This window comes from Agelaius phoeniceus, chromosome 1 (assembly GCF_051311805.1).
Source record: "Agelaius phoeniceus isolate bAgePho1 chromosome 1, bAgePho1.hap1, whole genome shotgun sequence".
In the NCBI taxonomy this organism is placed as follows: domain Eukaryota; kingdom Metazoa; phylum Chordata; class Aves; order Passeriformes; family Icteridae; genus Agelaius; species Agelaius phoeniceus.
The window spans coordinates 94,406,393-94,478,481 of NC_135265.1; the positions used below are offsets into that span (position 1 = coordinate 94,406,393).

The 72,089-nt window shown below is 37.4% G+C and overlaps 1 protein-coding gene across 1 annotated transcript; it reads right to left on the bottom strand.

Annotated features, from left to right (window-relative positions):
• Nucleotides 1-33,981: 33,981 nt before the first annotated feature.
• Nucleotides 33,982-53,142, bottom strand: GALR1 (galanin receptor 1). Its single transcript, XM_054641759.2, has 3 exons — nt 51,107-53,142; nt 44,798-44,863; nt 33,982-41,376 (listed from the first exon to the last, which is right to left on the bottom strand). Exons 1-3 carry the CDS (start codon nt 51,806-51,808, stop codon nt 41,059-41,061), a joined length of 1,086 nt encoding a protein of 361 aa, XP_054497734.2. The 5' UTR covers nt 51,809-53,142; the 3' UTR covers nt 33,982-41,058.
• Nucleotides 53,143-72,089: the final 18,947 nt, after the last annotated feature.

Below are 72,089 nucleotides of genomic sequence, written 5' to 3' on the forward strand. Positions count from 1 at the left end.
CATGTTCTCTCACCAGGGTCAGCAGGAAGGACGTTAGATGCAGGACATCAGGTGAAGAAACAAAGGATCAGCCACCCACACGAAGTTTTTGATCTCCTCTCTTCTAAAACATATTTGTCCCTAAACAATGGGGTTTTGTTCCCATTTTACTTCATTTTTACAGGGTACTTTTATCTGGTCTGCTATAATGAGACTTCACTCTGTTTTTGCCTGTAGCAGTTCCCACAATGCAGTTGAAATTTTCTTTACATTTTATTATTTAATACTTTTATCATAGCCTTTGCACAGGCTTTGCTTACATGATACAATGTAACTTGAATTTAATGAACTGTAAATAAATTTTGTTTAATATTTGACATGGTTCTTTCAAGATCTAATAAAGCCTTTTCATATGACAGGAGACAAGGAAGGAGAGACTGATATTTGCAGCCTCTCTGCTTTGATGTAATTCACAGGTGTAACAGTAAAAAGAAGTAAATTAGAGCTGCAAAAGGAGAAAAATGCTGATGGTATGGACAAGAATTCTACTTGTTCCAGACTTTGCAGTAGATACTGAAACAAAAAAACTGCATCTGTTTTTCTAAAATATTGCCTGTTTTCATAAATTATTTACCATTGCTAGTGTATTAAATTACATCCCCAAATTGCCCTTCCCTGTCTGTGTACAGAACCTCCCCAGGCAGACAAGCAGCATGCCCAGACTCCAGAGGGAGGAACACATGAGCACTGGGTGAGTTATGTAGGACTGAGGAGATGCACAGTGTCTCACTGCCCAACAATGGAAAGATATTCTCTGCAGAATATACTGCAGGAAGATGTTAACAAAACCAAACATATTTAATGACTGTCCCTCAGCACTCTGAAGAAGGATTTATTAAGCCTGAGACAGTTCTCAGCTTTGTGATCTTTTGGGACAGTGCTGAAATGGAGCAATGGAGAAGTTGCTTTCTCAAAACCATAACAGATTTTGGAAGTACTTTATGTGATTTGATCACTCTTGCTCCTTCAGGAATGTTTTCCTTGGATGACATAGGATGGAACAGCTTGTTTCAAAGAGAAAAAATAGTCAATTACTAAGCCAGAGAAATACCACATTGAAATTCAGTAAATCTCTCAAATGTTTAATAAGGAATTTTACAGAAGCATCACATCGATTAGAATAAAAAGAAAGGAAGGTGGGGTTTTTTTGTTGTTATTGAGTGTGCAGGCACAAAGGTCTAATATTGAATGCTGGAATTGTGAGTGATTTCATTTACAACTGAGCACCCTACTTCCAGTTCCAGCTGCTTAATATTATGACCAAATACTGATATCACGAAATATGAAGAATAATTCAGTTCACCGTATTACTCAAAGGAAGTATCTCTGGCTGTCAATAATGAGTATAAAAATACCCCCAAACTAATGCTAATAAAAATCCCATTAAATTTGTTTATTACAGAGAAGACAGATCTTATTATTTGCTGTATTCCTTCTATATAGCTTTTTGCTTCATGCTTTATAGAGGTAAGACATCACGACAGTATTAAATATGAAGCATATGCCACATAGGTAGTTCAGTTTATCCAATAACCCATAAACATTGTTTGGTTTTCCATGGTTACTCAGGGGATGCTAGCACTTTCCTTCAACACCATTGGTTGCCAAGAATGCAACAAATCCTTAAAAAACTAGAAGTTAGAAATCCAGATTGCAAGGGTGTAGTCCTGAATTCAGAAATTGCATGTAGTAAATCTTGTTTGATGCAGCATTTGAATCCAGAATGTATCCTCAGCAGCATTCTTCTTTGGATTAATCAAGATACTAAGATTGAAATAAGTGAAAATTGCAGAATCATTTATTCATAGAATGGTTTGGGTTGGAAGGGACTTTAGAAATCACCCAGTTCCAACCTCTCTGCCATGTGCAGGGACACATTCCAACTAGAGGCTGCTCAAAGCCCCATCCAGCCTAGCCCAGAACACTTGCAGGGGTGGGGCAGCCACAGCTTCTCTGGGCTACTTGTTCCTGTGCCTGACCATCATCAACATAAAAAATTTCCCACTAGTATCTAATCTAAACCCATCCTCTTTCAGGTTAAAGCTATTCCCCCTCCTCCTATCATTGCATGCTCCTGTGAGAAGTCCCTCTCCAGATCTCTCACCCCTTTAGATGTTGGCAGGCCACTATAACTGGACTGTGCTCTGAAATAGAAACCCTTAAGGATCTGTATCAGATTATATGCAAAAAATATACACCAATTACTTCTGATTTTTCACTTCAATGTATTAAAAAATAAAATCCTGTCTTTTCATTAGAACAAATGATGCCTAAAATCTAATTTTTAAACTAATTTAGAAGTGAAATAAGAGACTAGCTTTACTTTTTAGACACATGTAATGCAATAGAACTTGCCAAAGAAACAGTTTGCTGAAATAATTTCATATTGTATAAAGATGAAACAATTTCTGCAATGTGCTATAATACATAATACAGACCTAGCACCTATAATATTTATTTTAAAAATGACAAAGGAAAATATGGTTATAGACTACACACTTAATGAGCAGGAACATAAATGCCATTGTTGCCCAAAAAAACAGATCACATTTCTCAGGCGTAATAAAACTTAGGTAACCTCCCATGAAAGAAAATCTTCTTTTCTTTTTAATGAAATGTCACTCTTTTGCCTTCACAAAGAGTTCTAGAAATGCTGAATATCAAGTATCTAATGTAAAATCCTGAGCTGCTTTTGTTCTGGCTGGAGATTTTTTTTGGACTGTGCTTGTCAGTGGATATCTCTTTATCGCCTTTATAAGACAGCATATTTAAATCTCAGTTCGCTTTTTCAGATCATTAGTCAGTTAAAAATGCCAGTAGCCAGCTGATTAAAGAACTGCATGAAAAGATTTGCAAATTTCTAGTCACAATATTTCATCTAGGACTGAATTTATTTTCAGTTGAAATATAGGCATTAGCAATATTCCATTAACTGTAGCTGGGGATTGGCTTCTTAAGCTACCAGTGCAGCCTTGAGCCTAAGGCATTAAAACATCTGGAATTCATTAGACATTTGCAATATTTATGCAGGAGTTGGTCCCCAGCAGAGCATGAACCAAGAAGAAAATGTTCTGGTAACCCTATGGTGTTAATACAGAGGACAGAGGTAAATCTTTGCTACCTCTAAGGCTGCCCAGAACCTGAAAAATAAATCTGGGTGTTTAGCTATGTTAAGACTACACTAGGCTGCTTTCAAGACCAGAATTTTGTTGTGACCCATTATTCAAGAGCTGCCTGGAACCAACTTTGTAGAGGAGTTGCTCTCCATTTCATGACACATGCTTTGATGCACAGAAAATAGCTGTATAAATAACACAGCAAGTATCACATAGCGCAAAAAATTCAGCAATATGGTGGAAAATTGTACAAAACAAGAAAATTCTCCACAGTTCATGGTGTGATATTTAAGAAATCTGGCTTTTTTAAGGCTTTTTCTATTTTTCATGTTGTGATATTTAAGAGATTGAACTTTTCTTATGCCTTTTCTGAGCTATTTCTCTGAAACTTCACCCTCCCTGTGCTCTCTATCAGCTATCAGTTTGTGTGAGTTTGCTGCTCTCAGGCTTTGTACCTCCTTCCCAATGGATGGTCTGGAAACAAAGAGCCAACACTGCTATAAACAGACAGACACCAATCAGCTCATAAACCCTGGCTCAAACGTGGCTCAGAGCCAGGTGAATATTAAGGCTATAACACATACATTTCCCTGGCCATCTGCTTTTGGCAACTATATGGGAAAAGATACTGTATAAGCCAAACTTTTGTTTTGACTGCACTTATGTAAGAAATATTTGAAATTCTGTTTTAATAAGAAGCTCTGCAACAAAACAAAAGGGCAAGAATGAGTTTGACATGAATAATTCTGCTGAAGATGAATTTATACTGTGAGATGCAAAACCACCTGAAACTCTGTCTGGTTAATTGCAAATAGCTTGTACATTGTTGTTTGTTTGTTTGTTTGTTTGTTTTTTCTGGGCCCTCCATCACTCCTATAACTATAAACAGTATTAAATTCTGTCAAAGTGAAGCAACTCTTGCTCTTTGTTGTAAGATTAGGCACCCTTCTTCCCTCCTGGCCTCAACAAGCAGCTCAGGCATAAAGAAAAAATATATCTAAACACAGCTCTTCATTATTGCTGGCTGTTTGAAGGGCCAGCATGATATGACAGCATCTTAAAATATTGCCATAAAGGAACTATTCTCAGCATGCCCAGAAAGCTTCCCAGCAGTAACACTGGGCCTAGGAACATCAGCATGAACTCTCATGAAGGCTAAGCCAGAAGATTTACCACTTGATTTATTCAGTCATGTTCCCAAATAACTGAAAGCTCATAAAACCCTAAGATACATATTGCTTTTTATGGAAAACTATCAAACATACCAACAGAAGGGAGGGTATCTGGGGGGGTTGTTGGTTTGGTTTTTTGTGGGTTTTTTGGTTTGGTTTTCTTTTTGGGGGGAAGCTTTTTTTAAATTTTGAAGTGGTTTTATGTTTTCTTAGACTAATAAGGCAAATGCTGATGAAAAGGAAAAAAAGAAGTGGGTTTAACCTCTCTTGTAGCTTGTCACTTTGCCATACTGTATCCAATTTTTTTTGTTGCTTTTTAAATGCGCTGTTTTTTTACACAGTGGACCACACAGAGTATTAGCAGGAAGAGTACTCCCTTGACTGCATGTCTTTACAGGAAGAATCTGATGTTCAATTCAAATATTTCCCCTTACCCCCCTCCCCCCCCCCCCCCCCCCCCCCTTAAAGTGATTTGGAATATTTAAGTGTTAAGTCGATTGGACTGAACCCTGTGGAAAACACAGTTTCCTTTTTTAATTTCAGCATGTAACAAACTCTAACTCCATAAAAAGCTTCTTAAAAATAAACTAGATATGCCAATAATAACCCTATTTTCCTCTGTTTAGGAATGTTGACATTCAGAATTTCAATTTGTTGTAAGATTAGGTACCAATCTTCCTGAAACTGGAAAATCACGCTTGCATCAACAGAATTCAGGAAAAGGCGTAAGTTCACAACCTGGAGACAGGGTCCTTTCTCTATTTCTTCCCAAAGTGAAGAGGTGTCAAAAATGAGAAGTCTTGATTTAGTTTTATCTATATAAAGTATCTATTGGCAGTGTGCAGACTCCAGATTGATGTAAAGTCATGGTAAGGGGTTGAGTTCTCATCTCCATCTAAACAAAGCTCAACAGGTTTTTTTTTAAAGGTTTGTCTTTGCCTATTAATAAAACTATGCTGCAAGGATCTGGCTTTTTTCCATTATTATGATCTCAGTACACTTCCAATGATTAACTATTTGAGCAAATGTTTGTCATGTCTCAATCCAGTAATGTTTGCAAAGTGCTGCTGCTCCAATAGATGGACAAACAACAATTTAATTGCAAAAATTGCCACAATGACATGTCAAACATATATTTCATGGAAAGCAAACAATTAAAACCTCAGCTTTATTCATCAAAACCATGTTGTTTGTTTAGTCCATTAACATAATTTTATAATGAACAGCAGAATAAAAATGGGTATCATTACAGCAGTAAAAAACACCAGGGTCTTACCTACATAATAGCACTGCCTTAGCCTTGGTCAGCAAACAAATGTTCCTGCACAGACAGCCCAAGGTGGGGACACTGCCAGGACAACACAATTTTTGCTTCTAAAGCTGCCTGACTACTTGTGCAGTACTTTTTTTTTACTTGATAAAGATAAAAATTCATATCCTACATGTCTGAAAGCTACAAGCTTTCAGGATAAGGGTACTTGATTCTTGGATTACCACTCATGCAATGTTCAACAGTTTTTAAAATATTTAATACCATTTTTGGCTTTTTCTTTCAATACATATTTATAACTGTGAAATAATTTAATGCTTATTTAAGGTATTCTACTACCTTGAGCCTTGAGTTGTGATTATCTCAGGGAGAGAGGATTTCCTATAGTCATATCAGAAGGGTAACAAATTTTGCTGGACACTGCTTGATGGGTTTCTCTCTTCAAGACACAAGCTTTTGAAAAGCCAAAACCCTCCTACTTTTTTTTCTTTGGTTTCCCCAGACACAGGGGTATCACTTTTTTTGAGATGCATGAGCATTACATTAAGGAAAAATAGTATTCTTGCCTCTACACAAACTTGAAATTATTTTTCCATTGCTGTGGGCACACTGTAAGTAGATTGCAACTTGGAATTACTGGGAGTATAGAGAACAATAACAGATTTGATTAGATTTTGTTATCGACTGCTTATGTGTTACTTGCTTTGACAAATATGCCCCAAACAATTCCAACTATAAATAGATTATTTGAAATGTTATTTTGAAATTCTGTAGAGAAGATTGTATTACTACTTTGTTAAGCAAACCTGCATTGCTGGATACTTTACATACTTTTTCCTAATGTTTATAACAAGACAAGCTGTCCAAGAATAGATTATTTCATTGTATTATACAGACTTGAGCATAAGAAGTGGAGAACATATTTACTCATCAAAATACCTTCGAAATTTGCAAGTTAATTATTTTGGAGTAATAGCTTTTGTCATAGCCTACTTTGAAAGAAATCACTTGCTTCATAGTTACTTTCTTTCTCTGCATGTTTCTTAATTTTTTCCTCCCAGAAAAGTTTCTCACCTGACTTTGCATACCACAATAAAGCTACAAGAAAAAACCAAAAAAAACAAACATCCTTTTAGACTTTTATTATTGCCCATCAACACTGGTTAGAAAATACTGAACAATCCAAAATATCTCAAAGAATTTGCAGCTGCATTTTCCTTTCCTTTCCAATAAAAATTATCATAATAATACATAATACCAATGGCTGGGTCTGATACAGCGATTTCATTTGTCAGTAATTTACCAGTGGCCACTAATGATTGAAAAGTGATAATTTTGCTATCTCATATACTGGGAGAGATAAATGCTGATCCATTTCAGCATTCCATTAGTGGCTAGATTTTGTGGTTAAATGCAAAGAATTCCTCTTTGCCTGTGGCTGTGGCCATGGTCAGAAACACTATGGCAATTTTCTGTGTTCAAAGCTGTTATATAACAAAAGTCACTATTATGGAACATAAATACCTGCTTGGGGGGAAAACTAAACTCTGCCTTTCTCATCCTTAATTTCTCAGTAAGTATGCAATTCGTCTGTCTAAAAAGAAGCCCCAATCTACCCTCCTTTAAGTGTCCACACTCATTTGGATGGGTAAGACTGGATGGTGAACTTTAAAAAATTATTTGTGCTGATGGCAAACACAGTAAATTAACCACAAATACTGTGTTTACCTACAAAAATGATTAATATTCTGTATGTTGCAAAGGACATTTGCTGAATTCATTTTGGCAGTAAGCATTGATTGCCCTGTAGGAAAAGGCAAGAACTTTCCAGTGCCCATTAAGCTAACATTTGTAGTCTAATGCTATTAAGGCAAATAAATTACATACAGTTGTCCAGGAAGGCAGAGGGAGGGAGTGCTGAATTGAATAAAGCCTCCCAATACTTTACTGCTGGGTGCTGTGCAGCATTTTTGCATGAATGCATCTGGTGTTAAAGAGATCTAGTAGTGTAATACCATTTCAGAGACAGATCCCTTTATGCTCAAGGCTCTAATAATATTGAATACTTATTCAGTGGACAAAGAATTTCAGAATCAATGTGGAACTCTAGTTTTTCTCTTTATCTCCTATCTCCATTTACACATATTTTTATGACCTGCCACACCATCAATATTACCTTTCTAAGTGTTAATATACTTCTGGTTAGGCACAGTATTTGTTTGTGACAGCAGCCAAGAAGTTTAGGTATTTATGTGTATTCAAGAAACACTGTAGAGAAAATTTTACAGTATACAAATGGAAGGAGGACCATGGATGATTCAAAAGTACATATTGCAACACATTTAGTCATATTCTTTGGCTGAAGTTTCGTTGCCTCAAATCTTACCAAGTGCCTTCTAAACTGTAGTTATATCTTATCTTGAATGTGAAAAACAAAATTCTGATACTTTACCGGGGCAGAATGGATAGTGTGAAGATAAATGTTTGCCTAGATTGAAAAAGACCATGGAAAGATTAACTGTATTGAACCCCACATGCAAGGAGATTGTTTCCAGATGAACAGTCACAAATTCATGATTCCAGGGAGTAACAAAACCAAAAGGTCTTTTGGAGGTTCTGCTTCTGCTGTTATCTATACCCAGTTCACCCTGTAATTTAAAAAAAATCAATGTTTCTTCATCTGCCAGACTCAGACAACAATATTAGGATCATTATTGGTCATTTGCTGAAAAGAAAAACAAATTTCATTAATCCACTTTCTTCTGAACCACTGACCAAAGAGTTTCAATGTCAATAGACGGAAACATGCAATGCTACTTTTTAAGAGACCTTAACAGAGGAAAATCCATAATGAACTAATAAAGGAAGTATTCAGCAAGGCTAATAATTCAAAATATGTTTTCAGTAACTATAGGAGAAGTTTAGAATTTGCCCATATTTAACCCAGCAACAGAGAGAAAATCTGTTTCAGTAGAAAGACCTTTTCATAATTAAATCAATGAGGACAAAATGTTTATTGTAGTCAGACTTCATTTTAAGTGAGGTTTATTTCCTTCTGTGGGTAATCACTTAAGAAATGTGATGGCAAAACAGACATGAACAAAAATTTAGAAGGTAAGACCAAGTGAAGGACAGTTTCTGGTGAATTAATCGTGTCATGTTTAAACCTGCTTTTAAAACACTGCTCCATTCTAGGTCAAATGCCAGATCTCCTGGTGGTGGTAAACCAGCCACCTATACCTCCTCTGAGAGGAGCTACTGAAAACTACATTTAATCTCACACTAAGTCTTGCTGCAACTTTCTCCATGACAATTAACATCACCTTGTTTGTTTATCATATGTGTAGAGCTTGTGTGACTTTATATTTCATGGCATTTTGCTAGTGAATGGTAACCAGATTGTCAGTTGGCAACCTCATTCATTTTCACATGGCTTGTGAAGAAAACCATCACCTTAAAATCTTAAGTATTATCTTGCATTCTAGGGGTTTTTTTAAATTTTGAGGTGAATTTTAAAATAATAATTAATCTAATAAATCAAATGTATTCATTAATCAGGTGAAGAGTCAGTTTCATAGCCTTACTCCCAGAAACTGAGAGAGAAAAGCAGGTTTCACTAGGCTGCTTTTATTTGCTCTCCCATAAAGAGTCCAGGACTCTGCTGACATTTTGCAAATACCTGGCAGAATTAGATGCAGTAGCACAAAGTACACAAAACAATAAGCAGACTTCCAGTGATGTGGAAGATAAATATGATTTGCAAAGTCAATTATTCAGGTGATCCTGAGGCTTCAACTTATCTCTGCTGCAGTCTTTAATATTTATAGTAGTAAAATTAAACTTACCAGACCAAAAAGATTCTAACAGCTATTTTCATAGTAATTTTGCAAAAATCATTCTATGTATCACACTGGCACTTGAATGCTCCCCAGATTAACTTTGCTGAGGTAAAAGTACTGAAAACACTCCCTTATATTGGCACAGAGGTGCAAAAATATTTCAGTGATGTGTCTTCAGGAAAGAATTTGGGTGCAACACTTCATTGAAATATCTCAGCTTGAGCAAATAAAAATGGAGGCATCAAAATGGTGTTAATTTGACACAAATTTAGACTATATTTAAGCCAATGTAGACTCCCCAGGCTTTTACATAGATTTTATTCTGTTCCACTCAAGCAGGAATAACATTGAAGTGGGAAAGATTTTACCGTTTGTATTCAAAAGAAAGCTCTCTTTGAAGTGAGTGAATTCAATGTCATTGATATAGGCTGTGGTCTTCAGGTCTGAAATTTTAATCTATGCATAGAATACTTTAGGAAAACTACTCTGCAGGGTATTTAAAACTGATTTTCAAAAACTGTGATTGAATGCAAGACTTCTTTTACTAAACAGTCAAACAAAGCATGAAAGATACATCAACAGTATGATGCCAATATTATAAGCAAGTATGAGCAAGAATTTTTCCTAAGGTAAAATTTTATCAGTCAATTTGTCAAAAGATAAAGTTTTGAAAATGCTTCAGAACCTTTTAGAGCAGTTTGTGCTGTAATGATGACATCTGAAACACATGCATTCCTTACATTTTGCAAATATTTAAATAGTTCCCACATGTTCCTACCAGATTATTAGATTTCTTCTATCTATTGAAATGAGTCATGGTGGATTAGGAAGGAAATAAAAAATCTCTCAGAAAATTGTGTGAGAATCTACCACTCTGACATTCTAATTTATTGGGAAAACAATATGAATGGTGCTTTTGAAGCAATTACAGCAAAGAAAGTTTAATTGCTTTGCACAGGACTGGTACTTGCCAGCACTTTGGGTTTCTGTGTAAATTACGAGAAGGAAAATTTAAACCACAACTTAAACTATTTTACAGAACAAAAACTAATTTACTTTTTCAGCCTGAAAAAAATTATTTTTAGTAAACACTTAACAGCATTTTCTGGAAAAGACAAAATCAAATTAAAAACAAAATTAAAATTTAAAAAAAATTTTAAAACTGAAATCAATAATCTGTCCCTAATAGTGGGAAATTTTTGGAGGGTGAAATAAACGCATAAATCTGAATAATCTCTTTCTGAAAAATGCCAATTATTCTGAAAAAAAATTGCATTTTTTTAAGGTTTGAAAATCTTAATCTGATTGATTCTATTACAATTTAACAATTATAACATCAGTGACATTAAAACTTTTCACTTCTATTGGATAAAAATAGATTTGGTCCAGATTCTTGTCCCTAGCTTGTAGTAGTTTTCCCCATGTCCAATGGAAAATATAATATATCAGAAAAAAAAAAAATCTTTGTCCCAATTGAATCCAATTTCCGTCAATTACTTGAAATTTCACTATAGAATGAAATGCTATAGAAAGGATAGTAATTAATAAATAGATTTTGTACTGCTGCTTTATGCACCATACTGACACGGTCCTAGAAATAATGGAGCTACAGCTAAGAAGAATTTGTCCATAGCTAAAACCTTTTAGATTAAGAAGGTTGTTTTTAAGAAAAACATGCTCAGCATGTTAGATTCAAAAGAGTTCTGCCAGGGCTGGTTTCAGGACATTCTAGATAAAACAATAAGGCAATTGTTCTGCCAAGTGCTAACCTATCAAAGTTTGGAATACATCAGAGGCAGAGTGGTGCAGCTCCTGTTCTGAAAAGTCTTTGATGCGCTAGAAATTTGTCTTTACTAGGTGTGAAAGATTAATCATAGCAAGGCAAACTTATCTCCACTTGATGTGACTTTGCAGATAGCTTTCAGTAAATTGTTTCTCCCGATTATTTGAACATTCATATTGAAGGTAATGAAATAATTCAATAAAAATCTGCCTAAGTCTTGAAATGACGAAAGTTTAAATGATCTTAATATTCTTATGTACAAAGTATCTTTAGAAATAATACTATAAATACATGGTTTTGTAAGATTTATAAAAAATGCACAAATTGTTCAATGGAAAATTGAATAAAATACTTCTTTTATAAGGAATTCCCTTCTGTAAAAATTTTTTACAATTGCAGTAGTTACTTGTGGCCAGATTCTATTTCCAGTGTTATGAATGACTACTACTAATCTTAAGTGGGAAAAAATTTTGGCCTCTTGAAGTGTGGTTTCTTCTTTCACCCAGAATGGAACCCACAGAAGAATATAATGTTTGAAAAAGAAGTAGATGTGAAGGGAAATTCTTCTAAGGCCTTAAAAAGCAGATGGAAAGAACAATTCTATCTCAGTAATTTGAAAGATTTTTGTTTTGTACTAAGCGTATTGAACCAAAGTAGGAAGTAAGGTGAAAAAGTGTATAGAAAACTGTAATTAATTCAATTTTAACAGAACCTGGAAAAGCAAACTAATGTGAAGACAAAAGACTAAAATAGAATAATAGAGAAAGTAGGATAGGATAATCAGGTAGTAGAATAAAATGCTTTAATGCATTTTCATATTGCAAAGGTTATATTCAAATTAGTTTCCCAAAATACTTGATAAGGGAATATATATTCATGAACGAGTTATTCACATTGTAAACTGAACATAATACATCTAATTAATAACTTAGACTTTTAATACTTTGAAATTTAAATTTTCAAATGCTTTCACATTTATGACGTCAGAGCATAATCTATATGCATGTAAGCACTGTGCTTGCTGACAAGAATACCCTTTTTTCAGTACAGAGAACATCCTCCTACTAATTCACTCCAATATTCTAGCTTTTAACATTGTTCATGAAAATCAGAACAAATTAGTCTTAATTGTGCCAACAATTAAATTTTGTTAAGAACAAGATTAGCTAATCAGTTAATTAATACAATGTTTTACAGATTTATAACAATATTAATACTGGAACTGCAGAGCTTATATACTTACAAAAATGGAATTTAAGATAGCCACTAGTTCTTGAGGTATTGATACTTGTGATAATGTTCACCTAGGCTATGATGTAATTCAGTGTATTCAGTGATCAAAATCCATAACAGCACTTGCATTTGAAAGATGATCCAGAAAAAAAAAAAGGTGTTGGCTTGGCTGTGAAGAAAAACAAAATGTTAGAAGCTCAGTTTTTCAGCTTGTGCAGGACGTTTCATTAGAAACTCCATTTGCCTACCTACAGCAAACTCAAATAAATGGACAAGTTCAAAAAGAAATGGTAAGAAAAACTAATAGAAAACCAAACTTTGAAATAAAATCCCATTAAAAAACACTACTGGCTGGATAAATGGAAATATTTGAAAGTAAATGTCATGTTTCCAATGAGGTTTTTGTGTTCTTGTCATTCAAGCAGTATTGCAAAGGTCAGTTTATTGAAATGTCATGCCTGAAAAATCTACAAGCATTCTTTCTCCCTACACTTTAGAGAAGCTTTTTTCAGTGAGCATCATCACATTGTCTTGAGCAGTACAGTGAATCAGACTAAGTGGAAATACGTTTTGTGCTATTGTAAAATACAATAAATATGAAGTAAGTAGTGACAGCTGACATAAAATTCAAGCCCTTTGAGTGAATTTACCAAAAGAGATCAGTACTTATGGACAGACAGAGTGCTCACATCAAATACATTTTCCTTTTAAAGAGAAATGTATCAATAAGTAAGTCCAAGATTACAAAGACAGTGCTTAAACCTTAATCCAGAACTTGAATTCATGTGTGAAGGGCATGATCTCAATTCTGTTCCTCTTTCAGAGCAATGTTCAGCAACCTTGCTCCCTCTATGCCTACTTCAACTGTACAGTAGAAAATAAGGGGTAGCATCCATCCCAGACAGTAAAATGTTCTTAATGATAAAAATTCACTTTTAATGTCTTCTAGAGATGTAGCTTAGATTAAAAAAAAAAAAAAAAACCAAAAAAACAACTGAAAATCTTAAAGATTATGCAGAAATCCTTTGTTTACTGAACAGTAACTTTCAGCCTGAGAGAAAAAAAATCAAGTAATTGCAACAGCCACGACGAATAGAAGAGTGAATATTCACTGGGCATTGTCTTATTTGTGTGATGCTGTATCCTAGACATTGAACTGGAGAATGGGGTGTTGAAATGTGGTACTTGCTGCAAGACACTTAGTTGTGCATAAGCCTCCTAACCTTGTAGCTTTTGACAGATGCCAGGCAGCTCTCCTGGTGGAGCACCAAGGAATGGGTCAGTGCCTGACAAACATGCTCCCAAAGAGGCTGACTGAATAACTCTAATGGAAGCTGAATGCTTGCTGCCTGCAACAGCAAATATTATAATACTTTGCCTTACTTAGTTTCATTAGAAACTCCTAATTTTCTAACTTCATTAGAAAATTTGGAGCAAAGGGTCCATTTGTATCACATCTGATGATAGATACCTGCCTTCTACAGGAGTCATTTCGACAGACTCTGGAGAGAGTCACAGTTATTCTTCTTCAGCAATGCTATCTGTCCCAGTTCTGTATTTTTTTCCTCAGCAAAACTACCTTTTGTGTAGAAGGAGGCAAGGGCAAATATTTCAGTGTTACCATGCTTTTTAAAAAGGAGTAATGGACATAAGCCCTTCTTGTTGCTAAATAAACCATTAGTTTATTAGTCTTCTAAGAAAGCCTGAGTAAATCTCAGTTCTCTGAAATGAGTTCAGCTTGCAAGTTAAATGTTATATGTATTCAGCCCTTGGCAGAGAAGGTCTCTTCCTCAGAGACTTTTATGCCTGTCACAACGTGGTTTCATTTTTTGGGATCATCTGGTGCTCCCACAACAGAAGTTCAGTCTCTGACAAAGCACAAGGGAAGGAGATTCTGTAAAGCCCAAGAAAGAGCAAACCATGTGTTTCATGCTTTCCAGATCTGAAGTTACCACTTTCTGTTTTGCAGTGATGCACTCCTACATCATCAGTATTTTTATTACATTTCAAAATGTAGTTTCATTCACCATCTCAAGCTCCACTTTGGCTTCCCAAAGATACCATTTTCAGCAGTCCTAGGGTGCAGTGTACCCTGCCTACCTTCACAATGACTTGTACCGTCTTCCTTTATGACTAGGAGAACAGGGGTTGGCATTCTTTCTGCATAGCTACATCTGCCTTTGATCCATGAGGCTCTTTTACATTACTGCTGGAGCAAGAAAGAACTTTATAAAGCAAATGTTGAAATAGGTAGGAAAGGATATGAATTGCAAACTTGGAGATTTGTTGTTACCAGAAAGAATATTCCAACATTCAATCATATAGACATTACGGTATCAATATAAATCAAATATATAGAGAGATACAGATATTATATAGATGTAAAAATACAAATTATGACATTTATATAGACAATATTTATAGGGACAGTTAGGAAGGCCAGGGTTTAGCTGAGGTGTTAGGGCATGGGTGGGACTCAATGATCTTTAATGTCTCTTCCAACCTAGTCATTCTGTGACTTCTGTGAATTTTTAAGAAAGTAACTGAACAAAACCTAAAAAATATTTAGAAGTTTATGACTGAAAATGGTCTTTGGTCTTGATCAACTTCAAAAAAAGAAACTGATAAAAAAGATGTATCAGGTTCTAGAAAGTCAGAAGTGTTAGACAGATGGAATTTTTTATAAAACAGAGGTGGCTGGTAGAAGTGTTTCTGTAGTTTATTGGTAGAGGAATTGCTTTTCTTGTGCACTGCAGGGAATAAGGCCTATGTTTACAGAGCAGAAAGGAATTGTTTAACACATACTGCAATTCTCCAGTGGTGTTGATGAGCATGCTGAGCTGGAAATGTAACCAATTCTTCCTTTTGGAACTAATTATAGCAACTTCTTCAACCCCACCCTTATTCTTCTTCTGTCCTTGTTCTCTCTTTTCCATTAACACTTCCATTTCATCTCTGTAAAAAGTAACTGAAAGAATCCATGACCACACATTTCAGAAGAAATTGTGGTACCATGCCAAAAAAAAGAGCATTTTTATACCAACATATGGGAATCAGAAATTAATTGTGCCAATATAAGAAAATCCCAGTACTTCTGCTGTGGTAGAAATGCGATGTCTCAGGAGCAGCATCAGGAAACAACACCTATAACTCATTGCTGTGTGCACTTTGATAGCAGCCTCATAGCTTCTCTCCACTGATCTGCTGCTGCTGTTGTTGTTTGGCTCTTTTATTATCATTATTATTTTATCAGTGAGCACTGCCTGGTTCTTATCCAAGTAGAAGAATATATGTGAACTCTAAACACTGAATAAGGCCGAATCTCTAAACATTGAATTCAAACGCAAAAATGAACTGCAGAAGATTATTCTACCTCTTGAAAAGGGGTAAGCTTTACTCTAATTTACACCTAGAACTAGAAGGAAACAGATATATCTGTTCATTATTAACCTGTACATTCATAGTCCCCTCAAATAATCACATAAGTTTGTACAGAATGAAATCCATTCTTACAGTGAAGGTTAATTTCCAAATTGAAAGCCAGTGGGAAAAAACCTATAATCTGCCTTATACCTACTCTGAGCAGAAAAAGAGTTTGAACTGCTTCATTCACTTCACTCAGTTCTGAATATATGTTTTATTGAAACAAAATAAAAACCCCATGTTTTATTGAAACAAAATAAAAAAGGAAACGGAAGGGAAGGGAATGAGAAGAGGAAGGGGAAAGGGGAACAGGGAAAGGGGCGGGGCCACAAGATCAGTCCTGAAATTCATTAAAGAGACTTTGAATATTCAAATAATCCTCAGATTATGGAATTGCCAAACAGAAGTGTCTCAAAAATGTCACTATTTTAATTTTGTAACCTCCCACTAAAGATCAATGACAACATACACACAAAATCAACCAAATGCTAATTAAGCAGCAACACCCTCTGAAGTAAAGGAGTACATTCTTTCTTTTCAGGTTTTATGTAACCACCCTAAGAAATAAAATGCAATGCCAGTATGAGCATCAATATTGAAACTCTGATAAAATACCTTATTGTCTAATTTACAAGGAAATATATTTCCAGCTGAGGAAATACATCCATAAATAACCAAGGTAATAGTATCCTTTGGTCATTTGCTGTGGCAAAGATCAGTTTCATAAAAGCAAGCATTCCATTGAATTAATAGCTGTGATTTCCTTTTCAAAATCTGATTTAAAAAAACAAGAAGAAAAAAAATGTGGCTGTCCATCCTTTGAAATACTGCTCTTAAATACATACTGAAAAATGCTTCTGTTTCTGGGTGAAAAACAAATGCTGAAAAATCTGACTTTCTCCACAGTGAAATTTCCCAAAGAGACAGAGGCAGACAAATCACTGAGACAAGCAGAGGGACTGTTCCCAAAGGCAGAAGATAAGAGATTGATGAACACCTGACAACCTGCAGCGTGGAGAACACATGACTGCTTTGGAATACTTTTGGTTTTACCTTAACCTCCACTACATGCACTATTACAGATCTCCCTGTTTTCAGTGCTTCTGTATAGGTCAGATGTAAGGATCCCATCCCGACTCCTCTTGAAACCAGCAGCACAAAGGGGTAGGGAAAAGGGAGGTTGCCTCAGAGTTTCTTGAAAAACCACACCTTTGTCTTCAGACAGCTGCAATCTGGTCATCCTGTGATTGCCCTAGAGGGGTGATGATGTATGCAAAGTTTGACAGACTGACAGATGATGGATTTAACACCTACCACAAGGGTTTCTTCTTTTATTCCCATTTGCAATCTCAGCATGATCACTCTCCAAAGCAATCTAGTTAGGCCATCAGCTTTTCAAAGTAACTAACTTCCATTACTTTACCATGCCCAAGTCTCAAATAAAACTTCTTGATTGTAGTAATACAGATCAACTAAATTATCTGTCTCAGAGTCTGAAAAAGTTTTAATTGTACTAATCACACACTACCTAACTCTCTGAAGTAGATTCATTACTGAATGTATATTCTGCATTTAATAACTGAATGAAAAAAAAATACAAATAATTCAATTTAGCGGTTATTTCCCATCAAAAGCAAATAGAAGTTCAGCAGTTAATAGAATATTTTGGATACACAGTGCAGTGCAGATAGACAGTAAGTAAGGTGGGGGAGAGAGAAAGCTATGCAGCCTCTGTGAAACACACAGTAGCTGTACCTTGGCAGTAGATGTAAAATAACTCATATCTAATAGAGCTGTCTTGGTCCATCTGGCACGGGCACCTACATACTCAATAAAGCTCAAGGGAGACACATTTTAAAGAATGACATAAATTATTACTTTGCAGCACTCCTATCAGCATTCTTAACTAAGTGCTCACTTCCAGGTCAGCTTGTTCAAATGCAAAAAAAATCTCAGAGTAATTATCTGCCTGTCTTCAGCTCTGCATCTTCCTGTCATTCATACAGCCAAAATATCTCTGAGACCACTTCTGTGGTACAAAGAAGAGTGACAGACTACCAGACCCTTATGTCTGGCAACCCTACTATCCATGTATTTGCCATTTCCTGATTAATAAGCAGCTGATATCACAAAAGGATTCAGCATAAAACCCACTTGTGATCTCTATGGTCTCTCAGTACAAAGACAGCTTGTCAAAACATGAGAGAAGAAGTCTGAATTCTTCAGTGCCATGGAAACAGAAGAATTATTATATGTACATTTTTTTATTCGATTTTTTTTTACTTCAGCTCGAACTGCACTTGAGACAGTCTTTTAGTAGATAACTGTCAAACTGTCCCTGTGATTTCAGTGGTGGTGAAGTGGAGTGGGTTAAAAAATACAGAAAATAGGATTTTTTTTTTTTTTTTTTTTTGAAGAGAGCAGAAGTCAGAAGAAACAGGGCATATGACTCAGGAAAAGAGATAGGCCGGAAAGATCACGAGCTGACACTTCGGGGAGGTTTCAGAAACAGTAATTTTTTTATGATTCAGGAGTGTACAGAAAAGACAGTGACACAAGGGAAGATGCTATGAACCATCCACAACCTTTTCCTCAAAAGTCACTGTCTTCTCCTTTTCACCGCACAGTACAGTCACACAGCTCCTGCATCACAGACCTCTGAAACAAGAACAGGGCAGCTTCCTCCATCAACACTCCTCAGCACTCACTGACAACAGCTTCTGGGTTTGTGTCTTTGGCAGAAACTAAACTAAGGGCTTCCTGCTTTATTTGTCATCTCCAGTCATGCACTGTATTATTTCAAGATGGAGAAAGCCTGCAGCAGACAGCTCTGTGACACAGGACCACCCCCTCTGCTTTTGAGCACCTTTTGAACTTTACCAAGTGTGCACTGCTCCAGCTTACTGAGCTTTGCACTTGCCCCGCTGTCTTGGAGAATAAGACAGCAATGCACCCCTGGTTCATTGTCCCTGTTTCTGGCAACCTTCAATTTGGAGGTCTCCAGAGGGCCAAAGACTGGACTGAAGATTCAGTAGCCTTTGCAATCCAATGAATTTGCTGAAGGAAAAGTCATTGTGCATTACAAAGAGTTTGGAAATCCCATCAAACTTTTGACTACCCGAACTGAAAACAGGACAAAGATGCAAAGCTATCAGAAGGAACTACCATATAACCTGTCCTGATGGTTGTATTATTTGTTAAGCCTTCACTTTTCACACTGTTGAAAATGGGATACCAGGCTAAAGCTGTCTTTGGTGTCACAAAGGAGAGTCAGTTTTCCATCCCCACCCTAGCTGCTGGTGCTACTGGGACATGTGTTCGTTAGGCCAGCCCAAGGGGCAAACACTTCTCCAAACCAGTTACATTTGTACTGATCAAGGTCCTACTAAGGAAATCTTGCAACTATTCTGACAGGCAACATTTTGATAGTTGCTGTGGCTAATTAAAAAGCTTACAGATGGTCAGGTAGGGTTCAGAAAATTTTGTTAGCTTCTCTCCAGCTCCCACAGTTACTACTAATTCAGCTGCTTTTCACAGCGCACTTAAGGGAAAAAATTATGCAATCAGGAATTCAACTAACTGTTTGCTTTTAGAGTCTCAGATTCTTCACATATAAAACTTATAATTGTCTAGATATTTTGCTTTATTTAATCAATGGTGAAAATCTAAGTAGTTACATTTCTAAAAAATAGGTTTTTTCCTGAGCTGTGAAGTAGGAAAGAACTGACAGCATATATTCTTCTTCCCTCTTCTATTTCCTAGGTTTTCATTATCATGGATGTCAGACAAATTGATAAACTCAATACCTTTTGCACTCCCTCTGCTATCACAAAGGCAACACTTATCTCTGTGGACAACATCTTCTTCAAATGCATCTTATATAACTATTTTATAGGAAGACAGGAAACTGACAGGCTCCAATTTATCTCTGCACAATACCACCCATTTATTGCTGTTCAGGAACTCTAGATCTATTTGTATGTTTATAGTAATAGGCAATACATACTACTACAGAACTATTTTCCCCCTTTTCAGGAAACATTGAGCCTACAAACAATGTTTACTAGATCTTCAGTATTTCCTTTAGCCTCACTGAGTTAATGGAAACATTCAGTGGTCAGTCGTAAATATAAAAAGCAGTGGTTTGTACCTGTACTAGAACAATTAATTTAAATTCCCAGCTTTATACTTTATGCCTACATAGGACAGTACATTCTTCAGCCTTGTTCAAGCCATATAAACAGTCCAGATGTTTATGCTGCCTCTGTTTTGTAGGGCTATCTCATTTGAAACTCATTTTGATGTTATTCCAGAGCTTTGCAATTTATATTGTAGATTGTTCTGTCACTATGCAACAAACTGCTCAAACACAGACCTAAATTTTAATAAATATGTTATGAGTAAGCATTTGGTAACAGTAAATTTACAGGATTAAGCTTCAGATTTATGTTTTTATTGCATTCTGCAGGAGCAAGTTAAAATTGCTGCCTGTACACATATAATTACTAGTGGAACTTGGCAAGATTATGTTATCCTTGTGGCTGTCTTATACAAATTGCAGTTACTTGTGAGTTGCTGACATTTTATTGTCTCATACCAATAAAACAGCAATGACATCTATATTTTTCACAGCCAAGCTTAATCATAAGTACATCTGTCAAGATCTCAAAATACACTAAAGGCTCTTCTTCTTCATGGATGTATTTTCTTAGTTTTTCCTTCCCATTCTGCCCTTCCCCAAGTGACATTTAAAGATCCACTTTCCTTCCCTCAGATCTATATCTGAAAAGCAATCAAATGGTCCTCCAAGCATCTGACACATGCTTTTTTGTACTAGCTGCTAATTTTGAAGATTCTCCAGTTTATAATTTCTTTGACACTTACTCTAGATTTGTGCTCCTGAATACATTTATGTGATTTATTTATCCCCAGTTGTTTCTGAAATCCCAATAAAGGCAGAGCCTGATCATTACAATATACTTGCCACAAGTGTTTGTTAACTGCTTTGAGTATCCCTTTGCTTCTTGCACCACTTCTGCAATTACTGTGGCACTTCAGCCATCCCTGAATGCTTAATAATCTTTAATATGCCTTCAGTGTGCTGAAATAAAGACTGATGAATTAAAAAATATATCACCTATATGTATAAAATACAGTAAGAATGTACATATGTCTTTCCATTTAGTACATCTCTAATATGTTCCCAGATTATTGCAATGTGATATAATTAAGTTAAACATGAGACTGTAAAATATCCAATGACCCAAACACAGTGTCAGTCACAAAAAAATATTTCAGTTGTAAATATTACAGTGGATGAGAAAAAAACCCTTCCAGATTTTGCAAACAAAAAGAGTGTGAGAGTGACCTGGGGAAGGGAAAAGAGGAACAGAGTCCCTGAGTGAGTGACTGAGTGACTGACTGCCTGCCTGAGTGAAAAATTTGAACTGTGAAAAAAGATTTCAAGCTAAAAGCCTGCAGTCTGTAAGTAGGTAAAAAGGCACTGCATGTCTCCTTTCTAGCAGAAAGAGGCAGACTCAAGCTGCCCAGAACAATGTGATGGTATTAACCCGTTTCCTCTCTGGAAATCAGATAACCACAGCAACCTCAGAATCCAGCAGTGGGATGATATCTTAGCTTCTGGCAGCACAGGATGGAAACCAATAAAATGCACAAAATATGCATGAAAAGGCAGATAAATTTGGATGGTTATTTAAATCCGTAAATGGAAAAAACACAAATATTCTTTTGCAGGCTGAAATTACTCTATGAAGTGCCCTGAAAAAACCCTACAATTTTGAATTATATAGCTTCAGAGGAGGGCCCAGGTTGGAAAGGACATCTTAATATCATGCAGTCCAACCCTCCTGCCACGATCAGAGACACCTCCCACTAGCCCAGGTTTCTTGGATCTCCATTCAATGTGGCCTTGAACAGGGGCAGGAGCTTGTGCTCGTCCCTGTTGAAAATCATTGGATTATATAAAATTATGCTTTGAACAACTTAAGGATTGTGCTAAACTTCTAGTAAAATATCAACTAACAACATAAAGGCATGAATTCATAATGCAAATTTAAATAAGTGACATATTGTTCTAGTTTGAAAGCCAAACCAGTGAGAGACTCTAAGTCAGAAATACAATTTATTAGGAAAAGGGAAAAGAAAACCAAAATACATGTAATAATACAAAAGAAAAACCACTGACAGAGTCAGAGTACAACCTGACACCCTGTTGGTCAGAGTTTTGGTAGCAGTCCAGTTGGATTGGTGGCTGCAGTCCTCCTGGAGTGGCAGATGTGGTTCTGTTGGAGCAGGGATCCTGTAGAAAGGGTGTAGTCTTCCTCTGAAGATCCAGTGGAAAAGACAGCTGTTCTTCTGGGAATCCAGTGAAAGACTGACTGTTGTGTCCCAAGCCCCAGATTATATCCAGGTGGGGATGCTCAGCTCCTCTATCCCCGGGCAGAGCACCTCACAATGGGCTGGTATCATTTTGTGAGTCATGTGGTGGGTCCATTAAACAGAAATAGCTCCTGGAGGGAGTTATCTCTGAGTCATGTGGAAAGGCAGTGATGGGCCCTTTAACAGGAGATAAGGAAGAAACAATGCCCCTCCTGGTTTCTGCAGCTCTTGAGGATGAGAATAGAATATATCTTAATATTGTAACATAGGACACATATTAAAATATTTTCTTTACAGAGTTGATACCATTCTTTAATATTTATAAAATGTTGAACATGTATAGAAACTAGAAGTCACATTAAGTCATATTAATCATTTAAAGTTCTTCATTAGTAATATAAAACTATCTAATATATAACACATCAAGAAAAATATTAATTATCAGTAGTATGTATTTTAACATAAACTGATTTATTGAATTAGATGCAATTAATACACATTTAGGATTTTTAAATCTAGTCATAGTTGCTACTCAAAAATACTGTAAAACTTTATTAAACTTTTGTTTCAGCAGTCTAAACAGAGACAGGCTCTAGTTCAGAGTTCTCTTTAAAACTTTAGTGTTGATCATCTATCACGAAGAAATGCCTTTAAAATTACCAGGAATTTTAGCTTAATTTAACTTAATTGCAAACCACTTAATAAATCATCATTTCCCTTTTAACTTTCAATAAGCTCTAAAACCAGTTAAATTTCAGTGTAAATGCATATATTTTTTTTATTTCACTGTATGTATATTGCTCAAAATTAAGACTGACTGGCAAGAGGTGGAGTGGTGAAATGGCCCAGTGGTGTGTCTTTGGAAATATGGGCAAGTAAAGTCCTATTTGAGTGCCAGGTTTTGTAATATGCTCCAGAAGTTGTCTGAAGTTAGGAGACTACTTAGTACATGAATTGTACCTACATTTTTCTTCGGTTTTAAAATCTTGATTGTGACAGGATCTGAACAGGATTTGGGAGTAATATAAAATTATTTTAGTAAATTTTCCATGGTAAGTAGAAAGGTGTTTAAACCCTTGTGGTGCACTCTAAGACAAGATATGGCAGCCAGCAAATTGCATTCTCACCATGTATCAACCAGCTATCCCTGGCAAGTCTCTGCAACAACCCCAAGTTATGTAATCCCTCTTTACACCTGCCCACGTTTTCAGTGTGTTTTTCATGTTTCAGACTTGCCCCTTTGAAGATAATATTAAAACCGCTGTTTACCACAGGCTGTTCCAAGTTTGTCAAAATTAGCACTTCCACTAGCCAAATAACTCAGTAGTTAGGCTACTTTGTTTCTCTAAGGTCAAATAAAAAGCAGGCAGAAAGAGGAGATTAATTAAGGCCTTTTCCAACAGAATATGAAATAATTAAAAAATACTACATGCCCGTCAGAAAATACATCTGCATGAAGCACTTTCTATCAGCTGTGATTAGCTTCAAATATCCACAAAAGCAGCACATTAGTTATTGGATTTGCAGTACACTTGATGCCATATCAAGTTTCTTCCCATCTGATCTAGGAGCAAGGTGTGAGCACAGTCTGTCAGAGAAACTTGACAAACCAAACTCTGCACTGAGCTCTTTGCTATATGGACAGCTTGCCCCTAGGTAAGAAGGAAAGTTTGATTAGACCCTTTCATCCTTTTGCAGAGATATATAAATGCAAAGAAAGGCCAGAAATGTTCTTGCTGAAGGCTAAGGAATGCTTGGTCTGAAAACAGAGAAATGTCAGTGGGGAAATGGATTAGAAATGGATGGAAATTGCTCTTTCCGTGGCACAGAGGAGAGAGTAATGAGATGGCGTAGAACTGATTGGTGCTGCAGTGGAATGCCACTGAGATGGGCAATTGTCATTTAGAATTTTAAGGTCTGAGGATATAAGGAAAGCAGACTCTTGGATTAAATAAGGGATAAACATACTTTCTGCCTAATGCAGACAAGGAATGTAAGAAAAAATCGTGAGCTAGGGAGATTTAGTGTTAATCATTATTGCCTTTACTAGTGGACATTTCTAAGATATCTCTGAAATCTAATGACAGGTTGTAATTTCACAACTGCTTTACAATGACAAAAAGCAGGCACAGCTGTCAAAAAACCCAGTCTATCTCCTGCCTGCAAGTGCTCACCCTCTGCCTCTATCACCCCATATTTCTGCTGGCACAAGTTGCATTCAGGGAGCTATATCCTGAAGCTCACAGGGAATCTGATTAAGGATATGCTGGTTTAGGGTGGCCATGAAACTCCCATTACAGTTTTGGCCGGGAGAGAACCTGGAAAGCAAATACTAAAATGAAATCTATATGTGCCTGCAGTAAGTTCCTGCCCTTTCTGCGAGAAACCTGTAGCTGAGGCGGATGAAATTTTATGAGTGGTTTAATTAGGGAGATCCATCAAAAGAAAATGATAGTTCACCTCTGAGCTCAAAATGTATCCAACTATAATTAGCATTAGCTTTTTAAACTGTACACAATAACAAATATTCTATTCAATCAAAACCATATTATCTAACAATGCTATATCTAATAACAAGTGCATGATTTCAGTAATTATTAAAATGCTGGTCCCTTCCTTCTTCCTCTAAATGAGTGTAAATTGATATTAACAGTTTAGTAGTAAACAAAGCTGCTCATTTCCTTTCAAGAACCTGTCATTCTCACACAATAGAATAATGAAGAATGTTTGGTTGTAATAGCATCCTGGCAAGGAAAGAGAAAACAAGGAGCTCTGTCAAAACAAAAAAGTTTCCAATACCAAAACTTCAATATCAACAGCTTGGGAATGTACCAGATTCTCATGTTATTTCACTAAGTTGATTTAAAAACTTGACATATCTAGCTAGAACTTTCTGTTATTTATTTTTAAAATTAGATCTGTAATGGTGCTGTTTTTCTTTTCCTGCATGTTAACTGTCATGTTGTGAGCTAGTATCTGTAATCCTGGAGAGAGACATGCAAACAGGCAATGCAAAAAAAGCACGGTATGCAAACCACTTATTTAATTGAGGATGCAACATTTTGTCCCTTTGTAGGTTGCCCACACAGCATTTGAAGTCACTTGGATTAGCATTAACATTAATTAAATATAAAATAACACAAGCTTAGGTCATCACAGGCATTACTTATGCAATTTATGGAAGAGTTAATTCTCGCATAATTTAGATTTTTTTATGAATTGCCATGTCCATCAACTACTACAGCAAAGTTTCAATTGTTTAAGTGTGCAAACCATAAGAGCTTTAGCCACTGTTTTGCTTTGTTTTCCTTATTAGTTAAGTTACCATTGTCATCAGTAGAATTTGCAAATAATTTTATTGGTGTGAGTTTTTCTGCTTTGAAGAGGCAATATTTCTGGTTTTTGCTTTCTATTAAGGCACTCCCTGGATGTGTGACTCTTATCCTTTACCTCTGGGCACCACTCAATCACTCAGCACCACTGTTGGGCCCCTGATAGATGTGAATATACTACTGCAAATGTGTTGGAGTACAAAATATGGAGTTGGTGTCAGCTTGTATTTTTGTGTGTCGTTTACACAGTTTGCAGAATGCTATCCAGCACAAACCTTTCTGGCAATAAGTTAACAGTCAGCTTTTTCTGAAGCAGAGCTGAAAAATGTGTTCACGACATATCAGTGATTTGTACTCTGAGGCTGTGGACTTTCTGATTTTGGGACTGTGAGCCTAGGGACAGATTTGGTCATTGGAACCCACAGCTACCTCATCAGTTGGCCTCATTTTTATTTATTTTTTTTGCTTACAATAACATGCAACATTCCAAACAGCTCATTCCAACTGCAACCAAAGTCCCAAGACAAAATATATATATGGAGATCAATAGAAACTCAAATCACTGCTGTTAAATAAGCACATTTGTAAATGTGTTTTCACGTGATCTGTAAGTCATCATTGCAGATAAATATAACACATTATGAAACCCAAATTCTTATTATTATCTGCATCAGAGTAGAAAAAGTAGATACATAGCAATCTATTGGCTCTTTAGAGCTCCAGCTCTATTAATAGTCTTATTATTTTCCACTCAGATTGATAAAATATGAATGATTCATAATACACTCACCTTAACTTTATTTAACGTTTATTGCTTCTTATACTCCTGCTAGGCAACAAAAAAAAAGCTTGGAAAGAGGATTAGGCAAATACTTTCTTCAGAACCATACCCTTAGGCTGATCTAGTGGATAATTATTAGTCTGGTACATTGTGCAAAAAGAGGCATAATTTACAATGTCCCTATATTTATGTGTTACATGGAAAATACTACCTTGTATGATATAGCATATTTTATTTGTCTATTACATGCTACAGTGTGAAATATTTTTGTCTTATGCATTCAAATCCCTAAAAAATATTTCTCAGCTCCTGGTAAACAATGAATATTTGGAAATTTTACATGGAATAAACGCACAATGATATCTGTCTGAATACACTGGATTTACCTGCTCTGTTACCAGTGCATGGTGTTTTTATGGCATTCCTCCAGTTTTCCAGTCAGCTCGGTATCATTAGCACAATTTCAGGCTCCATCTTCTGGTTAAAGCGTTGATGAGTTTGTAAACGAAAAAGCTGATTATTTATCTCAGGTTCCCAAGAGCATCCACAGTCCTGCCTTTCCCTGCCCAAGCCTGGAGCTGCCCTCACCCGCCCATGGCCCAGGACCCCATCTCACCCCCAGGGCCGTCAGCCCCTGCCCCAGGGATGCTGCACCAGGGCCAGTCTCCACCTCCCCATAGCCTGGTCCTGCCTGGCCATGGATCCTGAGCCAGGATCATCCAGACTCAGCTTGGCCCTGTCCCTACAGTCCTGCCTGGCCATGGCTGAGGGCCAGAGCTGCTGCACAGGAGGGGTCTGTTCCTGGCAAGTGACACCAAACAGGTTTTCTTGGGTCTCCCACACTTCTATCATGGTTCTGCTAACCTGAGGACCTTGGAGGAGCAGCAATTTCCTCCATGGGAGAATTAAGGTGCCTTTGCAGGTGACCCAGGGAATGGCCTCAGCAGAGGTCTTGTTTAAAGGAAAAAGTGAAAAAAGATAGACATTTTGAGATACCTCTGACCCCAGTATTGTTTGAGACTGCTCTAATATTTATTTTCCATTATTTAGAAGCTATTATTTCAATTGTCTTCTCTGATTTTAGGGCAACTACAATTTGGGTCATAGGAGCCTTTGCATACTTGCATTTGGTAGAGGAAAGGAAGAGCTAATTAAGATTAAACATATGCTATTTGGGAAAGCAAAAGATACAAGTCAATTAGATTCAGGAAGGAATGGGTCTATTTAATTTAACTGCTAAGGGTTTCACAGAAATTATCAGAAAATAAATTTTTGGCCTACAGGATTGTTAGAAAGCCATGGATATATTTTCCTCACTTAGCTGATATTTTCACCACAGAGATACTGCATTCTTCAAGCATTCTTCTCTCTACCCTAACCTAATCAATCCTGATCTCATTTTGTGTTCTCTCTTTACAAAGAGTGTTTCCCCAGAATATTTCCCTCTAAAACATATTTTTAGTCATCTGACGCTGTAACTTAGTTGTTAAGCTCATAAACATTAGCAGCTAGCCTAGCAAGCCAATAAATAACTTTGCATTTGTTGAAAATACCAAATGACTTGCTGATGTATGAAATAACAGTTGTACTGCTAATCCTTTCTATTATTTCTTACCCAACATACTTGAGTTTGATAGCCCTGATTTAAGAAGTGTATGGGAGAACACGTTGTTTCCCTCCGTAAGGACAGCATTAAGGACTGTGGAATCCTGCTTTTGGATTTCAGGAACACCACTCCAGTAAAATTAACAAAATGTATTAGGCACACTGTTTAGGATGTGCTATGAGCTAAACTTGTACAGAAGAAAAAAATCAAGGTATGTCAAAAGTAACGGGACTGGCCTACATCAGGTAATTGTGATCAGTCACTCACAAAATCCCCCAAAGCTGCTGCATCAGAAGACATCATTCCAGCACCAGGCAGATGAGATTGTGCAGGACCTCAGTGACAGCTGGTATTTTCAGAGCTCCATCCCCAGGAGCCTGGGATGAAGGTGAGACACTCCTCATGAGTCTCTCAGAGGGCAGCAGCCCCATGTCTCACTTACAAATGTTGGATGATGCCAGGGAATGTCATATCCAAGGGCGTGCAGGTCCTGGTCCAGTGGTGTTGGTCCATTACATTACTTACACCACCATTTTCCTGCTGTTATTAATCCTACTGAAAGAAATCCAGAATGGTTTTAATCCTACTGAAAGCAATGCCAGGATGGTTTGGGATAAAAGGGAGCTTTAGAGGTTTTCTAGGTGGGACATCCCTGCAACGAGCATCTTCAACTTGATCAGGTTGCAATAAAAACCTGCCCAACCCAACCTTGAATTTTTCCAGGAACACCCATCATTAGAAAGAATACTGTCTTTAACATCAATAAAAGCAGATTTTGACAAACAATAAAGAGCTAAAATACAAAACAATAACAAAAGAAAAACTTCTGAAGAAATCTATATCAAAATAAGCTTTCAGAATGCAGCAGGCACCTACTTTCAGTGATTTAACCAAAGCAGACTTGCAACTGCAGTTCACAGAGCTCTTAGAGACAAAACCTTGTAATACAATTAACTTCACGAAAAAACCTCATTAGAAGCAGTGAGGATTAGGCATGACCAAACACAGTAAACAGATGCACAGAGCTACATCATGTTTTAGACACCTAGTCCAGCCTGCCTGCTCCTGCTTTAATGGAACAGAGTATCTCAGAGCTCCTAATGGGATGATAATGCTTGCACAATGAGATGTTCTGGCAACATCTGTTTGATGTCTCTGTGGAAACTCTATTTGCCTTTGGCTGGTCACTTAAATTTAGGTAAACTGATATTTTCTCTTGCTTATACAGTGCTAGACCACAGAGCTCATGACCACTTCAACAGAATTTAGGAGCAGATGCAAGAAATTGTGGCTATTGCTAACAATTCTACTTCTAATACAAAATAATTATATCAGGCCTGTAAATGACTAGTTCTGTAGAACTGTGATTTTGATTTTTTAAATAAATGATGATTCACACAGGGAAAGCAAAGTAAGAAGAAAATACAAAGTAAATATGAAGCAAACCTAAGATAAAATACAGAAAACAGGAAGATGAGAACATATGTGCTCTACTTTCTGCAGCTAGACCAAAAGTCTGATTAATATATGTTGGCTGCCACTCTAAGGGACTTTTTTATAATTCCTTAACTGAATGGCTTATGGCAACATCAAAGGGTGGGGTTTTTTTTAAGAATTGTTTTATCTGGATTTTTGGAATTCACTATTCTATATGCAGTGTACATTAAACAACGATATAGAATGTTTATGAATCATCTAGATATTTCTGAATTGTTCCACAAACCAGTGGCATATAAAAAAAGAGATTTTTATTTTCATTTTTCTTCTGCAGCAGTAGGGGTTCCATGGAGTTTCCAGGGATGAACTTAAGCCCTTGATTTTGTATTGTTTAAGAAAGAGCAAATGAGGTCAAGTCACCCTGATAGACATTGCAGCTTTCCTGACATAAAGGTCAGATTTCATGACATTAAAGGCTTATCAGGAGATTTTCTTCTTCCTTAGAGAATATTTCATTTTCTTTCTTCACACGGACACTGTTCTGTAGCATGGAGAAAGGCTGCAGAAACAGCAATTTGAACATTATTTTGTAGAGAGAGAAAGTCAGATCTGATTTTCACCAAAATAATTAGAAAGAATCCGTAACTTCCTGGGAAGTTAAATCAGATTAAAAAATAAAACCAAAATCAATTACAGATCATAACAGAACTATGGCTGGTGGGAAGGCTAACTGACCTGCTAAATCATGTAGTGATCCATCTTCAAAAATTGCATGCTGGAGAACTTTCCAAATGCTCAGTGGCAGCTGGCATCCCCAGTCTCCCAGTTATTTCTTTCATGATCTTTTACTGTTACATGTTCATGGTTTTATCTTTTGCTTTCCTTCAGTGAAGTCCAGCAGATTAATTTAGCAGTCACTTTGTTTTTGCTCAGGTGGAGTACATGGAGAGTTACAATACAAAGAGAATGATAATGGAAACGGGACTTTGGGCAACAGGAACATTTTCCATTGTTTCTCCTAATGGATGCACAAAGGATGTGCTAGACTCCATCATCTACATAAAAACGGAGCAGTAATATATCAGTTTCACCCTTATTTGCACTTCCCTAACTTACCCTTTTGCCTCTTAAAATAATGTGTAATACAGTTCTTGGCTTTAGAAATACTGTCTTACAAATATTCTTCCTCTTCTTTCTCTCTCAAGCACTAATTGTCAGAAGGATAAAAGTAATTTAAAAGCAGTATATTTTTCAGTAACAGTGAGGGGTTGTTACAGAAAAGGAATGCAGGACATGAACAGGCATTCAGTGCCATGAGCTTTAATTTGATTAGTACCCACACTTTTTTAGAAATTAGAGTCACCACGCAAATAATATGATCTGTTTCAATCATTTTAGTTAGACAGAATGAAATACAGCTAATAACATTCATACATAGGAAAAGGATTCCAGTTACAAGGTCTAAGGCAAATTTTATAAACAAATTAAAGTGCACAACATATTTCCTCCTATAATAATTTCCTTTTTTATCAGCCATGAAGCAGCCATTTTATTACCAAGTTCTTTTGTACTGATGGAAGAGATTTCAAATTACAAGAAAATGAGTATTCACCAATGAAAAGTAAGAAAACTCTCCAAATAATATATTTAGGAGTGGGAAATATGACAAGACACAAAGTAGGAAAGAATGTTTACTTCCATTTGTACTCAATTAAACCATTGATAATAGTCTGTCTTATATAAAGAGGAAGAAACTCTTGCCCTTATAAATTAACTTAATCAACTGAAAAAATAACTTAAATATAAGGTTCTAGTTCAATTAACACAATAGAAAGCTTCTGGATGTGGCAAAATTAGCAAAACACCAGAAGCCCTGCATTTTAATGAGGTGTCTGTGATTAAAAAGATCCTAAATATTCACCTATCATTTCATCCATAGCAAAATGATCATAAGCCCTTTTTATGAACAGTATTTTAAGCCTTGTTCATGGTGCAGTTCTGCATTACTTTTACACAAATAATTTTTCCAGCATGGGATCATAATATAAGTATTCTTTGCAATCATGTTTCACACATTATTATCAGCTGTAATAACGCTGATAATTAAGTGAAAATTAAGTCCATATTTGAACATCCTTGCTGTATCTCATTTTGCCCTGAGAATGATTTCAGCTGCCACTAGGTTATTTCTCTGGATATTTAGTAGTGATTTATACATAAATTGTGCCTTTTGGCCAGGTGTCTGCAGAACTAGAGGTAAAATAAACCCTTTTATTATCACAGGAGTTAAAAAGAATATTTAAATCTTCATCCATATGAATGCAAGGAAATCTGAAAACACATCTCAGGGTAACACTGTAGAGCAACCAGGGGCAACATAATAGAAATATGACCCTGCAAGGTTTATTACAGGCATGCAAAGATAAATACATGAAAAAAAATTACATTACTCAAGTCCAGAGCGTTCTGTGTTCCTTATAGTAACACACTGCCTACAAACTATTAAGCATTGCCCAGGTAGAGGTTGAAAGTTGGGACCATAAATAATTCCATTCGCACACATGACTGTCTTCAACATTTACTCCCTCCCCTCCTCCCCTTCCTTCTCCTCCACTGATGTTAATAATTAGATACCAGTTTTCAATTAGTGCATCAGGCCATCCTTAAATCAGGATATCCTTAAATCCATAGCAATTCATTTTGTCTTCACAGATACAAAGCTGTGGGAGTAGCTTATTTGTATAACTAGAACAAGATTAATTTCACTTACGGTGGCAAATGACAGAAGATAAGGAGAAGGAAGCAAAGGTGTTTCCTGTGGCCACTGTGATATTGCACTACCACAGATTTCAGGGTTCAAAGTACAGAAGTTGTCTTTCTGCTCATGATCCAGTTAGGCTTACTTATGAAGGACAAACAAGTCACTCTGCTCCTCATCTGTAGCATATTTAGTATCTCTCTGCTCCTCATCTGTAGCTCCTCATCTGTGTATATTTAGTAAGGAGAAGCAGAAGTCTTGAAAACAGCAAGGCCCACATTCACATCAGCCTTCCCACCTGCGACTCTGTTGGAAGCCTGGCATGTAGGCAAGCTGGGAAGCAGCTATAAATGGGATGAGATGCTGGTCTGACCATGTAGCATCTTCCACAAAGGTTGATTGCTGACAGCAGGTTAGGGGGGCACCCCTCTAAAGAGACAGGATGCCACGATCAGAGTGTTGTACATCTATTGCAAGTGAGGAGAATTCATGAAAGCAGCAATTTTATAACTATTATTCCTAAAACTCACATAGGACACCTAAAATAAAATTGGACAGGCTTATCTATCATACAACCTGTACAAATCTGCCCAAAATGTTGACTGCTCTATCAGAAACACCATGGCAGATTATATTTGTTCAATGAAGTATTAGATTTTATAATGTTTCATATCAGCAAGGGGGAATTGAAAACTTTACTATCAGAGGCTTTAGCTTGCAAAGATTTTACAATACTTTCACAACAGGTTGGTAAAAGACCTTCACATCAATTTATGGAGGGAAATGCAGGTGTTTGTACTGGGCTGGCAACCGTCAGCTCATAGTTCCCATGGAAACAATAAATTGCTATGCATGAGTAATGGGGAGTGATTACATTTAGAGTAATTATGGCAAAAAGTAATTAAGCAAGATGAGAAGATCATGCAGCATCATTTGCCTTTTTCCTCTACCAATGGCAATCCACATGCCAGTTTTCAATCACATTTCTTAATCACCATAAGACCTTTCCAGGCTTTCGCCCACTTGTGGAGTCATTCTTTACGCATCTTTAGATGATCACTAATTGACTGAATAATAGCTGAGTTTTGTTGTGTTTTTTGTCCTTCATATATGCATAGCTCTCATACTATTAATTACAGAAATATGAGTGCAAACTGACTAAGGCCAGAAGGGCCATTGTGATCATAAGGTCTACATACTCTGTTATATAAGATGCATTTTCTTCCTCACAGCAGTGCTGTCATGTAGTCCGTATTTTGAAACTGAAATACACAAAATCTTTCAAGAAATAGCCAGATGTGATTTGAAACAAGATGAATATATTACACTTGTTCATTAAGCATTCTAAGATTATTTGTACCCATGGCTTACTGTTAAGCCTTTCTCTTAATTAAGATTCAACTGCTATAGCCTAATTTCACTGTATGTGACCTTGCGAACTCACTCACTGGTTTCAGAGATGCAGAGCATGAGGTGTTTGTCTCTATACAGAGCAATGTGAAGTTATCAAGGCTCTTCCTAACAAAAGCCCCCTGCCCTGAGTTTATGTCACTTGGCTGTCGCCCTGATTTTTAAAGTTTCTCTAAGCCTTCTGATGTTTACAGAATGATTTGTTATTCTTGTAACGAACTTTCTCCCACACTTTATGTAAATAACTTATTGTTTTGCATTCTTTTGTGGAGGAGGAGAAATTCGATGGACTGTTGGTTTCTCCAGTGTCATTGGAGAGGTGGCATTGTCACCCTCCAATCCACTGTCACTTTTGGAAATCTATAAATGTTGGAGTCAGAAATTAAATATTCTTTTTTTTTTTTTTTTTTTTTTTTTTTTTTTTTTTTTTTGCCTTGAGAGTGCTGCGTGTCTGTGTTGTGTTATTTTGTGTCCTATAGTGACACTTGGCTTTGGTAACGGGGCCGCCACAGGGGTGGCTGCAGGGAGAAGGTGCCAGAAGCTGTGTGACTGAAGCAGTGCCAGCTCCATGGTGGTCCCACTGCTGGCCAAGGCTGAGCACACCAGTGACGGAGGGATTGCCTCTGGCACAGCACAGCTAAGGGGTCATGGGGTACGGAAACTGCAGTGGGAGAAGGAAGTGAGGACATGTGGGAGAAACAGCCCTGCAGACACCAAGGTCAGTGCAGAGTAAGGGGGAGCGGGTGCTCCAGGTGCTGGAACAGAGATTCCCCTGCAGCCTGTGGTGCAGCCCGTGGAGAGGCACCTGTGCCCCTGCAGCCTGTGGAAATCCATGGTGGAGCAGAGATCCACCTGCAGCCACTGAAGACCTCAAACTGCAGCAGGTGGGTGCCTGAAGGAGGCTGGGAACCCATGGGAACCCATGCTGAAGCAGGCTCCTGGCAGGACCTGTGGCCTTGTGGAGAGAGGAGCCCACACTGGAGCAGGTTTGCTGGCAGGACTTGTGATCCCATGGGAGCAGCCATGCTGGAGCAGCCTGTTCCTGAGGGACTGCACCCCGTGGGAGTGACTGACACTGGAGCAGTTTGTGGGGAACTGCAGCCCGTGGCAAGGCCTCATATTGGAGAGGGTCATGGAGGACTGTCACTGGTGGGAGGGACGCCTCACTGGAATAAGGGAAGAGTGTGAGGAGCCTCCCCCCTGAGGAGGAAGGAGTGGCAGAGTGTGATTAACTGGCTGCAGGCCCCATTCCCTGTGCCCCTGTGCTGGTCAGGGAGCAGAGGTAAAGAAAATAGGAGTAAAGTTGAGCTCAGGAAGAAGGGAAGGGTGGGGAGAGGATATTTTTGAAATTTGGTGTTATTTCTCATCTTCCTATTCTGATTTGATTGGTAATGAATTAAACTAACTTCCCCAAGCTGAATCTCCATGACAGTAACTGGTGAGAGATCTCTCCCTGTCCTTACCTTGATCAATGTTTCCTTATGTTTTCTCTACTGTGTCTAGCTAGGAGGGTGTGCTGAACTGCCAGCACAGTTCAGCTGGGGTATTTTGGTATTTTTAAGAAGTTATAGGAAATGTCTTTGTGAAAGCCTCTCCCCTGCAGTGGTGCTTCCCGTGGCTCAACTCCAGTGCCAATATCCTCTGAATTCGGGATTCCAGGGGCTATGCAGGTCATTGCAGTTACACAGGGTTGATGGTCATGTTTAGTTTACTGGCAATATCAGACTCATCATTTTCCACTACAATAATAAATTCTTAAAGTTTGCCTCATGTTCTTAATTCCTAAATAGACAACTTTTCATTTTACTCTTTTAAAACTTTTAAAATTTTGCTTGTGCTAAATTGTGAAATTCAGTGTAAAGGAACTGTCACAGCATCACCTCTACTGTAAATGTCACAACTACAAGACATTAGCAGTAATTTTGTATTTTCTTTCAAAATCTTAAACTTCAACAAGTTGATAAATTCTTGACAGGTGTTGCTAGAAATGTCTATGTGTCTCAGATGATATATTACTAGAGGAGAGGTTTTATTTTTTTCAGCAAATTTTAGGTGTGGCTAGATGTTTATAGAGGAATGGAATGACCATGCAATGGAAATTGTACAAAGTTTTCCAAGAAGAGAATGCTGCCATTAGGGAAATACTTCTATAAAATGAGACCTCAGTCTTCATCCAGTAAATGTATCTGCCTAAGGTGCACCAACATTTCTACAAATGTCATACACAAAGGGTTCTTGAGTTCACAGTAAAATTGATAAAGTGTACATAATTTTAAATCCATGCTGTAGCATTTACTTTTGGCTTAAAAGGTTTTCATTAGGTATAAAACTTAATATATTTTAGTTTCATGCTCAACCAGATATTTTTACTGTATTGAAATAGCCTTTGATCAATGTTAAAGCAAGTATACAGACAAATATGCACATACTTGACTGCTTTCTTCTTCCAAAAGTGAGCCACATACAGGCTTTCATAAAATAGTTTTGGACTTCACATCATTGAAGAACTCATAGTTTTTTCTCATATTCAAATATATGAATCTGACTCTCTTTGTCTGTCTCTTAAACTATACATAAATTTCAGAGATTTAAACTACACTTGGTTAAGAAATATCAATATATTCCATAAATTTCAATAGACTTCTTACCAGCCAGAATGGAGGACCATGCCTCCTCCATGTAAATACTTGAAAATCAGAGTAATTGTTGAATCAGTTACATTTTCAACACCTAGTGACATCTAGCCATCATACTCTATTCAGTTTTATGTTTACACTGTTTTTTCTAGAAGTTTTCCTGAAGATGCTTCTTGTTTTTAATTATTATGTAAACATTTTTTAAGGAAAGCAGTTTCTATCTCACATGACAGAGTCAAGAAGTGATGGTACAGAGCTATTGTAACTATCCATTGAAAATTCATGCAAAGTACAATTTATCTCAGAACAAATGCACGCTACTTTACATGCACTATACATTGAAACAAACACAAATTTTTAATTTTTTAGTCTTTGACATTTGCCCATGTACAGAAAACAACACTAACACAAGCTCTGTAAGATACAAGCTGTTCTTTTCTCTGCTGTTCTTTTCTCTGCTGTCCTTGTTTCTCAAAATACCACAAATATCATTAGGTTCAATGTGTCACATCACACTGTGAAGCAACCTTGAAGATAACATAATAAAATAATGTATTCACAGAGTTATTTTATAAAAAAGATCCCTCTCCTTCCCTATAATGTGGGATTTAAATCAAAATTTATTTCACTGCAACATTAAATATATAAAGCTTAATGTTTACCTCTTGGAGATAGTGACATTATTTTTTGAAATGGAGATCTAATCAATTATGAAAATAATAAAGTTAAGGCTTGAAGGAAGAGATGCATGTACACAAAGTAAAAGGCAATATAAAGCTCAAAGGACCATAACTTAAAAATTGTCAACTACAAAATTTAGGTTTGCTCCTTATACAGTCATAATATTTTTTTACATATCTTTTCAGCCAGTTTGGGCATATCTTTGTAATCTGTTACAGCATGAAATTTTGTTACCAACCATAGACATTCAGAAATTTTGAAGAAATTGTACATTTTTTGATACAAGAATTTAAGGCAATTATGAATGATTACATTACTACATATGTTTAGTACATGCTTGTGACTGAGAACAGTGTAGCTTAATTACTCAGAAGCAGCAATTAAGTGTCAACTTCACTTGCCACTAATAAGATTCCTTTCTTCAAAATGTGGTAAGTGGACAATGCAATTACCTGTGAAGTAGTACAGCTGAGCATAAAAGTTACACAAGTTCCTTCATTTTACTGCATGTTTGTATATATTCAACAGTATGTTGGTCAAGTGCCATTTAATTGGGGTTTTTTTGGCTATGGATCCTAAATCTGATTTATATAGAACAGTGCACAGTGTGCATTTGGGTCCACACATGTCTTGGAATTGTATTTTAGATTTTATTAGAAGAAGAAAAGCACTGCTGTAATATTTTTTTATTATACCTCAAACACACTTCTCACAATCTGGCAGGGCAAACATGGCACTAAGAACCTTAGTGGAATAATTTCTTTACCTCTTTTAATGAGATTTTTTTAAGGCAAAAGTAGTGCAAAGCAAAAAATCTAATGTATAAAATGCAAACTTTGTTAGAAGCCCACTACAGTGCCTTAGTTTGAGGAGAATCTGAGAAAAAATTCCTGGTACCCATTTTGTTTTGTACAGCATAACATTTTCAAATTCACACAATGGATGGAATTCAGTGGGATTATTTCCTCAGGCCTAGCCAGAGAAATATGTTTTTTTTCCTTTCCTTTACTTCATGTACATTAAAATCAACCTTTCTGGTTAGAAAAGATTTTAAAAAGCATACTAAGCTAGTCAATGAGGTGCAACTTTTGCTTTGCTTTCCACCAGAAACTACAATCCCTGCCAACAAGCTCAGAACCTGGAAGCAAACACTCAGTTGCAGGGGATCTTGGCATACATTCCCTGATTTTCTACCCAAATCAGCCATTTCTGTGGCAGGACACCTTGCTGACCAAGGGTATAGGGTTGCACACAGTTCAGAGCACACATTAACATTGCTGCTATATTTGGAACCTTTGTGTCACAGCTGAGTAGGACAAGTCACACCAGAGACACAGGCCAACAAAGACATCTTCCAGGCAGGAAACTGAGCTTTAGAGTGTCAGCTGCCTCTTAAGGTTTGCCCGAAATTCAGGTAGAAGTTTTACTGACATTCACCAGGAACAAGGTGGGACCTTCTAACTAGTTGTTGCAAAAGTCCCTTCCCTCCCACTCCCTCATCCTAAAAATTTCAGATAGTATCTCCATTACTATCAAGCACCAAGGTTTAAAATTATGTACAATTAAGGAAAAAAATTCTTCTCCAGATGAAAAAATAAAATCAGCTTGTTATTATAATTTTGTATACAATTATATGTTTGCATTCCAATTTTTATTCAAAATAATGTAACAGCAATTTTTAAAAATTAAAAGTACGATTTTCAAAACCATGGAATTACCTAGTGTTGTAAATTCAGCTGAAGTTTGATAATGCTTTAATAATTTGAGTGTTTGAGGCGATGAGTATCTCAAAACTCAAGGGAACATCTTTCTAGGCTGTCTCCAAACCTCAATCCCAGCCCAGGAAATTATTTCCTGCATGGATAAACCCTTCTTTTCCAATTGAGAGGTTTTTAAAATATATATTTGTATATACACTTATATTTTTTTATTCTTAGAAATATCATCAAATGGTCTCTTCACATGAAAGAATGGACACAAACACCATGCATGCAATAGCATGTCTTTGATATTATTTTACTGATTCCAAGCAGACAGTACTGACACATAAACATAGCTATTTTTGTGTGAGCTAGCTCTCAATAGTTGAAGTTCCACCACTCTGAATTATTATTTTTCTAAAGCAAGTCTGTAGAGGAAAAGGAATCTGAAAGAGCATCTGGCCAACACCATTTGGCATCTTTAAGGACCAGGAGAAGGTTTCAGGACTCTCTCAGCAATTATACACACAATACCAAACCTGGAGGAGTGGTGGGCATTCTGGAGAGTAGGCATACCCTTCAAAGGGCCCTTGGTAAGCTGGAAACATGGAGGAAACAGCTATCAAATGCATGAAGATACAGAAAGCCAAAAGCCAAGTCCTGACACTTGGACTGGGACTCAATGCCAATCTGTAGAAAAGGACTCGAGGGCTTGTAATTAAATAAAAGTCAGCAGTGTACCCTTGCAGCCATAAATTATAATAATATGGGGCTGTATTAGCAAGAACCAGCCAATGGGTCAAGACAAGCAATTACCCTGCTCAGTGCTTGTGAGGCCACATCTGGAACACACTCCTCAGTTTTGAACACCTCAGGTCATGAGAGGGAGGGATACCCTGGAGGAAGGGCAGTGGAAGGCCACTGATCCAGCCAGGGACCTGAGGAGAGGCTCAGATCAGCACATGGTTCCAGAAGGGAAGGCTGAGGGGAAATTCAATGGCCATCTTAAAATTACACATTAGTCAGTTAGAGAAAAGACTTCAGTACACGGTGAAAGGGAAGAAAGCAGTGGTCACAAGATACCTCAAGGGAAATCCCAGCTGTGGATAAGGAAAAATATTTTAGTGAGGGTGATTAGGCACTAGCACAGGTTGCTCCAAATATATTGTTGGATTGCCATCCTTAGAAATTTTCAGATTTTGCCTAGTCAGGGAAGTGATACAACTGAGGGTATCCCTGCCTTGACAGGATGTCCAGAGGTGCCTTTAATTTGATTTGCTCTATGGGTCTATGGGTCATTAATAAAAATAGGTAAAATCATGTCTTACTCCAGCTAAAGGAATGCTTTTAAAGGAGTAAGTGTTTTTCCATTACTTCTTTAGCGATTTACCACCTAAAGACATTTTAAATAAAGTTATAAAATTGTGGAAACAACTAATTTTATCTAAGAATTTGCAGAATTGTACCCTTTACCTTATGCACTTTGCATTAATATAAATGCCACCTTCTTTATATTTCCAGTTTAAAACTGCATGATATCAAGCTCCACCTACGACTTTTAAGGGAATGCTACCTTTAGGTCCTTAAGCATTGTCTAGATCTTCTTTATGAAACATAATAATTTAAAACATATGTATACATTGCACTTTTAAAACTGCATCTCCATCTCAAAGCCTATGAAATTAAGAAACACACATATACATGCATATGCAGCACATGAAGAAAAGCTTCCCTCAGTTAGACACAAATTCTCATTTTGGTACAATTACACACAGGCCATAAAAAATCCCTATATAGTGTACACAAAAGTTCTGTGCATACAGTAAGGCAGCCAAATGAAGTGGAAAAACAATCCTTACTCAGTAAGACATATTAAAACCAGCTAAACAGATAGAAATAGCATTTCCTCTCTAAAGCAATTGCCTCAAGTTGTACACAACTTATTCCAACTCCAAATCAGAGCCCAGGTTTACTTTACTTAAAAAGAAAAAAGGCATTGTTAAAACAATCTGAAGAGAAAACAAAAGCTCTCCTCTTTGAAATCACAGCAGTCCAGTATTTATTGTCTGTAGGACAGGAAATGTATCCATTTTTCACTTTCACGGAGTAAGATGTCACAAAGTTACCTGACCACATCAACATCTTCTTGTACCTTTGTATGATTAGAGAGTAAGAATACAGACATATCATTTCAACATTTTTTTTCTCAAATATCTATGAAAGTCCAAGAGCTTTATTTGACAAAGCTATCTGAGATGCAAAGGATCAGCCCAGGTTACTTTCATATGAGTTTCACAAACTTTGGTTACAACTGAAACTTCAGTACATTAAATACCAATTAGCTTTATCGAGATAAACCCAGGATAAAGCTCATTGTGCTTTTTCTTTTTCTTGGTATTTAGTTTACATAAAGGAAGAGCCAACATACAGGGCTTCTCAACATTCACACATGGGTACAGTTGGTAGAGGGTGGTGTATCTATCCGACTTTTATTTTCCTTAGCATCATTCAGAAGTGACTCATTACCAATCTGGCATTTGAAGACTTGTTTGTAGGCCTTCCTAAAATTTTCAGATAGAAATGCATATATGATTGGGTTCACAGAAGAATTGCTGTAAGCCAGGCAGTGTGCAGTTACCCTGAAGAGAAAGGAGGCTTGAGTCAGTGGGAAAACTCCAAATTCAGCCCAGAGATGGATCACGTGATGAGGCAGCCAGGAGATGCCAAAAACCACTACCACCACCAACACAGTCTGTGCTGTCTGAGACAAGGAAAGGAAAACACATATGTCTGATGAGCACTCAAAGAATCAGCCTGAAACCTACTTCAAAACTCCTATTTGGATGAAAAAAAAGAAAGAAACCACAACAAAAAGTATACTGAGAGGGAACACACTGCAATATTTGTTACTGATTTCACCCCATTATTTATATGGGCTTTATTTTGCACAATGAATTACCACAAGGAGAACCCCAGCCTTGGAAAATGTCATAGTAAACAGCAAATGCACAACTTTCCTCCAAGGTGAAGGATGACGTTCCTAACTCCCTACACAAAAGCTTAGCCTTTTCTGAAGTGCACCTAAACCTGCTGTAAAATAATGACAACAAGGGTCTTTGGGAAATCTCATCCAGATCCAATGAATTTTAGTACCATGCACAATAATTTCTGATTAAAATTTCAAGAGAGATCTATTATGCATGAAGGCAGCTGGTGGAAAAGCTTAGAGCTTGCTCAAGTGCTTACAGACTTTTTGGAAGTGTCTCCTTTAAACACAGAATTTCCACAGAGTCATACAACAACATTCTGGGATACAACTAGTGGAAAAAAAAAAGGGCTTGAAATTTCTGATAATTGCACATTATCAAAACCAATCTGGAAGTTAAAGTTCACCACCCAACACACTAAATTAAAAAATGGAACATAAAATATCCTCAGTGCTGCTTCCACACTCCACTTCTACTATCTATGAGAGGACCATCAATTTCACTAGACCCATTCTAAGCTCCAGAATGAGTTGGTAGGGACCATTCAGGTGCTGCAGGTGTTCTGTCAGGGCACAATGGATTTGACTGTCAATATTTTCTTTAGCTTTTACATACTTCAGAAACAGCAGTTAGTGCTTTGCAGTGGCCTAATTAATATATATTCCTCTACTAAGTACGTCTTTTAACTAAAATAAGTCTCCAAATAAAAGTCTAATAATAATTCCAAACCATATTATGTCATGAGCCATTATAATTTCTATAGTAACTTTTTATAACATAATTTTTCTGATAACTTCTTCACATGCAAAACTAACCCGGGGTCACAGAGTGATAAATATTGCAGCATAGAAAATATGTAGATTTCTTGCTAGTTTATTGAACTTGGTCTATACTTCTTGAACTGATTAATGCTCAGTAATAATTAAGACTGACCTAACTAATCAGAACATGAGTTAGCTTAGAAAAACTTATGTGAAAAACATTTTGATTTCTGTGGCAACAGGCCAAAATGACTTATGACAGATGCTGTTGTTGGTCAGTATAATCTCACAATAGAAACCAAAGGACATTAAATCTGCAGTTAATATAACATGTTTAGTCTAAAGCAAGCATCTGTTTTCATAAGCCATTCCTCTGCTTAGCCCTATGGAGTTTAAAACAGTTGCCACTCAAACAGCCACAGAGATATCTTCTTTTTCAGGTTTTATCAGGAGATTGTGTTCTAACAAGACTGCATAAATTAAGAGCAGTTTATTCTCTGATTGATGTGTTCAATGGGTTAATATTCCAAGTAAAAATAAATTTTCAGGATACCACATATACAATTACTTCAAAAGAGGCATTTACTTCAGTTTGCTCAAAATTCTGAAAAAAAATTAACCAGGAAAATCACTGACATTCAATAGGCTATATATGCATCTGAAAGCAGAGGGTGACAATGTGTCTCTTTTAACTGTTACTAAAGGTATTTCATCTCTGCAGAAAAAGCAACTTTGTGTTAGGAAATCTCACAACATCTTCTTTATCCCAATATTCCTTTTAAGCCTAACTTCAGAGCTCACTTTTCCAAAATCATCCCTTTGTCTTGCAAGCAAAGTATCACTAAAGACCAGCTCGTTTTTACTTACTGGGAGCTTGCTTAGGGTATCTCATTAGCAAATAAAACCCACCTGAAATATATGACATTAATATTGATGCTTTGTGACCAAAAACCATGAAAAATAGAATTTAGGCAAATTAATATTTTTCATTATTTTTTTCCTCACATGCAGTAAATTTATTTTAAGATTCTGCTATTAGAATGTTCCTAAATGTTTGACTAAAGCTAAAAATGTATAATTTCATCTGAAATGCATTCTTCACAAGACAGTAGAAGGAAAAGAAGAAAGACATGGTAACTAGAGAAAATACTAACACACTAAGGAAGACTAAGTCACTTTGAAAAACATGAGTTAGGCTTTCGGTTTAGAAACTCATCTTCTAAGGCAAAAAAATATCTGGATTGCTTTTTGCATTTTTTTTCTCTTTGGCCACTGTAACCTGATACATCCAAGTCTTGATCATATCTGAAATGCTTTATCCTGAAGCTATGAAAGTTAATCCCTAGTCAGATCTGCAATTTTTGAGAGTTAGTGGTTAGAGGAAATGCAGAGAGATTTCCAGTTTGAGAAGAATTTAGATGAGAGATGGCAAAGTACAAAATGTCTTGAAAACTATACCTTTGGCCTTGACAACATTAAATGCAAAAGTATATATGTTAAGTATTTTTAAGTATTTTACTGAGACAGTGCCATAATGCTTTTAATTCTAGGAATCAAAATCTATTGAGTAGGATATTTTTCAAAAAAATAGAGAATGCATAAATGAGAGAGTACTTAATCCCTGTTGAGTCCATGTATATCTCATTTACATTGCAGGCACTCTCCATGCCCATATGAAAATAGTGATCAGATCAAATGAAGAGCTGTAGCTTAAGGGGTTTTTCTTCCACATCCATAAAATGAGAAGTTAGTCAAATGATCACTGTGGTCAAATCTGCTCAAAAATCACAACCACATTATAACTGACAAATTCTCTGTTTAAATGCATCTTTCAAATATTGTTCTAAATCATGAAGCTTATATTCTTCTTTAAAGACCTTTCATGATTCTATTTGTATCCAGTACATAACTCACGTCTTGAATGTAAGAGAAGAAAACATTATGTGGAAAATCAATAGAAGAATTGGAGAATCACTAAAAGTCTCTTATTAGACTCCTTGGGAAGGACACTAAATTTCATTTTAAAGGTCCTTCATACAACCTAGGAATCATTCACTAAAACATTACAAAATCAGCCAGTTAAAAAAAGAAAATTAAAATTCCCATGATTTACAAGTCAGGGGAAAATGTCAGTGAGAAAAAAAAAAAAGAAAAAAAAATTAACACAAAAGACAGGTTGTCTCCCTGTTCCTAAATTTCAGATGCTCTGAAGTTCCAGATATGAGGATCTCAGGTAATGGCTTGATGCAATGTGATGGAAAACCTGGATCAGAAAAGATTCTGATCTGCTAGGTTGAGAGGGACACTGAACATTTAATTAAATACTTCATTTTAATTTCTTCTCTCTGTTAGATCTTTAGCAACAAGTACCAAATTAGCTTAGCCATAAAACTAAAATACATACAAATGAGTATTTGCAGTGAATGCAACATACCTTTTTCTTGGATGCTTCTGACTTCTTTGACATGTTTTTTAACTTCTTATGCAGATGATTAAGAACCTGAAAAGATTAATTTGCATCTCTTTATCAAATTTCCCCAATTTGTATTCAAACAAAATTCAAACCTGTGTATCTTAGAGTACTCTTGTGCTCTCCACAGCTGCATGATTCACTAACAGACATCACTGAACCAGCTTACACATTTCAAACATGCACAGTAAGAAAATCAAAAGAATTACATATGTGAGCCCATGTGAACCAATAAAAACAAAGCAGACCAGAACTAAATTCTTACTAAAATATTCAAATGTATTACATAACAAATACATATCACAAATTAACAAGGAAATGGATGGAAATCTATCTTGTACATAGAATTAGCAATCTCTCTTCTTCCATAAAAAGTCAAAAGACTTGGTTTAGAATGACCTTTAGTGTGTGTAACATAAGAAAAGTGTATGTTTTGAGTCAGAGCTTTTCTGAGTCACCTGTATAATTTGTTTCCTTCAGATGGATTCTTGATTAGTATAATCAAGATGCTGGCACTATTTGATCTTTGAAAGAAGCTTAGGTTTTCAAGAATAATTTATACTAAAATGAAAGATGACACATGAGGCATGACACATGAGGCATGACTTTTCACAACAATGTGATACTCACCATGCATCTTTCAGAACCCAATTTTAAAAATACATCACTAAAAGGCTCATCGTCCAAGAGCAGGGTCCAAATTTTAATATAATTATTTGCACATAAGGTCTTGCATAGAGGATGCAGAGATCTTGGGTTGGGGAAAAGAGTCCAAATTCAGATTGTTTCATATAATCTGGTGACATTTTCTCTGTGTTCTTTGGGTTGCACAGCTAACCACTATTAGGACAGACATCAGTCAAGATGATCTAGAGACTTTGGCATTTGAATTTTATAGACACACATATTAATTTAAAAGAAGTAAGATGGTATTTATGAATATCCAGAGCTCATCAGCAGACTTATTTTTTAGGTATCTACTCTTAGATACCAGAGAAACACCAACAACAATTAAAAAAAAAAAGAAATTACTTATAACCACTAAATATTGTAAGTGCAGTTCATTTGTGCAGCCTGTGTACTGCCCTTGGGCTCACCCTGCGTGCACTTCCTATTTGGAAACACTATCCAGGCCACTTCTGGGGGATAACCTGAGCTAAGAAAAAGCAGGAGAAAAATAAATGGGCTTTCCCTGGGAAAGTCCCATTTTGACTTCATTTCTTTCTTCTTCAGTATGAAGCAGACCCAAAGGAAAGGACAGAATCCCAGAAGAAGACAAAAGCAGAACAGGGAGATGACTGTCTCGCACACAGACATTTTATTCACCTCCAATCACCCTGTAGAGACCAGCTGAATTGCTGAGTCTGTCAGTGAAAAACATAAAACTGAAAAAAAAAGGCATGGGAGGAATGCAATTATGTCCATGTCCCATCAATGCTGCTTCATCTATCATACCCCCCTTCACATAACTTATAGTGATGGGCTGTTTCTGCTGGACCTTTGCAAGTCCCATCATGTGCCACTCAGGGATTGTCCTTCACAGCCCAAAACTAAAGTCAGATAAACTCTTCGCAGAGATCAGAACTGCAAAATAGTTTTTAAAGTAACAAACATTTTTTTCTTCTGTTCTGAAACTTTTAGCCCAAAGTTTTGCATTGTATCTCTCTCCAGTTCAAAGAAAGATGCAGGAGACCAAACAGGTAAATTGCATATTTGAGGGGGGTGGGAGGTGATGGAGGAGGGTTTTGTTGTCAATTTGGATTATAACCTTCAAATGAATCTTATCAGCTTCCCTCTTTCTGATTGCATACACATTTCATAAAATAAGTATTTGCAGTGAAAACATATTGGCATAGTATTGTACCAGATGGCATGAAAAGTAGCAGCAAGAGAAATAGGCAAAATGCAATTACTTATCAACAGCAGTGGAACAGCTCTCAAAGACCTACAGAGACTGCCATGGAGTATTAAAAAAGAGCCATGTTTATGCACAAACACTACATGGCAAATCTAAGACACTCTCCACTATCCTGTTCAAATTGCCTCTTCTCTGGGCCAATGAATAATCAATTTTTCCTCTAACAGCCTGAATAATTCTACAATGTGCCTCATACTATTTTCATCTCCAGCTTTCCTGTACCTGCTTTTCAGAGATCAGCTTCCCTCTTTTCTGGAGATGAGGGTGGGGTGCTGTGGTAAGAAAATTATGTTGTTGTGTAAGAGACTATAAGGAGACTTGTAGGATCTAGTCTGGTACAGACTGTGGCCAAGATACCACTCATGACATCCACCCACCCACCTTCCTTCCTTCCGTCCTTCCTTCCTTCCTTCCTGCCTTCCTTCCTGCCTTCCTCTTTCTCTTTTTAAAGTATTTTTTAAATTATTCTTTTTTCCCATTGTTTCAGAAACTACATTCAAGATGTCTTGAGAGCCCTGACTGAAGACTTTGACCAAATCGAGTTGAGAGAGATTTTTCTAATACAGGAGTGAAGAAAATAACTTCAACTACCTGCGCCTATTCACATAAGTCTACCAAACATTATGAAAGTTTGAAGTCTACAGTGTTAAAAACCATGTTTGCTGTCTGGCATTCCACTGACCACACCCTCATTATCAGCCACTGAAAATCATGCAGAAGGAAAGCCTGCACAAGGTCACTGTCAAGTAAGAATGAACTTCTTGGTTTACAGATAATGTAAGCATTACATTCTGAACCACCTTTGTAGTATGAACCTGATTGAAATTCAAGTGTTATTGCCTGCAATCCATGTTTTAAAGTAATGTCACTACTTCTATTGTCATCCTATTCTTCATCCTCCTTCAATTAAGAGTGTGTTACTAACGTGTCATAGCTTTTATTTTTCTCTTTCAGTGAAGTTTAATAAACTTTTCCCCTTGCTGCTCAGCAAAATTTAGGATTTAATATCCAAAGCCAGATAAGCTTGTATTTTATGTTGAGGCGGTTACTTTTTATAGCTTAGTTTTAACCAAGTCTGTAAATCATACATGACATGAATTCAGAATGTTCAGAATGATAGATAACAATGGAAACATTCTTAAGGCAAGACATATTTGTTTTAAAGAAAGCTTTTAACATTATGCATCTATAAAAGGAAATGTTTGTTAATAACTATAGGTGTCCAACCTAAAGGTTTGATTGAAAGAGGCCTGACTTACAAGGAGTGAATCCTTGAAAAATGGAGGTACCCAAAATTAGTTGTAAGATTGCACAACTCTGGCAGATGTCAACTGTTAGAAGCTGCCTGGGAATCATTTATCACTTTAGCCTTTAAGGAGATATTAGTGAGCAAATGTTGTGGCACTGTTATGAAACACATACAAAAAGTCAGCATTACAAAAATACAGCAAGTAAAAAGATAAGCAATAAAAGAGTCAGAACACAAGGTAAGTACACAGTGCTGAGACTCAGCTGATCACTACATAATCACTGCTCCTCCCTCTGACGTAGTAACCTTCTTTCAAGAGTACTTCTCTGAGGAAAGAGAGAACATAGAATTAGCAATCTCTCTTCTTCCATAAAAAGTCAAAGACTTGATTTAGAATGACCTTTAATGTGTGTAACATAAGTGCATGTGTTCTATGGATTTGTGACTTTTTTACGGTGTTCCCAAAAAGATGTATCTTCCCTGTACATCAGTAAGACCTCTCCTTTTATGGCTTGTCTGGTGTTTAACAGCTGAATGCAAACCGACTCCTTAAAAGAGAGAGGATAATGGAGACTCTCCACCTTCTTCCTTGTCTGCTGTTTTCACAAAACTAGGGAAGTATCCTTAATTTTCACTGCTCTATCAAACATTTGCATTAAAACTGAACTAATGTTACTTGGAAGAAAGAAAAGAGGTAGCTGTACACACAAGACAGAGCATGATCTCATAAATCTCTGCCTGAAGAGCATGTATCACCATGAGATATTTTGGGAGGACACTGCTTCCAAATACCTGGCACTACTTCAGCACTTTGTACATTGTAATAGCATTGTTATCCATGGGAAAAATACAAATCTCTGCTATATAAATGTGAAATGAGAGAGAAAAAGAACTTGGCTCCCTATTAGAGTGCCTAAAAAATGAGACTTTCAAAACTGAAAGTTCAATTGCAATTAGTTTATGAAAGAGGCAGAACTGCCTTAAAGGAGTCTGGAAAAGGCAATATATTCAAATCGAGAAATAAGTGTCATTTGTCTTAATTTACTGCAGCAGAAGATTGCGTTATCTCCCTGATCCACAGTTCATGAAAACCAGTGAAGTCCATAAGAAACTAATGCAGAGATTAATGTCTCCTAATGTCTACAGGCTGAGGGAGCTGGGGTTGCTCAGCCTGAGAAGGCACTCTCTGTCCCAAAATATTGCAGTTGGAGGTTTGTCAGTGGCTCCTAAAGAGGGCAGGAGTGAGTCTTTAGCTGCAGGGTACAAATACCTTCGATAGCTCTGTACAAATCACGGCACTTTTCAGCCTGTAAACTGATGGGAATACCAGCTATCTCCTAGCTATCTTCTAAAATTCACCCCTTCGGGTCAGCTCCTCCAGCCTGACTGCGAGGCAAGCAGGATCACACACATAGGCTCAAAACACATCACAAAGCCACAGTGAGACCCGAGCCTGGCAATAGTTTAAGCACACAATTCTATTGTAATTTCAAGTGGCCTTGATTTTATTAACTTGTTCTTGGGCATATTTTTCACATAGAGTTGCTTTTGTTGGCTTGGAGGGTTTTTTTTGGTTTTTTTTTTTAACTACCTATTAATACTGAGAGATTTACTTCTGTAGAGGTGCTTTGTAATGACAGAGTGTGTTTTATTTACTATCCAGATATTCTGGTAAAGCATATTTGCTTATTTCATGCCTACACTGTACAGGACTATGCTAATTTTGAAAGATTTCTTTTTAATCTTCTCTCATATAATTAGACTTCAAAGGCCATTTATGCTGAAACAGAAGATACTTTGGCTCTGAAAAAGGGAAGAATTAGTAGCTGAAAGCCCTCTGTGCACACATTCTGTAGTGTTCTCCCTGCAACGTGTAATACTTTCCTCAAACTGACAATCTATCACTACAGCTCAGTCATATTCACCACAGTAGATGAAATACCAGTGTATTCATTCAGGGAAAGCAGGATTTGGTTTATGTATGAAAACTTGTGTTTCTGCTTCATTTGCCAGGTTGCATTTTTTCCACTATGAACAGCCATTTAGAAATGTTGTCCTTTGCGTTCTGCATGCCTTGGTTTCATCAGTGTTGGACAATGTTACAGCCTCAATTTGCACATCACAATTAAGCTGATGTAATATATATGAAACTGAGCAGAACATAAAATTACTTGTTCAAATTAAATACTTCAGGTACATCTATTGAACTTGCCAGTAGAAGAACTGAATTAAGCAGTCGGTATTTGCAAGAGCCATCCTATCCTCTCAAATGTAAATCACTGCCTAAGGAGAAATCCTGCAACTGAAGGCAGCTGGCACAGAAACAGCAAGATACCAGCAGGTAGCAACTGGTGTTCCAGGTCCTGTTCAGCAGCAAGCAGAGGATCGTATGCTGAAGGCTGCAATTATTACTCCAGAAAAATGTGACAATTTGCTTAAGCAGAAATGTCCTTAAATACCCATATTCAGGCCCCCTTAACTATTGCTTTTTCCTGCCTGGGTTCTCCTGCCCTGCTCCCTGGAACCACCTGCCTTTGCCGAAGTCAGAGGTAACTCCCTCGTCGACTTCAACTGAGGCAAGACATGGCACCACAGGGACCAGGCAGCATAAAGCACATTTTACTCTTAACACCAAACAGATAATTTTTGTCACTTTCAAGTCCACTGTACATTTTAAAGAACCACAATGCTTCATCTGAAGTATGAACAACTTGTTGCTTTGTTGTACTTTATTGAGTAAAACTCCTCACACAGCACTACAAGAAATTAAGAGTTATGGTGATGGAGAAAGCAGCAGAGCACGGGGCTTCTTAGCATTCTGCAACAAGGAAATCTGTCAGGGAGACCCCACTAATTGCCAGAACACCTCTCCCCACTCACCCCATGCAATCCCTGTTCTGACCTCTCTGTGATATTGAACATACGTTATCACCCCTCAGACATTCCTCAGCTATAAAACCTGCCCTCTCCCTTTGTGGCACAAACTCACCCCTGCTCCTTTTTCTCCCAACATTGACAAGTCCCTCCACATGCCCAGAAATGACCCTATGGCTCATGGACACCTTTTCCACCACTGTGTCCCTCCCATCATTTACACTTGCCCCACCTTAGCGTAGCAGAAGGAGATGAGCAGCAGCGGGAGCAGATACCCGAAGATGAATGTGCAAATCACATAGACCTTCTTGTGGCGTGGGTTGGGCCAGAACTCCCAGCAAAAGGTCTGGTTGCTGGTCTCACGGTGGAAGATGCGCTGGTGGTGAGCCACAGGCGAGGCCATGGCGAAGGAGAGCGCCCAGATGAGCCCCACACCCAGCATCGCATTCCGGGGGACGCGCAAGGCTGAGGAGCGTCGGGAGTGCACGATGGCCACGTACCGGTCCACAGACATGGCCGAGAGCGTGAAGATGCTCACCAGCATGGAGATGGTGAAGAAGTAGTGGATGAACTTGCAGATGAAGGCTCCCAACACCCAGGTGGGGAGCACATAGACCGTGGACTGGAAGGGGATGCAGAAGAGCAGGTAGGCCAGGTCGGCGATGCTCAGGTTGAGGATGAAGATGTTGGTGGTGCTTCGGCGCTTGCCTGGCTTGCTCCTCGCCAGCACCGTGATCACCAGGGTGTTGCCCAGCACCCCCAGGGTGAAGATTAAACCGAAGACGATCAAGGTGATGAAGTTCTCGATGCCGATGCCGAAGAGGGGCTTCCCCTCCGCCTCCGGCAGCCCGGACAGGTTGAACTCCCCGCGGGGCGTCTCTGCCGCGGCTCGGGACAGGTTGAGGGGCGCCGCCGCGGGCTCTGCTGGCTCCATCCTTCCCTTGCGCGCCGTGCAAACTTCCCGGCACCTGGGACCGCGGCGAGCCCGGGGCAGCCGCCCCACCAGCGGCGGGCAGGGAAGGGCGGAGGCGCCGCCGCGCTGGGCGCAGCCTGCGCTGCCGGGAGCGGAGCCGGCGCGGCAGCCCCGCCGCCCTCCGCAGCCGCGGTCCGCCCGCCTCTGCCCCGGGCCTGGGCCCGCCGCCCCCGCCGCCGGGGAGGCGCTCCGGCCGCGCCCGCCCCGCCCGCGGAGCTTCCGCGCCTCTGCGCTGCTTCGGGAGACTGAGCTCCCCGGGAACGTGTCCTCGGAGAAAGGGGAGGTGGGGTTTTCTTGCCCTCTTTATTTCCCCCCGCCTTTTCTTCCCACCCTTCGGCTTGTAGGTGTTCCCCCACCCAGGGCGGCAGCCGGAATCCCGGTCTTCTCCCCGGAAAACTTCTCTCCGCTCGGTGCCGCCGCTCCCAGGGAGGCTCGGGAGCCGTGTCCCCCAGCAGGGCTAGGCGGCGCTCGGCTGGTCCGGCCGGGCATCAATGAACTCGCTTGGACAGACAGAAATGATGAAGCGCCCGCGTGAACCCACCTCAACAGGTAGCCGGCAGCAGGAGTTTCTCCAGACGAAGCGCCCCCTGTGCTCACTCTTCTCACCTCCTTCACAGGTTTCCTCCATCAATCACCGAGTATCTCAAATGACAAAAGGCAGCAGACATTGTCACGCCTTCCTATTAAAAAAACCACCAAAACCAACAACCCAAAAACCACACACACACATAAAGCAAAAGAATTGGAATAGGAAGTCTAGCCGCTTTTCACTGCCAAATCACGACGTTCAGGATCTCCGCCGCGGCAGGAGCGCATCCGTGCTGGGGGCCCGCGGGCCCCTCGGAGCCGGGCAGCCGCGGGCAGCGCTGCACGGGGCCGGAACGGGAGCTCCTGGAAAGGCAGTCCTTGCAGAACGGGGGTAAACATGAAACTTCCTCCAGCACACGGATGCGAGTTCGTGAGAATATTCTCACCGGCGCATACACCTTGTGAAAGAAAGGGATTTGCCTGCGGTTTTATATCCATTTGTTTCCAAATTACCAGTCAGTGAGCTACAGCTGGCAGCAGCAGTGACCAACAGAGCTGCCCAGATGTGCTGTTGCAGGCAGAGAGCTTTTGTTTGCATGTTTTTCAGTCTGCAGTTTGACAGGGTTTTTTTTCTACCTTTCTTTTTGCTACTTATATTGAAGCATCTCAGCAGCTGCCCATCAGCTGACTGCAAGCCATCGACTTCTGCAGATGTAGATTTTAATTAAACTAATGTATGGTCTGCTCCATTAAGTCTGAAGGAACACATCACAGGAGAGCACAATTCAGTTTATATAGATCTAAGAAACTTCTCTTTGGATTGAGCTGGTTTCTACATCTGTTGTAACTAATTTAAGTATTTATAAATATATCAAGCAAAAATAAGCTAGTAGGGATTCCTCAAAGACTTGGGTTTGGAATATTTTGAAATGTGCATTCTTTACAATTTTGTTGACATGTTTGATTACCATGCAAATCTACTAGTCTCTACTTCTGCAAGGGATGTGAGAAAGAACACTGTTAAACATTTCTAGGATACATCAGATATCACACACTTTTTGGAAAGTCTCTGAACATATTGTGAAAATGAACAGAAGTCTATAGATTTTCCTAGTGTTGCTGATGCCTGTGTTTGCCTATGAATTCCTTCATGTGGTGAAGGAGATACAAGAAACGCTTTGAATACGACTGATGGTTTGCTTTTGAATCATGTCATGTTGCCAGACACCACTCATTTTCCAGGATGTCTGGAGTGCAGCCCTGGTTTTGATGAAGCTAATGCAATCCTGCATTTGATATGCTGCTGGTCCTCATCACTCACACTTCTGTTTTCTCGCAAAATAATATGTTTTGTACAGAATAGCCTGAAAGGTTAGAACAAAGGATATAACACTTAGCAGAAAAGTAAGCAGGAAAAGTGGGTAGAGAAACAAAATCAATTTTAGCGGGAATCAAACTGAAAATCACATTAGTGATTTGGATGGGAGAGTTGACTATTGGTTTCCTTTGGATATTTAACTGAGAGTTCTGTGGTTCAAGCTTTGATTTTCTGCTACAAATATAAAGTTCCTATACAGTTCCTATAAGGCTACCCTGAGTATTAGGGGGAAAAAACCCCAAGAATACAACTGTATTGTAGCTTTTCTCTCAGACCTCCAGGCATCAGCTTTTACATGAATGAATGAAAGTTCCCACCCATGAAAACACCCATGATTGCTGTTAAGATTGTCATAACCAAACAGGTATTGACATATTAAACCACTGGTCTTCTTATCTAGACTGAGCAAAATTTTCATGCAAAAGAAAGTTGAGATGGAAAAGCTGTTATGAATTCAGTACAAATAAATATATAGTTAAATACAGGAACTAGTTGAAAAACTATGAGGAAGAAAAATAGTAAAAATATTGCATTGCACTTTAAGAAAATAAATTTCATGTCTTTGCAAAAGAGATCTCTTCAGCATGTGCCTCACACGTTTCCTTGAATCTAGTGTTATTGAATTTATTTTATTATTTTCCTGAACACTATTCAATGTGAAAAGATATAAACTAAAACAGCCTAGGAACTTCAGAAAGAGCAAGAAACTGCATGCAGTGTTCTTCTGTCTGTGGCTAGAATCCACAATCATCTTTATCAGAGAACTCACCTTCAAAAATTTGTTTGGCTCCAAAATTTTCCATTGCAATCAATGGAGAAAATACTAGGAATATCTAAAAGGGATGGGAACCTATGTACCCTGCTAAGTCTAAGCTTTCATATTTACTCCTCAGTGGGTTAATCCAGAGGATATTACTGTAAAAACATACAAGGATGTCCTTCTTTTTGCTCACCCCAATGGCTGGTTATGTTATTTTTATGTTGTTCCAATAATAAAAATATTTGACTTACACTGGTAAAAGTTTATCTCAGGAATGAAGATTCTAATGCATTGATTTAAAAACTTAATTACTACTAAGCCCTTTGTTCCTATTTAATGCATATATATAGGTATAATAAACATATAGTGAATATAATGTCAGTAAAATGCATTTATATTTTAAAATGAACATTTTATTACCACCTCAGAAACAATAAAAAAATGCACTTTTTAGCTACTGTCCCACTTTTGATTACGTTGAATAACTGAGGCACAAAAACCAGCATCTGATTATACAAATACATACATAGATGTCTGTATGCATTTTATCATTCCACAAGAATAAAATAGTAAGATACACAACTTCTTCAGAGAAGAGTTTTAGTAAAATCCTGTATAAATTCTACTGGGGCCTTTTGGGAGTGTTTTCAGGCTTTTTTCCATAGTGAAGTTGAAGCTGGAGTTGAGGTTCAAGGCTCTCAACTGTACAACAGTATCAGTAAAGAGAAACCATTTAAAGTGTATTTATACTAAAGCATATGAGTAACCCTGACTTTTAGAAATTTTCTGACAGCTTAGTCCTTAGCTCATTGGCCCCTTTTCTTTGCTGCAAAAAAGACTTTCCAGATTTGGTCATGTTTTGTTTATAAAACACAAGACTGAAAACAGGTCTATTTTGAAGACTGACTCTTTTAATATATTTGTGAAACAAGATCAGATGCAACAGTCATGTCCATCATACCCCGTTATTTTTCTTTGTGACAAGTTCCTGGAGTAGAAATTTGCAATTTAAAGGTGGATGTGAACTTCAATTCAAAATTCAAAATAAAAAAGTCCATGATTCATAAGCAACCTTTGATTCGCCTTCTATAAAGTTAGTATGTAGAAGTCAAGCATCTATATCATTTATTCCCCTTTTCTCTATATTCTTGGGAATAATGTAACCCTCAAGTCACAGTTGTCACTACATTCAGATTTCCATAGTGGAGAAGTGTCACCAATAAATTGAAGTTTATTGCTTCTTGCTGACATTTAAAAAGAAGTAAACATCTGCCCATATACATTTGAGAGCCATTGTCATTCCATCCCTGAGTCTGTGCTGACTTTTTTGTCCTCCTAGTTCTCTACTCCAGTTCTTAAAAATCAGTTCCAAAAAAATGTTAAAATGCAGGCAATCAAAAATAAATTTGGAGCTAAATTTCCAAAATCCCATTCTATATTTAGTGCTTTCAAGTAATAGGTTTTAGGCTTAAAAATTGTACATAAAAACATGTATCCATTCTTTATTCAACACCCAGAAATCTTCTCTGTAAAAAATGCCAAAAGCTAAACACCATGGTCTAACAACTTGAACTTGCTTTATAGTTGTTGAAGAGAGTTGCTTGTTTCATTTTCCTTGATTTGTGACAATTACCCCATGGGATGCTTTTTAATGTTGGCAGCAGAAGCAACTCGCCTGTGCATGGAAACACAGCTGTGTTTTGTCTAAAACAGAACCAAGTGTATTTTGGTGAACACTTGTAATACAACATAACACAATAGATCAGGTCTTACTAAACTCAGGAGAATGCAGCAGGTATCCAGGTCATGGGCACAGCAGCTGCAGAAATCTTTTAAATGGAAAATTATTCCACCTTCCAACTGCTTTGTAAAATGTACAACTGACTGGAGTGAGGTCATAGGGCTTATGAAAGGCTTAAGTTCTGTAAAATGAGCATGATGTTTCTATATAGGAAAAGTGGAAATACGGGCTCAAGAAGCTACCTTAGGTATGATGTTGGCAAACATCAAAATTATCAGGGCTGAAAGAGGCAGCAGTAGAAAGAAGTAACTTGGACAGCGTGACTCCAGCTGCAGCAGGTGTGTGCTGCTGGCAAAGCAGCCAGGAGCTTGCAGGTTGCTTTGTCTGGGGTCAGCTCCAGGTACAGGCTGAGGCAGAGAACATCTGATGTCAGGGAAAAGGCCAGGACCTCACTGTCCAGCCCTGGAGACCTCGGTCACCAGGGCACTTCTGTGGGCAAAGGGAGAAAGCAGGTGGGCAGTGCACAGTGGGTAGAGACAATGGACATCTTTCCCAGCACTTACTGCTACCTCTACACTCTCCTCCATCCTGGAGGAGATGTAGAGGTAATGTGAGTGAATTGCCAATTTCCTAGAGGCACCATGTGGAGATGTACCATGGAAAATGGAATTGCCAATTTCCTAGAGGCACCATGTCCAAAAAAAAATGTAAATCATAATTTTGATTTTTCTTGGAATATTGACTTTTTAATATGGATACCTATGTAAGCAGAGATTTATAGTGTGTAGGAAAATGGTAAAATATACCTCTATAGCTGTGCAAAGGCCTTGCAAAGACGTAGTAAAGAAAATCAGGATTTTTGTAGACAAAAACTGCTAGTTCACAATTTCTTTTAATTTTGTATGTCAGACTGTCATCATATCAATTGTGAGTCAGGACACAAAAACCCTAATGCAGATTTAATAGTCTTCATTAGAACTACTATTATAATTACTATCAGATCCTGTCTGCTTTAAAAGATATATCTTCTATCTTCTAGGCAAATAGCCTGACAAAATTATTTTCAGTTACAAAGTTCTGGGGACGATTAAAAGACTATTTTCCTTTATAGGTTTGTATGCTGCACATCACTTTACTGCTGTTAGGACTTTGGTTGCATCAGTATTCAAGGAGAGGTAATTAAGATATAGAGATCAAAACCAACAAATTCAGCATAGCAAAATCATTCCATAGTTGTCATAGGTCTCAGCTTCAGGTCTTGCAGAAGCCAATTTCAGCTGCCAGCTCTCTGGGCTTTAGTGAATCTTTTCCCCAGCTCTTGTAATTTTTTGTCCTGACAGAACAGAGACCAGTTTTACTTTCAGATAATTCAGAATTTATTGTAGTGGATGGAGGTAGCTTAAGCTTTGAGCCAGACTTTTCTTTTTTATTGGTTTTAGTAGCTGCCTAAGTTGGGGCTTCTGGATTCAGACTCAGTTGTGCAGTGTTTTAATTGCTCTGGGAGAGGGTTTCATTCAGAGTCCAGATCATTAAAGTGATCCTATTTTTTCATTTTTCTGACATTTCACGGGAGATGTAATGACTCAGGGTTAATTTGAAGTTCACCAAAATTATAGATGTTGTTGCCTTCCCTTCCCTCATCTCTCAAGACTCACTGGGCACGTACAGAGCTCCATGGAAGAGGGTTCTGCTGAAGAAGTTCCTAATCTATCTGCCCCCCATCTCCAAAGGCAAACTGAAACCAGAAAGAAGAACAATTAATTTTGTGTAACCAATCTTCACAAATACATATTTATTATAAAACAACAGCACTGATGGAACCCTCCCACACCTAATGATTTCTCGAGGTCAGGATTGAAGGCCCTTGAGATGGTAGTTCATGTTTGGACTCAGGTGTTTATTATTTCTTATCAGTGAATCAGCCTCACAACCATGAGTTCTGCAGCCTTTCATTAGAAGGCACAAAATGGCTAACTATCTCTTGTTACGAGGTCTTTTATGACTACACTATCCAATTAAGAAAGGACATCTATTATTTTCCCTTTTAACCCAATAACTGATCCCTCGAAGTCTGCAATGTGGACTTTTCTGTCCAATCACAAAACATCACCCAAACCCATGAAGAAGAAGGAAGAAGAAGGTGAAGAAGGAAGAAGAAGATGAAGAAGGAAGAAGAAGGTAAAGAAGAGCAACCTGCTTCTGCCCTAAAACCCCCATCTTGCTTCATATTTATTTCTATATTCTAAAACCCCAAACTCTAAGTTTTCCACCCTGTGATAGTACACACTTCTAGCCAACTACACACCTGTAATCCCAGTGCTATCAATTAATTTTGGAAGTCTGTTTCATGGCCTCAGGAAAAATGCAGTGCTCTCTTGTGAGTCTGTGCCTTTAAGCACAGAAAGTTTAAAATTCTCAGCATCCAGGATTCCAACACCCACCTTTGTAGACCCCCCTAGTGCTCAGCTGTCATTTGGAATCAGAAATCTTTGTTATTGTTTACTTACATTCCTTCTGCAGCAATTTAAGCATACTCCTCTCTTATCTATGAATATGGAAAATGGTGTATTCTCTCTGCTTTTGCAGACACTTTTCAATATCTGAAGACAACCAGCCCTTGCTGGAGACAGTTCAGATTCACATATGCCCACCTGGTGGAGGAACTTGAGGTAAAAATTTGATCCAACATACAAAGATTCCTTGGCTTTTCCTCCTGGAAGGAAAATAGCAATGTGTCTTGGTGTACAATGATCACTTTTAGTGAATCCAGAGGATTATATAAACTACCCTGAAGAAGCATTGCAAGTAGGCTCAATGGCAGAGCATCCATACTTTGTGCCTTCACATATCCAACTTTTCCTGTCAGTCCTGCGTGCAGCCCAGTCCTTTGTGTCAACAGCTCAGCATGAGAAGCTGTGCTTGCTTTTGGTCATCAAATGCCTCATGACATTATTTTTGAGGTCTTTCACCCCAAGGAAGCCTGGAGTAATATGTGTAAATCAACATGCAGATAGGGTGGTTTCATATTTAATATAGTGACAAACTGAGTGTCAGAAGATAAATTATTCCTGTATTCTCTTTGATATTTCTAAGAAATTGACTTTTAGCTTTAGTTTGGATTTGGTGTGGTAAAGAAGACACACTAACTCATTTTATCTTGATTAGATTCTTGCTATATCTTTTCTTTTTTTCCCTTTTAAAATAACTCTGGAAACCACATTTTTAGACTTCTATTTTTTAATAAAAAGTTAATTTTTTGAGTTCTAATTATGTTAATCTTCCACTGATACCTCACAAGTAATTGTCCAGAAATAAAACAATCACAGCATCAATTTAGTAGATTATAGAATTGATGTAACCTTGTGAATCTTCCATTTTTTAAAAAATTAGGTGAGAGTGAACTCTTAGGTTCACTGAGTTTGAAATATATCTCTTATGAAATTTGGCTCAGCTGGAACCTTGTCAGTTTGTACCGATTTTCTATTGGGTTTTGACAGTTTATAAAAAGTTATTTACTAAAGAAATCCCCAGCCTATATTCACATAGTCATTTAAGAATTTAATATGGTAACATATATTAAAATGCAAACTTTTTCATTTTGCTATGGTGGCCTGTGTTTGATTTAATTTTTTGAAGGAAAAACTGAAGGCAAAATTATGGCCACAGAAACTAAGGAGTAAAACCACTTTTCAATTACTTTTGTCATATTTCTCAGATTATTTTTTTGTACACATTTCTATTAAAGACTTTTAAAAGAAAAATATTCAAAAGAGACATCTGGAGTGAATCAATAGCTCGTTTTATCTATCTGAGAATTTTCAATAATCTGTTTCAGTTGTGAAAGGATGACTTTATTCATGAATATGATCTTTTGCTATTCTTACCCAAAAATATCATGTCAAGAACACTATCCATCAGTTGTATCTATCAGTTGTTTCCTGGAGATAGAATTAGTACCTCAGATTTTTTCCATGTATGAAAAATAATCAATAGATAAACATTTCTTCTGAGTTGCAGAGAACCCAGAGTAGTGTTGTAAAATCCTCAGCAGAGCTTATCCAAATTGAATTGAATGAAATTGAAGTACTTCAGGGATTTTGTTTCATGAGCTTGCTGCCTTTCTTCCTATTATTTTATACTGTGATCTTCTCTAAGAGCACAATGTTTGCAATTATGATTTCTTTCCAACACCATAGGAAAAGCTATGTGTCAAAGAGGGGGACAATATTACATAGCAATGGTTGAAGAGAATGGGTTTGTGTTTAAGTTGTCTTAGGACAATTCTGCACTGGGCTCTTGTAGTACACATTTCCTTACAAAAATTCTGAAGGAAAATTTCAATGCTTGAAATTTTTGCTGCATTAGGTTACAGAAAACAAATTAGCAAATATTCATTGAAACACTTCAGAAAACCTAATTTAGAAAAACTTGAAACAACCAATACCAAACTAACTCATGGCCACTTGCACAGTCATATAAATAATTTATTTTTGTATTTATTAGTCATCACTAAAATAGAAAGCTTTCATGCCAAAAATTGTCTAATAAATGACATATTTTCTTCAGCAGTTTGGCTGTATTTATGCAAAGTAATGCATATTGCCAAGGACTTAAAGCTGAAATTCTCTCAAAGGATTCTATGTAGCCATTGCATCAGATGTCATTCGTAGGCTTCTCTTGGTGAAACACAGTTTTGTGTCCATATTCACAACCTTGACTGAGCATCATAAACTTCAGGAAGGGACACTTCCACCAGCAGATCTTATCCCTGGACAGGGGTGCACCATTAGAAGTGATGTGTTGAGCCACCTAAAGCTGTTCCACAGGTTTGTTCTAACAGTCAAAATTTACCTGGGACCATTATTTTCTGAATACACCTGAGGAGCAGGTAGCTTCTTAGTGTTGAAGGCATGATCATAGTAATATGTATTTATCACTCAGTACCTGTTTCTCATTATCTCTGTACTTAGCTGTTTCTTGGAAGTGAAATACAGGTATTTAAACCATAAGAAGTTCTGAAAAGGCAATAATTGTTAGAAACTTGACTGAAGTGAAAAATTACTTAGTCTTAATTCTGTTCAGCTGCAAAGGCGGTCCAGGTAAAATTGACCTTTTGAGCATATGATCTGTGATCTGGGGCTGCCTCCTGCAAATCTTCCTGTATTTCTTCCAATTTCAAATAATTCTGGTTTAATACAGAATTATTAATATTGTTACTCTAATTAAAATAAAATAACAAAAATCAGCTTCTTTTTCTTGATCCTTTAGAGGAGACTTTTCATTATATTGATTATGGAAATATTTTAGAAATTTATAGTAGTGTTATAACCAGCTGAATATCTGCTCAAAAGAGGGACTTATCTACTGAGATTTGATCTAGAAATTCTCCCATGCTAGCTTGCAACATCCTGGGGATCAAGAGAAAATGCACATCCACACCTGAGTTAGGAGAAAAGAGAGCTAGCCAAGAGAAAGCATGGCACATTCAGATTATTGGAGAATTTTGCCTGAGTAAACAGAGATATTAAAAGCCCCTTACCTGAAGTTTTGTATTTAGGTGTTTTATTTGGATTATTAGCACGGGTATTATGAGATATTAGTCTACTGGTTAGTTGCATCTTCTACTTCTCACTTTTCAAACCCCAAAAGAAATTGGGGGGGGGGGGGGGGGGTGGAAGGAATCGTAGCTTTTTCAAATACTTTTTAGCTCAGGAAGCATATTATGATCCAGATTACACACGTAGACTACACGAAGCTTTATACTTTAATAAATGGATGATTTCTTAATTATTACTGGAGCATGAAATGCTAATTAAATCAGTCTTGAGGATTTTATTGCGCGGCCGCAGGGGAGGCACCGCCTGTGCCCGGGACCCACCAGAGGGAGCCCGAGAAGCTGCGCGGACAAACGATGTGGAAAAGCGACAAAGCAGAAAAGGGAGCTGGGGAAAAAAAATTGACAAAGAAAAACTGATCTTGCCTTTCTGTTCCCATGCTCGAAGCATTTACACGAGCTGATGCTTCCATCTATTTCAGTAATGAAATCTGTATGGCTGAATGGTTTCCTGGCTGAAATCCTGCAGGAGGACAATGAAGACTAAATGATGCATCTATTTCTTTAAACTGCATCTAGAGATTATTTTTTTTAATTAAGTAGTTAGTGGGGATTTGTGTACACAGTAGCTGAATTCGTTTTTTTAGAAAAAGAAAAAAAAAAAAGAGATAAATTGCCTTAACTTCTCCTAAGGGCTGTTTTTAATTCAACAAACTAAACAAAGTAAAGACATTAAATTTGAAGACTTAGAAATGTGGTTTTTTCTTTCAGTATTGGTAATAACTCTCTGATATCACTGTGGTAACAGGAAAAGCCGAGATATCACAGCTGTATGAATGAAATTAGAACATTCATATTCTTTCTGAATATAGCTTTCAGGGTTAACAATGGTTTAATGTCAAAACCAACTCATGTAACAAATGGGATAACTGAAAAAAGTTTTAGTTCAGACATGTCCTTATCTGTAATTTCATTAGTTACTTGAATTGTGGAATAAAGACTACACTCAATAAATTTGCAGACACTGTTGTTGTCAACACATTCAAGCACAAGCTTAGAAATCAAAAAGATCTGAGAAAAACTGAACACCAGTGCCCTTTGTGGCAGAATCACATCTACTCTCACTCAAGTGAGGAGCAACAGGTAAGGCAGAGGTGCTGTAGAAAAAGATCTCAGGATCATAGTGGATTTTAGGCTGGACTGTGGCTGAATAACATGATGTTATTACAAAAAAGGCAAATACACACTGGAAAATAAAAATAAAAAATACCCTGAAATTCTTGGCTCAAACAAACAAACAAAAAAAAAGATGTTATTTAATTTTACAGTGCACTTTGTGAACTACTGAAAATCTAGTTGCTAAAAGAAGTTAATTACTGGAAGCCTACTAGTTGATTGATTTAATGTGAGGCAGAAGCTGCTTTATACTGCTGGGGTCATATATATTTAGAATAAAGTTTGGGTAACCAGTTTTAAGTGACTGCTAATAGTGAAATGTTTACCTGAACAGAGAGAAAAATAATGTGGCTTTTGAAAGCACCTAAATAAAACAGCTGTACTAAATTTGGAATCTGAAGCCTGAAGTTTTCATCAGTGTATGGGGATGTCTGTGTTTTGAACAGTTAGGATCTGAATGTGTTTAATGGGATTTACATTTCTAAATGTAAATGGCAGTGAACCACGATATTATCTTAGCCTTCTTTCCTAGCAGTAGATGAAATATGGGATTATAATTGGAATGAATGTTCCTTACAAGAGGTGGTTTCTTATGATGATGGTCTAAAGGATTCAGAAATATCATGGGCAGGTCCAGATTCTTCTGTGGAAGGGCATGGGTTCACTTTCCAGCAAGGTGAGTTTTAACACCACTTTGTAAAATTAGTGCTGGCTCTTTGTGTATTTTTAAGCAGTATAAAGTGAATCAATTTTTAAACTTCAAATATTTGTAAGGAAATATAAGAATTCTTTAACTTTCTGACTATATTATCACTAATTGTCGAAACTGTACTTTTTTGAACATTTTTGTTTTTCTTGTTTCAATCATTTATGGTTGCACTGTGGATGTGGTATTAAATAATCTTTTAATTGCATGGTAGGTCATGCAATAAAATCAGTATTCAAGATGATTGAAGAATTTGAATATAATATGATTTAGCATCAAATAAAGTACTGTTTAATTGTAGATGTAGTTAATTCAGTGAAAATACCCCACAAGAGGAGCCAATGATTAATGAATGGATGTGCTGGCCTTTTGATTGCTACTCATTAGCTGGACTTCATAATACTTGCATTATATGGGAAAATCATCAACACCTCTCAGAGGTAAAAGTTGGCTTTTTTGTGATACCTTGTCCTCAATCCCAAATACCTGATTGAATGTTCACACCTTATCCTCTGAAATGTACATTTACCTTAAAAACAGTGTAACCTGTGTGGCAGTTTCTCTTTGTCAATTTCTCTGAGTGATACTGGGTATTGAATAACGAGTAACATGCTGAAACAAGCCTCAAAAATTGTGGGCAGGAACCCAGCTTCTGTTTGCTAAGCCTCCCACTCTCTGTGTTATGGTACAGACTCTCTGATTCACAAGTTGTTTCACAATGTGACAAGATCCAGTCATGAGGGATGGCAGATTGTCACAGGAGCAGAAGGGAGTGAGTTTTTCTCTGTTGTTGGAGTTTCTGCACTGCCACTAAAAAACAGGAGGAAATGGTGGAAATTCTCTTTGTTTGAAGTTGCTGTTCCTGACTAGATTTTTAAATCTGGACAGAAAAAAAAAAGCAGCCTATGTTACATTTTAGCAATTTTAATTGATTCTTCAACTTCAATTATATTTGTAAACCCAAAAAAAAAGAAACCAGCAATCTCTGGGAAAAGCTTGCAGCTGGGAGACTGGGTGTGAGAGCCCCACATGTACACTCAGTTATTTTACATGACCATTTTTAATGCAATACACTGAGCAAGTAATCAGATTTAAATTTTTTTCCTCCCTTATCATTAGTAAATTCCCAGGGAGTTTTTCAATTGCTCAGGTACATTGCTGGCCAGAGATGTATGTTTCTCATTAGGATGAGAAACCAGACTCAGTATAGTTTTCCTGTCTGGATCTGATGGCCACAGGTGAATTGAACTGTGTATCCCTTTGCTTATGTTTGTGTCTTATCATTTATCTTAATAATTTCTCTAAAAAACCACCAGGCAAGAATAGTTTTCTTATCTGCTCCCACAAAGTGAAAGTGAGTCAATTACTGATAAGAATAGAAGCTCTGTGCTCCAATTCAGACATGCAGCTGTTTGATCTTCCTAAACAACAGCATCTAAAGAGCTATTCAGAAAATTCTTCTGGGTTTTATTTGTCCTAAACCAGTAAAAACTTTTAATTAATGTTAATATTCCTAACATTTTGACAAGACATGACATTTTGATGTGATCAAACAGTATCTAATTATTTCATGTTTATATTTAAAATGCAAAAACTCAATTGCTACAGAGCCAACCATATGGAAAATACCTGTAAGTAGCTATCTGGCTTCCACAGGTAGGAGTATTGTAGGAGACCTTACTGATTTTTTTAGGACTAGCAGAATGACTAATCATGCTTAAGTGGTAGTACCCCCAAAACCTTGAATGGCATTTTGTTAAAGCATTCCCAGGTCTAAAGCCAGATAACCAGTTCTTAAGATCAAAAGCCTTTAATTCCCTTTTTCCTTCCCTTCCTAACAATTTCCTATAAATAGGATGTTACTGCTACCATAAAAGAGAAAAAAATTCCTTTCAATCAGTACACTTTTATCACTAATGACAGTTAAACTGGAACTGGATTTCTTGTCAGCTTGTGAAGATTTATAAAAGAGCATTTGCTACTTTCCATGATTGGAAAAGCAGGAGCATTACATCCCACTTCACAGATGGAGATTGGGCTGAGGTCAATTCTTACAGCAGAGAGCATTAGTTCCCTGCATTGCATATAACATTATGACCTGTCAGAGAGGAAAAAAAAAAAAAAAGAAAAGAGAAAAAAAGAAAAATAAATAGGAACAAGCAGAGCATAGAAATGTGATTAGAAGGGGAGAGACCAGGGCACAACTCCCTGATGATGGCTGTGCATCCACTGCCTGAAATCTTTCAGCCTAGGGAAATTTTAGGGTTGAATTACCTATTTAGTACAATACAAATCCTTTTAATGAGGGATTTGCCATGGAATAGCAGTACAATAAACTTGGTTTAAGTTTTAACTCAAGGACCTTGCAAATAATAGAAAATTAGAGAAAAAATGGATTTTAAAAAATGGGCTTGTAAGGCCTATAGTAGAAAATTAGAAAAATAGAAAAATAGGCTTCTAAGGAAAGAACTAGCATCTCAAAAGTAATTTTCAAGGAAATTGGACAATACTTCATTAATTAAGTATTCTCCAGTTTATCAATTATCTTGAACCTTTTTGTAAGGTCCTTATCCTGCAAATAAGCCTAAATGGTACTAGACAGGGATGATGTTTGGTAGGACTCATAAAGCTGATAGATTTTTTGCAAGTGATTTTTATACTTGGGCTACCAGCTTTATGCTCAAAATCATGATATGCTTATCAAGAAAAACATAGTGTAATAAGATGTAGTTTCCTGAGAAAATTCTAATTTTAGGGTAATTTTTCTGTAAATATCTGCTTCTTTAGGGATTTCTTTCACTGGTATAAATAAAACTGATATGCTGCTTTTCTGGGATAAGGTTTTTTCAACCACTTATTACTCAAAGGAGATAATGTTTACAGTGGAAAAGAAGCATCATTGGTTATGATTTCAAAGGCAATATTAAATCTTATGAAAAAGCATCAAGAATGCTAAAGTTATTTAAAGTTATTTAGCCTATAATGATATTAAGCATATCACAGGTTTTTAATTACTTCATGTAATGCAGGGGTGTGTGGAGAGGCAGACCTGTGACGGCAGCAGATGAGATGAGGCTGTGAGCTGCAGCACCAGATGCATGAGAAGCTGAGTTTAGAGGCATTGAGCACCCTCAGTGACATCCCCCTCTTTGGATTCTTCACATTTATCAAACTCATGATCAGGATCAAATCCCTCTGCTTTCAGGACAAGATCCTTCCCATCTGAAGAGTCCACCTGCTTCCATGTCAGTGACTGGCTGAGTTATGGTGTGGGCTCATAAAGATCTAAAACTGTGCTTTGCCTGTGAGCTGTGTGCACAGCAGCTCACACCAGGGCCTCAGGACCTGCCCTGTCCCATGGGTTATTCCATCAGACACCATTGTTTCAAAGGTAGCATCCCTAGGCCTTGATTACCCCTTTAATATTATGTATCTCATCATGGCTGGACACAAAATGCACAGAAATGCAAGGCATCATGGAAAGTGCCATCTGACTGTAGCTAATGCAAAAGTTGACAGTATCTCATGAAGCTTTTGGTAATGAGTCAGATTCTACTTTCAGAGTAGTGCCAGCCTACTGAACTACATGCCAAACTGGTCATTAAAAATTGTGTTAGAAACATTCATTCTTATCAAAAACTCTGCTATGTATAATTATATTAACTTTTTTATTCATAAAATTTATTAGATGTAACATTAAGAGTCTAAGAAATACCCCACAATTAATGTGTCTTGCTTCAGCTGTCTCCTATGTTTGTGCATTTTTGTTTAAAAACTAGATTCAGTTTTTGGATAAAGCTAAGCTAAATGATACTGAACTCTGTCACGTTCAGGTCAGTGCAGAAATATTTGAAGGATAAAATGACCTTTCTAGATTAATCATCTTTAACTGACATGGGGGAAGGTCTGTTATTTTTCACCATGAATTAAAAGACAGATGACCACTGAAGGGCTTCTCCTTTTAAATGTTGTTTTAAGCACCAAATATTCCCTACTTTTCATGCTGGTCATACTATAGAACAATATTTTGCTCTAAGACATCTGGATTCAAATTTGCTGTCTAGATTCAGATTCAATTTTTTCTCACACACGGCAAGAAAGAAATAATCATCGACTTGAACAGAATTAGATGTACAGATCCAGACAGAATTGTTAAATCCCTGCAGATAAACTGGGTTTGTTTTTATTTTAAAGGCTGATATCCCTTGAATGGCAACAAGGAGCTCATCTGCTGGAAGGGCAAAACAGCAAGTTTAAATATAAGAAGAAACTGGTTAAAGGATTATGGACAAAGAACAATCCCTGTATTAGTGGAATGTAGTGTATCCAAACAGCTTTGCATAAGGTCACTTCCCCTGAAGTTACTGCTGCTGTTCAGCCTCAGACTTAAGCCTGCATAAATTAGGCTCTGGAGATTTATTCCAAATAAATCTTCACTAAATTCTTGTCAAGGACAGAAGTGAAGGACATAGAAAACCCATTAATTAAGGCTGAATGCAAGGCAACTGAGGGGTTCACTTAGGCTATATCTACATTAGCATATTAATTTTGTTCAGGAGTGTGTTTTTAAAACAAATCCCCAGCTGACACTGGTTCCTGTAATTCAGTTCTTCCCACTCAGGCTGAGCCTGGAGGCTGACTTACAGCTGAAGCTGAGCTGGGAATATGATACAGAGTACACATCGTGTGCTGCAGCAGCAGGTGGATGTCCAGTACCTCAAGCAGACTGAGCGGGGTTAGGGTAAAACTGCTGGAAATATATTTATTATGGAATTTGGGTCCCCAGAATTAACTGTGTGGTTTGATCAACCAGCTTCCCTTGTGCAGTACTACTTGGTCCCATAATACAGCAAAAATGCAGCTCTTGCCTGAAGGCAGGATGAAAATCATCTTTTTAGAGCAGTAATCAGAGGTTAAATAATTTGTTTAATTCGGGCCAAAGTTAGGTCCCTTACTGTAAATGTGGGGACATTTTATACCAAGTAGAATAAATGGAAGAGGTTTTGTTGCTGTGCTTGGTGTGAACAAGTATTAAGCCAGTCACTCAAGCAGCAGCTGTTTACAGCTGACATTTCAGTGGACTGAGTGTCCCTTCTCAATGGTTTGCATGGGGTAATGAGTGTTGCATGTGGCAGTGGATCTGCCCTAGTACCTCCTTTACTGACACTAATGACAAATAGTGAAAAAACTTTTGAAAAATGAAGAAATGTTTTCACAAAGAATTTGTAACTTCCTTATTCTGTTGATGACACTATTATTTGACATGTGAATAATAACAGATAGCCACCTCAGCTCATTGTAGTCTTTCATAATAAATGGAGTTGCATAATAGTAATCTTAGAGATTTGAAGTGGTCTTTAGAAGGGAATTCATAAGAACAACAGATTTGAACAGGTCTTGACTGACTCCTTTGATTAATCATCCCTGAAATTTGCTTAAGAGTTTGTGCTAAAGAAATATACCTCAATGGGAAAAAATTATATTTAACTTCTTGCTTTGCTAGACTCCCTTTACTCAAAAGCTGTTACAAGTCAGAGAATTTTACATTTAACTTTATTAATCACATAAAATATAATATTAATAAGCCCAGACACTGGTGTTGCCTGGGATAGAGTTCATTTTCTTCTTAGTCAGTGGTACAGTGCTGTGTCCTGGGTCTGGTGTGATAATAATGCTGATAACACACTCATGTTTTGGTCGTTGCTATGCGGTGCTTACCCTGAGTCAGGGACTTTCCAGTGTCCCATGCTCTGCCAGTGAGCAGGTGCACAAGAAGCAGGGGGAGCAGAGCCAGGACAGCTGATCCAAACTGGGCAAAGAACCACAGAATGTTGTTTTCAGTCAATAAACTTGGGGGAAGCTGGTCAGGGCTTGCTGATCGCTGCTCAGGAATGGGTTAGGCGTTGATCAGTGGGTGGTGAGAAATTAAATTATGCGTCACTTGTTTCTCTTGGGTTTTATTACTTTTCTCTCTCCTTTTAAATAAAAATGATATGATTATTGTTATTATTCTAATTAGAATTATTAGTATATTTGGGGTTGTTTCAGTCATTAAACTGTTCTTATCTCATCCCACGAGGTTTGCTTTTTCCCCCCAATTCTTCTCCCCATCAGGGGTGGGGGAGTACTTAGTTGCTGGCTGGGGTTGAATCACAACAATATTATTTACTTTAAACTCATAATAGCTCACAATAAGCTTTGTTCTCTGAAAATTAATTATCAGCTGAAGCTGTGGGTTTGCTTGTTAAAAAATTCCCAATATTTTCCCTCTTTCTTTCACAAGAAACACACAAATAAAGATATTTAGATATAACAAGCAGAATTGAAAAGTCTTCAAATTAATTTCTTTTTCAGATACATAAAGAAATACAGGTCCAGAAAGGACCTTCTAGGTCAGTTTATTGCAGGCAATCACTGTAGAATGATAAGGTACAGTCCCCTCAGTGTCATGGAGCAGCAGGAATTTCATTATTATTATTATTATTGAAACATTGCTTCCTTGAAAATATCTAATTTTATTTGCCTTTTGAGAAGTCTGTTGTCCTAAGAGAATGGGTGACTAAAAACCACCCAACATACTTTTTATCTTGGAGAACACCTAAAGAATCTAAAGAGAATGTGTCAAATCAGTTCTGTGATTGTCTACCTAGACTTCGACATTTGGGGTTTGATACGGTCATTTTCCTTATTGGTATTTAGTAGGTGGAGAGCTGTTTCTGTGTATTTTTGTGCGTGGGCACCCATGCATTCTTCAGTCCAGGAAAACAGAAAGGTTTTAGATAAAATTTGGAACTATGACAAAAATATGTTAATAAATTTCTAGACAGTATAAAACAAATTCTTGTTAAAAAAAACCTTTAAAAAATAAATCTGAGCAACAACAGAGGTCTGACTGGATTTCTAAGATTCTTATCTAGAACTCAATCCCGAAGTGAAAAGTTCATTGAGTACTTAACCTTGCTTGGCATCTGCTCACCAGGCTGGACATCACCTGTGTAATTTCCCTATTAATTAATAAAGAAAATCTGTATTTTTATTACTTTAGTTTTAAAGTCATGAGACTAGAAAATCAAAATTTGATCAGCTCACGCACCCAATCTGCTAATTGCAAAGTTCACTTTCATATGATTCTGTCAAATTCTCACATCATGTTGACTTTCCTTCTCAAGGAATTTAAATACTGACCCATGATGAGCATTCTTTGGATCCGCACAAAGGGCACAAATCAGCAGCAAAGGATGCTGTTCTTTATATACCACCTCATTACTCATATGAGTCAATCTAAAAGGTAAAATGTGTGAAAAAAACCACTTTCAATACACTTATTTAAAAGACCTTTCCAGTAATTTGTATGAAAGGGGGTATTCTCTTAAAATACATTCACTTGTACGAGGCTATGTTCTGCTGCTCATTCTAATTTTATAGGAATCAATCATTAAAAATATGGTCACAAGATAAAGTTGCTTTAAAGCTCTTGTTCACTTGCTCACCTTGTCAGAAAAAGAATAAAAGCAAATTCTGATCAAGCTCTGCACTTACTTATGAGATCGATATACACTATTGCAATTTTAATGGTGAGGCATTTTTTAATGCTCAGAAATGACCTGATTTATGTGCCTTCTCTCAGGAATCTGAGCTCCGTAAGTAAACAACAATGATGAATTCAAGTGCTCTAAAATGGCCTCCAGAGGTCAGCTCTCTCTGCTGACTACCAAGGAAAACTTGACTACTCACCCATGTCGGAGCTCTACAGCACCTGACGGTATGCCACTGTACTGAGAAGTAAAAACATAAATAGAGATAAGACCCTCTTAAGATCCCATAGGTTAAAACCTCTGATCAACCCAATTGCTCTCCCATATGTCAAAAGTCAGTGACAGTTTCTTGTAAACACACAGTCTATTGGAAAGATGACACACAAGTTATAATTAGAGCTTGTTACATGGATGGATTCCAGACTACTTACCTACTCCCTGTGCTTGCCTCCTGCCTGAAAATTAATGGAGCTATCTTCCAAATCAGTCTTTTCGGGTTATTTACCAGCAAAACATATTTCTGGGGAACAGCTCCAGAGTGATTCACTGTGAGAACTCCATTTCCCTGTCAGTGTATTTATGAAAGGAATTGTCTTTTCATTTTTCAGTCTGTCCTAGCAGAGTTATGCCAAGATATGCATATTTTTTATTTCCCAAAATCTCCAGTGAAGTGTTTGGAGCCCTATAACAAAACCAGTAAAAATTTCCTCCTCAAGAAAATTTTTTATTAGCTCTTTTTTTTTTTTTTGTTCTTAATTTTTTTATGCATTTTCTATTTTATTCAGGCAGAACATTTGTGTGTGTAAACATTGCTGCATGTGTGTCTAACTCCAGTGTTTGCTTGTGGTGCCAATTCACCCCAAC

Bases quoted from the DNA above. Each gene is read 5' to 3' on its own strand.
- GALR1 (XM_054641759.2), bottom strand. From the start codon at position 51,808: ATGGAGCCAGCAGAGCCCGCGGCGGCGCCCCTCAACCTGTCCCGAGCC. The intron at 44,864-51,106 runs GTGGGGCAAGTG...TAATCTTTTCAG, and splicing joins TCTCCTTCTGCTACGCTAAG to GTTCTTAATCATCTGCATAA. The intron at 41,377-44,797 runs GTATGTTGCATT...TCCTTGTCTCAG, and splicing joins CAGAAGCATCCAAGAAAAAG to ACAGCACAGACTGTGTTGGT.